This window comes from Coregonus lavaretus, assembly GCF_964263955.1.
Source record: "Coregonus lavaretus genome assembly, chromosome: 6".
Taxonomy (NCBI): Eukaryota; Metazoa; Chordata; class Actinopteri; order Salmoniformes; family Salmonidae; genus Coregonus; species Coregonus lavaretus.
The window spans coordinates 12,065,335-12,137,423 of NC_139993.1; the positions used below are offsets into that span (position 1 = coordinate 12,065,335).

The 72,089-nt window shown below is 42.6% G+C and overlaps 2 protein-coding genes across 5 annotated transcripts in view; one reads left to right on the forward strand and one right to left on the reverse strand.

The window, feature by feature from the left end:
• Positions 1-243: 243 nt before the first annotated feature.
• On the forward strand, positions 244-48,342 carry LOC311130477 (ribosome-binding protein 1-like). Of its 2 annotated transcripts, XM_084163214.1 has the most exons (29): positions 244-326; positions 4,844-5,536; positions 8,330-8,481; positions 10,865-10,987; positions 11,554-11,706; positions 12,014-12,132; positions 12,743-12,896; positions 26,377-26,515; positions 26,858-27,072; positions 32,399-32,436; positions 32,534-32,647; positions 34,039-34,125; positions 34,586-34,673; positions 35,322-35,450; positions 35,669-35,709; positions 35,917-36,004; positions 36,127-36,219; positions 36,586-36,678; positions 37,027-37,125; positions 37,400-37,489; positions 38,990-39,082; positions 39,192-39,263; positions 39,428-39,520; positions 39,831-39,914; positions 40,564-40,629; positions 41,575-41,658; positions 42,311-42,391; positions 44,486-44,629; positions 47,846-48,342. In XM_084163214.1, the coding sequence occupies exons 2-29, from the start codon at positions 4,876-4,878 to the stop codon at positions 47,882-47,884; spliced, it is 3,432 nt and encodes a 1,143-aa protein (XP_084019340.1). In that variant the 5' UTR covers positions 244-326; positions 4,844-4,875; the 3' UTR covers positions 47,885-48,342. The 2 variants fall into 2 exon arrangements, with proteins under 2 accessions (XP_084019340.1, XP_084019341.1); XM_084163215.1 differs by lacking the exon at positions 40,564-40,629.
• Positions 48,343-62,903: 14,561 nt separating this feature from the next.
• LOC311130883 (translation initiation factor IF-2, mitochondrial-like) overlaps positions 62,904-72,089 on the reverse strand; it is a 22,467-nt gene continuing 13,281 nt past the window's right edge. For 2 of the 3 annotated variants that reach the window (XM_084163695.1, XM_084163696.1), the window contains exons 10-14: positions 67,804-68,056; positions 67,404-67,544; positions 65,609-65,773; positions 64,579-64,719; positions 63,033-63,393 (exon numbers count right to left, since the gene is read on the reverse strand). In XM_084163695.1, coding sequence (XP_084019821.1) covers positions 63,224-63,393; positions 64,579-64,719; positions 65,609-65,773; positions 67,404-67,544; positions 67,804-68,056 — 870 coding nt within the window. In that variant the 3' untranslated portion in view covers positions 63,033-63,223. Of the gene's footprint in view, positions 62,970-63,032; positions 63,394-64,578; positions 64,720-65,608; positions 65,774-67,403; positions 67,545-67,803; positions 68,057-72,089 lie in introns of those variants that run through there. The other variant, XM_084163697.1, reaches the window with a different exon arrangement.

Sequence of the window (72,089 nt, forward strand, 5' to 3'; positions counted from 1 at the left end):
TCACTAGTTACCCCATCCACAAAGTCATAAACCCCGCCTTTTCTACTATTTTATCTTCTTACAATCTAACCTTAAATTAAGACCAAAAAGAAAATTTTTGTTTTCGTGATTTTTTACGATATATTGACTTTGTGGCTGTGGTAACTAGTTGAAACCCTAAAACTGACGTGGTTAGTTTAAATGCCTTTGACTGATCTCCCTCTACCCAATGAAATCGCTCTTTGAAATTAGTTTTTTGGGCAACGGGATGGCTTTTTGCCAGCTCAGAGAAAGTGCCACGACTCCACACAGCAGCTATTCTGAAAGAGTGAACATTGGTGGTTGGGGTAAGAGATTCTTTATAAAACAATTTGTGAATCATAAAAAAAGAATAGGAAATGGTCTTAACTGAGCGTAGTGTAAGGAACAGCTGTATCGTTGTTATTCAGCCACGTACGAATAGACAAATGCAAGTCGGAAAATTAATAGATTTGTTTTCCAGATTAAGAAAAAAATGTATTCTTGAAACTTTGACTTCGGAACTATCGTTACTTTTCATGATACAATGTTGCTTGATCTTTTCGGTTTGAAAGAATAAACAGTATCAATTACATTTACATTTTAGTCATTTAGCAGACGCTCTTATCCAGAGCGACTTACAGTTAGCGCATACATTATTTTATCGAACCCACAACGCTGGCGTTGCAAACCAATTAATGTTTGGGGTAGCCTAAGATTCCCTTTTATTCCCTTTTGGTGCCCTATTCTAATGAACTGCATCTGTAGATAAAGACAAATGTATATATTTTTTAAATATTATATAGTCAAACCAAGTGACTTTCAAATTTCCTAAGTTTGGCAGTGGGCTGAACGGATGGTATCGGGATAGCCTTATCTCCTCGCTCATATTCTTGAGTTAATTAAAGGGCTCAACGTCGAACAAATCTTGATGCTGCGGTGAATGAGTAATCAATCAACGGGCGCTAATGATGTTTGTAGGCCGTCTCTGGAGGACACGTAGCTAAGGATACTGGAGTTAAGTTTTCTTAGCTAGAGGAAACGAAAACAAATTGCCCAGTTAAATGTATTTCGTGTGGAGGAGACGCTAGATGTTTTAAAATTAAAACACTACAGAATGAGAATAAGGACCAGTATATAAAGTAGGCGGTTGTAGGCCTGCCTGTTGTGAAACGTTAAACACCGCATCAACCTATTCCCAATATTCTCTACAATGCTTTTTCATTGTTTAATTGTAATGGGTAGCGTATTTGAGGTACTGTAAATTGTAAAGTTGTTGTATGATGCCAATAAACTTTGTGAAACTGGCAAGTGGTTATGTAGGCTATAGGTAGAAACTTTAAGGCAACTGTACTCTTCTTGTTACATAAGAAGAGGGGTACATCACAAGGGGTTAATTGTTTGTAAAGACACTAGCCCCTTCTACACTCTCTAGAATTCAGCATTATCTATACTACCAGTCAAACGTTTTAGAACACCTACTCATTCAAGGGTTTTTCTTTATTTTTACTATTTTCTAAATTGTAGAATAATATTGAAGACATCAAAACTATTAAATAACACATACGGTATCATGTAGTAACCAAAAAAGTGTTAAACAAATCAAAATATATTTTATATTTGAGATTCTTCAAATAGCCACCCATTGCCTTGATGACAGCTTTGCACACACTTGGCATTCTCTCAACCAGCTTCTTGAGGTAGTCACCTGGAATGCGTTTCAATTAACAGGTGTGCCTTCTTAAAAGTTAATTTGTGGCATTTCTTTCCTTCTTAATGCGTTTTGAGACAATCAGTTGTGTTGTGACAAGGTAAGGGGGTTATACATTATATATTTGGTAAAAGACCAAGTCCATATTATGGCAACAACAGCTCAAATAAGCAAAGAGAAACGACAGTCCATCATTACTATAAGACATGAAGGTCAGTCAATATGGAACATTTCAAGAACTTTGAACGTTTCTTCAAGTACAGTCGCAAAAACCATCAAGCGCTATGATGAAACTGGCTCTCATGAGAACCGCCACAGGAATGGAAGACCCAGAGTTACCTCTGCTGCAGAGGATAAGTTCATTAGAGTAACCAGCCTCATAAATTGCAGCCCAAATAAATGATTCACAGAGTTCAAGTAACAGACACATCTCAACATCAACTGTTCAGAGGAGACTATGTGAATCAGGCCTTCATGGTCGAATTGCTGCAAAGAAACCACTACTAAAGGACACCAATAATAAGAAGAGACCTGCTTGGACCAAGAAACATGAGCAATGGACATTAGTCTGTTGGAAATGTGTCCTTTGGTCTGGAGTCCAAATTGGAGATTTTTGGTTCCAACCACCGTGTCTTTGTGAGACGCAGTGTGGGTGAACGGATGATCTCTGCAAGTGTAGTTCCCACCGTAAAGCATGGAGGAGGAGGTGTGATGGTGTGGGGGTGCTTTGCTGGTGACACTGTCTGTGATTTATTTAGAATTCAAGGCACACTTAACTAGCATGGCTACCACAGCATTCTGCAGCGATATGCCATCCCATCTGGTCTGGGCTTAGTGGGACTATCATTTGTTTTTCAACAGGACAATGACCCAACACACCTCCAGGCTGTGTAAGGGCTATTTTACCAAGAAGGAGAGTGATGGAGTGCTGCATCAGATGACCTGGGGCCTCCACAATCCCCCGACTTCAAACAAATTGAGATGGTTTGGGTTGAGTTGGACCGCAGAGTGAAGGAAAAGCAGCCAACAAGTGCTCAGCATATGTGGGAACTCCTTCAAGACTGTTGGAAAAGCATTCCAGTTGAAGCTGGTTGAGAGAATGCCAAGAGTGGGCAAAGCTGTCATCAAGGCAAAGGGTGGCTGTTTGAAGAATCTCAAATATTTTTGACTACATGATTCCATATGTGTTATTTCATAGTTTTGATGTCTTCACTATTATCTTACAATGTAGAAAATAGTAAAAGAAAGAAAAACCCTTGAATGAGTAGGTGTTCTAGAACTTTTGACCGGTAGTGTACAGTTAGGGTAAATGTCGGTAGTGTATTTTGATACATCGGACGTTTTTACATTTAGAGTGATTAACTACAGATTGTTCTACACCGAACAGTACCTAACCTGTAACTCCCAGTAATGGATACTAAAAATCTTTGGTTAAAGTGCATTATCTGGTGTAACAATCTGTAGCTAGAGAATGATGTGAAGGCTTTGGATACTTTTATTTACTCCATTTATTTGTTGACATTTTATCTCAATATGGGCTACATAATAATCATACCCATGGATTTTTGTTTTGTTTTAAAGCATCATTGGAATGAATAGTTGTTGCCTATTGCAAAACTGATAGATTGATCAGTGACCCTATTTATCTATAGGCTAATGTGGATGTAAAACAACAGTTTGCTCCTTTAGGAGTTTATTTCAGTTTGATCTAATGACTCCGAATCACCTTGTCAAGTAATTTAAATCCAACACTAAAGCATTTTATCCCAAAGTATCAGTTTCAGAATGGATACCCAAATGCTTGTGTTCCATAAGATTGCTACTATTGCTTTCTGATCTATTATGAATATTTAATTTTGACTATTGAAGAGAGGGAGAAAGCATGGAATGGGGTGTGTTGTCACTCCTTTAGAGTCAGCATTTTTTCTTCATCTGAGGCCTTGTTTATGTCCCAAATGGCACCCTATTCCCTATGTAGTGCACTGCTTTTGAAGTGAGTGCCCTGGTAAATAATAGAGCACTACATAAGGAATATGGTACCATTTGGTACTCAGACCTTATCTACTGTATAGAGTCAGCATTGCCTCTGAGGAGTATGAGTAGCTGAAAGCCCACTCTCGAAGGAGTCGTTCTCCAGAATGGTTCCTGGTCGCAGTAACTCATAGGGAATTTTCATTGTGTGCAGTGCAACTGTGTACAGGTGTGTCCTCTGGAAACTGGAGACAGTGCCATTTTTGTATGTGAACGTAAATGGGATGGGGGGGGTATGTGTCTCTCGAGGGTGTTGCGTAACATGAGTTCTCTTGTGAGCGGAAAGTTGCAGGCTGAACTCTCGGTCCTCTGTGAGAAGAGCTATTCTTTGTACAGGGGAGAAATTACGGCCTGTGAAGCTGTTTTTCTTTACCCTTACTGGAAGTTCAGGAGCTGGTAGTATGCCCATGGAGAGATTGTTGTTTTTACCCAGCAAAATTTGTTCCACCTTTACCATGTAGTGAATTTGGTCCACCTTTCCTCAAAGGCCGCTAAAACAAGCAAGAAAGCCATAAACTATAAAATCATGCATCTCTACCCCTGCTTGTGATTTTTCCTATTTGACTGATCATTGAGAGATATATATATATATATATATATATATATATATATATATATATATATATATATATATATATATTAGATCAGTGAGCCAGCCAACATCTTTTTCTAAATAAAGGCTTTTAAACATTACTACACATGGCCGAACACATTTTTGGAAGTTTTGCTTCCATCAACTTATTTTTGCTTGTGTAACTTCTCTAAATATTCTGAAACCTGAAATGTTTTCTTAATTTAAATCTCAAAGACAAATTCTAATGGCATAAAATCAACATTCTGTATTCAACATCAGCATTCATGATAAACCAGAAATATAGGAATGATATTTTAGTGGTTACCAAAGTTAGCTGGCTACCTCATTGATCCTTTTTTTGTGAAATGTCACCCTGGTGATTGATAAATATATTGAGAGGGGGACAAAACTAAATCGTGAAGTGGCCGGCATTGAACCCATTTGCTAAACATAATGTTGTGACTTTTGATGATTATGGATCGCATCCTTTGACACCTAGCTAATCGTGACCTCTGCTTTTTTTGTGCTAGGCTTTGCGGAGGGACAAGATTGAAATAAAGACATGGACGTTTACGACCCCCAAACCCTCGGCTTCATGGTCTTTGGTGTATTCATGGTGATCTCCGCCATCGGCATTGCTCTGGTCTCCACACTCTCCATGAAGGAGACGTCGTACGAGGAGGCCCTGGCCAAGCACCGCCGCGAGCTGGGCAAGTCTGCCCAGATCCAACTCTCTCTGAAGAATAAGAAGAAGCAGAAAGCGTTGGAGAATAAGAGCAAAGCCAAGAAGAAAGAAGAGCGGCCTAACGGGAATCTCCCAGAACCGGTCGCAGAGTCCACTAGCGAGCCCGAACCCGAACCTGAGCCTCTCGCCGCCCCTGAGCCTGAACCCGAGCCCATCGTTGCTGCCCCGGAGCCTGTCATAGTCGCCTGTGCTGCCCCTGCCCCAGTGGCCGTGGAGGCCGCCGCCCCCTCCCCGAAGAAGAAGAAGAAAGTGGCCAAGGTGGCGCCGGCCCCTGCCAAGCCTGCCGTCGTCCCGGAGACCATCGCCAAGGAAGTGCCTGTCATGGTCGTGCCACCTGTGGCGGTTGAGGTTGCCCCGGTGACTGCCGCGCCCGCTCCTGTTTCCAGTGACACTCCCGCCACACCCGTTGCCAAGGCAGAGGAGCTCAAGGCTGAAGCACCTGCTAAGAAGAAAAAATCCAAGGCAAAGGCTGAGCCAGGTTGATGAAATTGTTACTGTTTTATTTATATGATAACTCGTAATGTAAAACTATTGCAATTCATGTACTCTATAAACCAGGATTGGGGTCAATTTGAATGACATTTGTAATTTTTTAATTTGAGTCATTTAGCAAACACTCTTATCCAGAGGAACTTACAAGAGCCATTAGGGTTAAGTGTCTTGCTTCAGGGCACATCGACAGATTTTTCACCTAGTTGGCTTGGATTTGATTTGAACCAGCGACCTTTCAGTTACTAGCCCAACGCTCTTTACCACTAGGCTACTTGCTGAATTCAGGTAAGTCAATTCAGGAAGTTAATTGAATATAAAATTGAGGAATGGAAAAACGTTTAACATAAATAGTTTCTCCTTTTATGTTGATCAAGAAGTCATTGAATGGCCTTTTTTCAATTATTGAATTAGAAATTCAGACATTTCTATTCGAAATTGACCCCAACCCTGCTATCAACAGCTGCATTCCAATAGGAAGTTGTTAGCTCAGTCTCTCTCTAGTGAAGCATTGGTATTATGATGAAAGGTCAATTGAAGCAATGGGTTCTGGTTGTGGATTAGACCCGACGTCATCTACGCTGAACAAAAAATATAAACGCAACATGTAAAGTGTTGGTCCCATGAGCTGAAATAAAATATCCCAGAAATGTTCCAAATGCACAAAAAGCTTATTTCTTTCAAATTTTGTGCACAAATTTGTTTACATCCCTGATAGTGAGCATTTTATCCTTTGTCAAGATAATCCATATCAAGAAACTGATTAAACAGCCATATCATTACACAGGTGCACCTTGTATTGTGGACAATAAAAGGCACTCTAAAATGTGCAGTTTTGTCACACAACACAATGCCACGGATGTCTCAAGTTTTGAGGGAGTGCGCCCCTGCCCAGTCATGTGAAATCCAAAGATTAGGGCCTAATGAATTTATTTCAATTGACTGATTTCCTTATGAACTGTTACTCAGCAAAATTGTAGAAATTGTTGCACGTTGCGTTTTTATATTTTTGTTCAGTATAGAATTAAAGATCACATGGCCCCTCATTCTCCTAAGACTTCCCCCTTTCTAACATCCCCAACTTATTTTTTGTTTACTACTAGGGTACAGTAAGTCATACAAGTAATTTATCTAAGATAACCTGGTCATTCATCCAAGTAATGAAATAGTAAACCATCCAAGTTATAGAAAAGTAAGTTTATTATTCAACTTGTAAACTAAACTTAGCAAAAAAAGAAACGTCCTCGCACTGTCAACTGCGTTTATTTTCATTAAACTTAACATGTGTAAATATTTGTATGAACATAACAAGATTCAACAACTGAGACAAACTCAACAAGTTCCACAGACGTGACTAACATAAATGGAATAATGTGTCACTGAACAAAGGGGGTGTCAAAATCAAAAGTAACAGTCAATATCTGGTGTGGCCACCAGCTGTATTAAGCAGTGCATCTCCTCCTCATGGACTGCACCAGATTTGCCAGTTCTTGCTGTGAGATGTTACCTCACTCTTCCACCAAGGCACCTGCAAGTTCCCGGACATTTCTGTGGGGAATGGCCCTAGCCTTCACCCGCCGATCCAACAGGTCCCAGACGTGCTCAATGGGATTGAGATCCGGGCTCTTCGCTGGCCATGGCAGAACACTGATATTCCTGTCTTCCAGGAAATCACTCACAGAACGAGCAGTATGGCTGGTGGCATTGTCATGCTGGAGGGTCATGTCAGGATGAGCCTGCAGGAAGGGTACCACATGAGGGAGAAGGATGTCTTCCCTGTAACGCACAGCGTTGAGATTGCCTGCAATGACAACAAGTTCAGTCCGATGATGCTGTGACACACCGCCCCAGACCATGACGGACCCTCCACCTCCAAATCGATCCCGCTCCAGAGTACAGGCCTCGGTGTAACGCTCATTCCTTCAACGATAAACGGGAATCCGTCCATCACCCCTGGTGAGACAAAATCGCGACTCGTCAGTGAAGAGCACTTTTTGCCAGTCCTGTCTGGTCTAGCGACGGTGGGTTTGTGCCCATAGGCAACGTTGTTGCCGGTGATGTTTGGTGAGGACCTGCCGTACAACAGGCCTACAAGCCCTCAGTCCAGCCTCTTTCAGCCTATTGCGGGCAGTTGTTGTTGCCATCCTGTACCTGTCTCGCAGGTGTGAAATTCAGATGTACCGATCCTGTACAGGTGTTGTTACACATGTTCTGCCACTGTGAGGACGATCAGCTGTCCGTCCTGTCTCCCTGTAGCGCTGTCTTAGGTGTCTCACAGTACGGACATTGCAATTTATTGCCCTGGCCACATCTGCAGTCCTCATGCCTCCTTGCAGCATGCCTAAGGCACGTTCACGCAGATGAGCAGGGCATCTTTCTTTTGGTGTTTTTCAGAGTCAGTAGAAAGGCCTCTTTTTAGTGTCCTAAGTTTTCATAACTGTGACCTTAATTGCCTACCGTCTGTAAGCTGTTAGTGTCTTAACGACCATTCCACAGGTGCATGTTCATTAATTGTTTATGGTTCATTGAAGAAGCATGGGAAACAGTGTTTAAACCCTTTACAATGAAGATCTGTGAAGTTATTTGGATTTTTACGAATTATCTTTGAAAGACAGGGTCCTGAAAAAGGGACGTTTCCTTTTTTGCTGAGTTTAGTAAGTAATCCAAATGATAGACAAGTAGTACATCATAAAAAATATAAATGAGTCATCCATCCTGTAACCCCTGACATAGGTAACTCCCTGGCACACTTATCATCCTCACTCACACTCTCTGCTTATAGTGGTTGCTGCCGTTGACTCTGCGGATGCTCCCCTCCTCCTGCCATACAAGACTCTCCTGTCCACCGTGAGCAGCATGACGTTCAGCGAGGGAGAGACCCAGAGGCTCATCGAAGTGCTCAGTGACAAGGCTGGCCTCGACTCCTGGCAACTGGTACAGTATTACCCTCCAGACTGGCTGACTGCAAGCATTACAGACAGTGGCTTGTGGCCGAGCCACCTCCGCATTCCCTTTAGTAGAAATGCAGGCACATACATACATACATACATACATACATACATACATACATACATACATACATACATACATACATACATAGAAAGGAGGCGTTTTCTGAGACAAGATTGAGAAACCTTGGTTACGGTTAAAATGTACCAGACATGATTGTGCATGATGGAATATCTTTTGTCTGAGTCAAACAGTCATTATGTGTAGTCATAACGTACATACACATACTTCTAAATTGCAGAAGCCTTTGAATGAATTAAGCATAGCAACATTTCAAGTAATAAACAATACTGTAGCTTTTTTTCCCTTTCACACTTATTTTAATATTGTAATTTTTACACCCCTAAATATGTATCATCCTAGTAGTTTTGGAAGCCCCTTTGTTCCGATATTTCCCAACTGAGAGGTTATATTGATTGTATCCCAAATGGCACCCTATTCCCTATATAGTGCACTACTTTTGACCAGAGCCCTATTGACCCTGGTCAAAAGTAGTGCACTCTATAGGAAATAGGGTGCCATTTGGGATGCAGTCATTCTCTGGCTTATCTTAACATTTGTATTTATTATGGATCACCATTAGCTGCTGCCAAGGCAAAATTAAGGCAGTTATACCATTTTTAAAACATTACAATACAGTCACAGGTTTCACAACACACTATGTGCCCTCAGGCCCCTACTCCACCACTACCACATATCTACAATACAAAATCCATGTGTACGTGTGTGTGTGTATAGTGCGTATGTTATCGTGTGTGTATGCATGTGTCTGTGCCTATGTGTGTGTTGCTTCACAGTCCCCGCTGTTCAATAACGTGTATTTTTATCTGTTTTTTTAAATCTAATTTTACTGCTTGCATCAGTTATTTGATGTGGAATAGAGTTACATGTAGTCATGGCTCTATGTAGTACTGTGCACCTCCCATAGTCTTTTCTGGACTTGGGGACTGTGAAGAGACCTCTGGTGGCATGTCTTGTGGGGTATGCATGGGTGTCCGAGCTGTGCGCCAGTAGTTCAGACAGCTCGGTTCATTCAACATGTCAATACTTCTCATAAATACAAGTAGTGATGAAGTCAATCTCTCCTCCACTTTAAGCCAGGAGAGATTGACATGCATATTATTAATGTTAGCTCTCTGTGTAGATCCAAGGGCCAGCCGTGCTGCCCTGTTCTGCGCCAATTGCAATTTTCCAAAGTCCCTTTTTGTGGCACCTGACCACACGACTGAACAGTAGTCCAGGTGCGACAAAACTAGGGCCTGTAGGACCTGCCTTGTTGATAATGTTGTTAAGAAGGTAGAGCAGCGCTTTATTATGGACAGACTTCTCCCCGTCTTAGCTACTGTTGTATCAATATGTTTTGACCATGACAGTTTACAATCCAGGGTTACTCCAAGCAGTTTAGTCACCTCAACTTGCTCAATTTCCACATTATTTATTACAAGATTTAGTTGAGGTTTAGTGAATGATTTGTCCCAAATACAATGCTTTTAGTTTTATAAATATTTAGAACTAACTTATTCCTTTCCACCCACTCTGAAACTAACTGCAGCTCTTTAAGTGTTGCAGTCAATTTAGTCGCTGTAGTAGCTGACGTGTATATTGTTGAGTCATCCACATACATAGACACATTCACTTTAAAGCCAGTGGCATGTCGTTAGTAAAGATAGAAAAAAAAGTAAGGGGCCTAGACAGCTGTCCTGGGGAATTCCTGATTCTACCTGGATTGTTGGAGAGGCTTCCATTTAAAGAACACCCCCTATGTTCTGTTTGACAGTTAACTCTTTATCTACAATATAGCAGGGGGTGTAAAGCCATAACACATACGTTTTCCAGCAGCAGACTATGATCGATAATGTCAAAAGCCGCACTGAAGTCTAACAGAACAGCCCCCACGATATTTTTATCATACACAAATGACTGATGATTGGCTGAGAGAAATTTAAATGCTGTGCTTGTTGAATGTCCTTCCCTATAAGTGTGCTGAAAGTCTGTTGTCAATTTGTTTACTGTAAAATAGCATTGCATCTTGTCTAACACTATTTTTTCCAAAAGTTTACTAAGGGTTGGTAACAGGCTGATTACTCCTGAGTGGCGCAGTGGTCTAAGGCACTGCATCGCAGTGCTAACTGTGCCACTAGAGATCCTGGTTCATTAATGTAGTTGGCAATATCAGTCGGTTTTGTGATGAATGAGCCATCTGATTCAATGAATGATGGAGCTGAGGTTGCCTTTTTTCCCAACATTTCATTTAACATCAACTGTAGCCGTTCAGTGGTGGTCAACTTGTGTCATATCTGATGGTTAGGCCTCTCAGAAGGGGGATCCCATGGCTGCCCTGAAGAAACAGCTAGAGGAGAAGGAGAAGCAGCTGTCTACCGAGCAGGAGGATGCCACTGCTGCCAAGAATCGACTGAGGGAGCTCACCAAGGTAAAAGACCATGGGTCCATCCCAATAGTATCTTATTTTTCCTTAAGTGTACACACATCTAAAAGCATTGGATTGGTGGAGGGATGGGCTAGTGGGTATTTCCACCTTATTTCTTATACCAGTAATGTCCTTTAAAATCAGTGAACTAGTGCACACTTTGAGAGGAAGGAGAGATAATTGGGTAAACTGACATCCTACTGACTTCCAGGCACAGGGTAGAAACAATGCCATAATACACCTTATTCGACTAATGAAACGCATGATGATAAGTTGATGAATTGAATTAATTGTGTTAGTGCTGGGCTAGGTAGCATCTTAAACAGGTCTTGGCCTCAGTGCAGTAGGCCAGGATTTGGTAGCTGGTGCTTACTGTAAATATCTCCCTGCGGTATATTTGCCACTGGCTCACACTGTGCCTGTTGGAACACTCAGGAAGAGAAACAGATTAACAAACCAAAAAAAGGGGTAGAACAAAAATGTGCACCCAAGGACCAGGATTGGGGGAACACTGACTTTAACCAAGTGTTTTTCGCTGATGTCACTAACGATCCCCGATGCCCACACAGGAGCTGAGCACAGAGAAATCCAAGATGGCGACGGTCGAGACCCGTCTGCGCTCAGAGCTGAGTGCTCACACTCAGGAGATAACTGCCCTCCAGGCTCGCATGCAGGCCTCCTACCAGGACCACGTGGCTAAGACCCAGCAGCTCAACCTCAAGGTCAGAGTTCACGACCCCATAAACGTCAGGGTCATTTTCAGGAGGGGTGATTTAACGTACTGAACAGTCCAGACAGAAATGCCATGAATAGAGCTGACTTGAGTCCTGACTGAATGTGGAGCTGCTGCTTCCACCACTTTGACAGCAGCCTCTGAATTTGACAGTAATAACATATTGTGGCCCCAAGGTAACAATGTGTTGGACTTGTTTGTAAAAGTACAAGACAGACAAGATGAGAAAAATCAGCTGTTAACTGTCTGCACAAACATTTATGGAAATATTTGTTTTTGCTAACACCCCCATACAGATAGCGAGCCTGCAGGAGCAGCTGGACAATGGCCCAGTTGCTCAGCTGGCCCGCTTGCAGCAGGAGAACTCCATCCTGAGAGACGCCCTCAACCAGGCCACCAGCCAGGCCGAGAGCAGGTAGATGGGGAAATAAACAATACAACTCCTATTCTATGGAGAAATCTGAGTCTTGTTCAGTGGGAAAAAATTGAGTAAAATGGGGTGGAACTACCTAGACTTTTCCCAATAAGAAATATTCATTTTCTTTTGTTGAAACGTTCTGCTATGGTGTGCCCTAATGAACACAGCCCAGGTGTGGTCTACTCTTAAAATGCCCTTTTCTCAATTCGACTTTACTTGGGGGGGGGGGGTAGTTTTAGTTTTACAATGTAATGTAATGAGGTACAAGTGGGTGTATTGGCTGGCTGGATGGATACATAATTAATTCTAGCTTGTACAGACATGGTCAAGTGACTCCAAAAATGACCATGATTTATGTAGCATTTTGAATATGTATCACTATTTGCTTATCATGCCATTTCATTTTATTGTCAATTATCACTAAGTATTAACATAATGCAAAAATAACACATGCCTAAAGAGCCTGAATTATGTCCATTCTTGGACACCAGCAACTGAGTTATACAGCTACTCCATATCCAAAACTGTCCTAGCCACACTCTACTCAAATTCATCAAGTCAAACAATCTTTCTGACAAGTCCCTCTCCGATCTCTTTCCCCCTCCAGGCAGAACGCGGAGCTGGCCAAGCTGAGGCAGGACTGTGTTCGTCTGAACCGGGACCTGGGCGAGAGGACGGAAGCCCTGCAGGCTGACAATGAGCACAGGAAGGTCCTGGAGGCCAAAGTGGCAGCTGCAGAGGAGCAACTTGCCCAGTTCCAGGTGAGCGGAGTAGGGTGAAGTTGCCCCCCCCAATCTCCACGGCATCCAAGTGACCTCTAACCTTTCATTTGATCCAACCACAATGGAGGACAACAATGGAGCAAGAGGTGTGGCCTTGCATTCCTCCTGTTTTATCTTATTTAGTTGGAAGGGGGGTGGGGAAGTATGGTAGCTTAGTGGGTAAGAGCGTTGTGCCAGTAACCGAAAGGTCGCTGGTTCTAATCCCCGAGCCGACTAGGTGAAAAATCTGTCGCTGTGCCCTTAAGCAAGGCACTTAACCCTAATTGCTCCTGTAAGTCGCTCTGGATAAGAGCGTCTGCTAAATGACTAAAATGTAAATGTAAATGTATGCGTTGTAGAGTGCAAAACAAGTTGAGAATGTCACAATTCGGCATCATGATTTGGGGCCCAAAATTAAAACCTTGGCTTTAGTCAATTCAGTTCTACTGCACCAGTGCACTGCTAGTCCAATAGTGCACTACATGAGAACATGGCTGTCAATTCATTTGGGACTAAGGTCAGTCAGTTTTTAATCTAGAACAGATGTGGACAACTGAGGCGTGTTCAGTAGGGAGTAAATTGAGTGAAATATGGAGGTAATACCTAAATGTGTTGCATAAGAACAGATATTTTTGTTTTCCATTCTCTGTTGAGTTTTGCTACAGTGTGCCTTACTAACTTTATTCATATATTTTCAAATCAAATCAAATTTTATTTGTCACATGCGCCAAATACAACAGGTGTAGACTTTACCGTGAAATGCTTACTTACAAGCCCTTAACCAACAATGCAGTTCAATTAATAGTTAAGAAAATATTTACTAAATAAACTCAAGTAAAAAATAAAATTACACAATAAAAGAACACTAACGAGGCTACAGTTGAAGTTGGAAGTTTACATACACCTTAGCCAAATACATTTCAACTCGGGTTTTCACAATTCCTGACATTTAATCCTAGTAAAAATTCCTTGTTTTAGGTCAGTTAGGATCACCACTTTATTTTAAGAATATGAAATGTCAGAATAATAGTAGAGAGAATGATTTTCAGCTTTTTATTTATTTCATCACATTCCCAGTGGGTCAGAAGTTTACATACACCCAATTAGTATTTGGTAGCATTGTCTTTAAATTGTTTAACTTTGGTCAAACATTTCGGGTAGCCTTCCACAAGCTTCCCACAATAAGTTGGGTGAATTTTGGCCCATTCCTCCTGACAGAGCTGGTGTAACTGAGTCAGGTTTGTAGGTCTCCTTGCTTGCACACGCTTTTTCAGTTCTGCCCACAAATGTTCTATAGGATTGAGGTCAGGGCCACTCCAATACCTTGCCTTTGTTGTCCTTAAGCCATTTTGACACAACTTTGGAAGTATGCTTGGGGTCATTGTCCATTTGGAAGACCCATTTGCGACCAAGCTTTAACTTCCTGACTGATGTCTTGAGATGTTGCTTCAATATATCCACATAATTTTCCTTCCTCATGATGCCATCTATTTTGTGAAGTGCACCAGTCCCTCCTGCAGCAAAGCACCCCCACAGCATGATGCTGCCACCCCCGTGCTTCACGGTTGGGATAGTGTTCTTCGGCTTGCAAGCAACCCCCTTTTTCCTCCAAACATAACGATGGTCATTATGGCCAAACAGTTCTATTTTTGTTTCATCAGACCAGAGGACGATCTTTGTCCCCATGTGCAGTTGCAAACCGTAGTCTGGCTTTTTTATGGCGGTTTTGGAGTAGTGGCTTCTTCCTTGCTGAGCGGCCTTTCAGGATATGTCGATATAGGACTCGTTTTACTGTGGATATAGATACTTTTGTACCTGTTTCCTCCAGCATCTTCACAAGGTCCTTTGCTGTTGTTCTGGGATTGATTTGCATTTTTCGCACCAAAGTACGTTCATCTCTAGGAGACAGAACGCGTCTCCTTGCTGAGCGGTATGACTGCTGCATGGTCCCATGGTGTTTATACTTGCGTACTATTGTTTGTACAGATGAACAATAGTACGCAAGTATAAACACCATGGGACCATGCAGCAGTCATACCGCTCAGCAAGGAGACGCGTTCTGGAAATTGCTCCCAAGGATGAACCAGACTTGTGGAGGTCTACAATTTTTTGTCTGAGGTCTTGGCTGGTTTCTTTTGATTTTCCCATGATGTCAAGCAACGAGGCACAGAGTTTGAAGGTAGGCCTTGAAATACATCCACAGGTACACCTCCAATTAACTAAAATGATGTCAATTAGCCTATCAGAAGTATTTGTAAATTTCTGACCCACTGGAATTGTGATATAGTGAATTATAAGTGAAATAATCTGTCTGTAAACAATTGTTGGAAAAATTACTTGTCATGCACAAAGTAGATGTCCTAACCGACTTGCCAAAACTATAGTTTGTTAACAAGGAATTTGTGGAGTGGTTGAAAAACGAGTTTGAATGACTCCAACCTAAGTGTATGTAAACTTCCGACTTCAACTGTATATACAGGGGTTACCGGTACCGAGTCAATGTGCGGGGGTACAGGTTAGTCGAGGTAATTTGTACATGTAGGTAGGGGTAAAGTGACTACATAGATAATTGACAGCGGGTAGCAGCGGGGTATACAGGTCCTGGATGGCAGGAAGCTTGGCCCCAGTGATGTACTGGGCCGTACACACCACACTCTGTAGCGCGTTATGGTCAGATGTTGAGCAGTTGCCATACCAGGCGGTGATGCAACTGGTAAGGATGCTCTCGATGGTGCAGCTGTATAACATTTTGAGGATCTGGGGACCCATGCCAAATCTTTTCAGTCTCCTGAGGGGGAAAAGGTGTTGTCGTGCCCTCTTCACGACTGTCTTGGTGTGTTTTGACCATGATAGTTTGTTGGTGATGTGGACACAAGGAACTTGAATCTCTCGACCCGCTCCACTACAGCCCTGTCGATGTTAATGGGGGTCTGATCGGCCCGCCTTTTCCTGTAATCCATGATCAGCTCCTTTGTCTTGCTCACATAGAGGGAGAGGTTGTTGTCCTGGCACCACACTGCCAGGTCTCTGACCTCCTCCCTATAGGCTGTCTCATCTTTGTCGGTGATCAGGCCTACCACTGTTGTGTCGTCAGAAAACGTAATGATAGTGTTGGAGTCGTGTTTGGCCACGCAGTCGTGGGTGAACAGCGAGTACAGGAGGGGACTAAGCACGCACCCCTGAAGGGCCCCAGTGTTGAGGATCAGCGTGGCAGATGTGTTGTTGCCTACCCTTACCACCTAGGGGTGGCCCGTCAGGAAGTCCAGAGCTGTGTTCGAATACCCATACTAACATACTGTATACTACATACTTAATGAGTATATACTACATACTATTAGTTCATTTTAGGATACTGTAAACAAACTATCATTTAGGTTGAGCATACTAGCGCTTTGCCTGTCTACCAGATGTCATATGTCATAACACTCATGACCCATATATTTACACCTGTTGTGACATATATTGCGTTATTTTAGGGCTGGTTATGACACCTAATTAAGTCTCTAAGTTTCTGCCAAGAAGTTTCCTTTCATTTGAAAGTTTGTTAAATACTTTGTAGTTGTAATGAATGCTTTAGTTTTTTTCATCATATTTTAAATAACTTGTAGAAAATACGCTATGACACTGTCATAAAATATTATGACCATCATACTCATATAGGCCTATCTGGCTTATATATCACGTACATGCCCTTATATCAGTCATCAGTCAAAAAGAGGGTGTCTTGTACTACTCCTGAAATCTACTCCTGCATTCATCCCAGTCATCAGCAACAGAGCATTGGGGTAGGTGCATGTCTGACATCAATGTGTGCCCAATTACAATGATAATTTTATGTATTTATTTTTATATATAACATAAACATACTGTTGACATTTACATTTACGTCATTTAGCAGACACTCTTATCCAGAGCGACTTACAAATTGGTGCATTTGGGGGGTGGGTAAGGGGGGGGGGTAGAAGGATTACTTTATCCTATCCCAGGTATTCCTTAAAGAGGTGGGGTTTCAAATGTCTCCGGAAGGTGGTGAGTGACTCCGCTGTCCTGGTGTCGTGAGGGAGCTTGTTCCACCATTGGGGTGCCAGAGCAGCGAACAGTTTTGACTGGGCTGAGCGGGAACTGTGCTTCCGCAGAGGTAGGGGAGCCAGCAGGCCAGAGGTGGATGAACGCAATGCCCTCGTTTGGGTGTAGGGACTGATCAGAGCCTGAAGGTACGGAGGTGCCGTTCCCCTCACAGCTCCGTAGGCAAGCACCATGGTCTTGTAGCAGATGCGAGCTTCAACTGGAAGCCAGTAGAGTGTGCGGAGGAGCGTGGTGACGTGAGAGAACTTGGGAAGGTTGAACACCAGACGGGCTGCGGCATTCTGGATGAGTTGTAGGGGTTTAATGGCACAGGCAGGGAGCCCAGCCAACAGCGAGTTGCAGTAATCCAGACGGGAGATGACAAGTGCCTGGATTAGGACCTGTGCCGCTTCCTGTGTAAGGCAGGGTCGTACTCTCCGAATGTTGTAGAGCATGAACCTACAGGATCGGGTCACCGCCTTGATGTTAGTGGAGAACGACAGGGTGTTGTCCAGGGTCACGCCAAGGCTCTTCGCACTCTGGGAGGAGGACACAACTGAGTTGTCAACCGTGATGGCGAGATCATGGAACGGGCAGTCCTTCCCCGGGAGGAAGAGCAGCTCCGTCTTGCCAATGTTCAGCTTGAGGTGGTGATCCGTCATCCATACTGATATGTCTGCCAGACATGCAGAGATGCGATTCGCCACCTGGTTATCAGAAGGGGGAAAGGAGAAGATTAGTTGTGTGTCGTCTGCGTAGCAATGATAGGAGAGGCCATGTGAGGATATAACAGAGCCAAGTGACTTGGTGTATAGCGAGAATAGGAGAGGGCCTAGAACTGAGCCCTGGGGGACACCAGTGGTGAGAGCACGTGGTGCGGAGACAGCTTCTCGCCACGCCACTTGGTAGGAGCGACCGGTCAGGTAGGACGCAATCCAAGAGTGAGCCGCGCCGGAGATGCCCAGCTCGGAGAGGGTGGAGAGGAGGATCTGATGGTTCACAGTATCAAAGGCAGCAGACAGGTCTAGAAGGACAAGAGCAGAGGAGAGAGAGTTAGCTTTAGCAGTGCAGAGAGCCTCCGTGACACAGAGAAGAGCAGTCTCCGTTGAATGACCAGTCTTGAAACCTGACTGGTTTGGATCAAGAAGGTCATTCTGAGAGAGATAGCAAGAGAGTTGGCTAAAGACGGCACGCTCGAGTTTTGGAGAGAAAAGAAAGAAGGGATACTGGTCTGTAGTTGTTGACATCAGAGGGATCGAGTGTTGGTTTTTTGAGAAGGGGTGCAACTCTCGCTCTCTTGAAGACGGAAGGGACATAGCCAGCGGTCAAGGAGGAGTTGATCAGCGAGGTGAGGTAAGGGAGAAGGTCACCGGAGATGGTCTGGAGAAGAGAGGGGGGGATAGGGTCAAGCGGGCAGGTTGTTGGGCGGCCGGCCGTCACAAGTCGCAAGATTTTATCTGGAGAGAGAGGGGAGAAAGAAGTCAAAGCATAGGGTAGGGCAGTGTGAGCAGGACCAGCAGTGTCATTTGACTTAACAAACGAGGATCGGATGTCGTCAACCTTCTTTTCAAAATGTTTGACGAAGTCATCCACACAGAGAGGGAGGAGGGGGGGGGGGGGGGGGGAGTGGGAGGAGGATTCAGCAGGGATGAGAAGGTGGCAAAGAGCTTCCTAGGGTTAGAGGCAGATGCTTGGAATTTAGAGTGGGTAATGGAATGTTTTGCCTTGTGTGGTAGGTTTTGTGGGTTGTGACACTCTTATGTAGGTATCATAACCAGCCATAAAAGAACACTATATACTGTATTTCACAACAGGTCTAAATATGTGTCATGCCAGTGTTATGACCATATTATAACAGGTTATATCAGCTGTTATGACATATTATACAACGGGTAAGTCTAATCCTGAATGCTGATTGTTTAAAACCGCATTCTAGCCGGTGTCTATTCCACAAGTTACCACCGGCTAAATCTATGACGTTAAAATGTCTATTTACTCTGTTCCATCTGACTGTGCAATCCACTGTCTCATCAGCCCAGCCAGGCAATTTATAAACTTGATCTCCACTATAAAAAGCATCTAGATATTATCTCACAATTCTTTTAGACTAACATTTAGTTTTCAACAGCAGAGATTTGAATAAACCTTGCTGTCTGTCTCTCCGACATCTGCAACATTGTTTCAATATTCAAATTCTATCTCCAGCTGTTGCATAGTAATGAACGTGTCGGGAGTCAGGATGAGACCGGTAGGCAGCTTTTCTCAGCCAGTCGAAATCATGAAATCGCACATCCTTAGCTCATTTGTTATGGATGTATCCAAATAAATGTCATTAGAAAACAGCTTATTCTGTTGTTATTCTGGCTGCACTGTTTGACGTGACTGTAAGTTAGCCGTAGTTGTCTAGCTAGCAAGCAGGGATAAGAACGTTGCCAGCCAGTATGGCAATAGAACATTTAGAACGAACAACATAGATACAGAATATAAATACTTAACGACTGGGTCGCGTCTCTGGCAACCGAACCGATAGAACGAACGACCGGCCGGCGTGGGTAGCGACTCTAGGTTTATGTTGGGACTATCTTGTGGAAGGATGGAATGGTATCAATAAATTCATCAAAATAAAGTTTTATTTGTAAATCCATTATTTGAATATGTTGGTAACCCGTTGTATAAAAGGGAATAATGCCTTCGAAGCTGGGAGTTTGGAGGATATATTGGCATGGTTTGTCGGCCCTCGACGAACAACACTGTGCCATATACATCCTCCAAACACCGGCTTCTCGGGCATTATCACTTTATTATAAAATGGTTATGACCGTGTTATGACGCTGAGTGTCAAATAAAGTGTTACCAAATATATTTTTTTCGCACTTCCGCATCTGTTGTGAAAGGTGGCAGAGCTAGAGCGGTGTTTGTCAGACCATGAGACATCCCAAAAATCGGTCTTCTCACTAAATCGTCTATAGCGTCCAAACAGTTTGGTCTACAAACTATTATGAAAAAATAAGACAAACATGATGGTGTTCTCTGTTTTGTTCTACGACCACCACAAGCGACTCATCAGAACAGCCGATCTATTAACTTCTGCCTGTAGCGTCCGAACAGTTTGGGCTACACACTAATGACTGGTGAGACTCTCACAAACACGTACATGCCGGTACATTTGCCCTTGTCAAAAAATATGTTAGTGAAATATTTTTTAAATATTTTTGGGGGATACTTTAAGGGGTCCTAAAATTCTAAACCAAATAGCTAAATTATCCATAGTATGAACATCTTAAAACAATTCCATATCCCCACCCCCCTCCCCCTCCACAACAGCTTAGATTTACAGAGGAAAAAGTCAGAAGAACTTGCATGCGTTTCCCAAAACATGTAGAGCGAACTTTCACTAGGTGCGTCATTGGCGCATGTGTCGATACTGATAGGATGGAAAGAACATTAGAAATTATTCCACAATACTGACGATGGATTAGTTCCTAGAGATGTATTATCACCTACAGTGCCAGTTTGGACACACCTACTCATTCAAGGGTTCTTCTTTATTTTGACTATTTTCTACATTGTAGAATAATGGTGAAGACATCAAAACTATGAAATAACACACATGGAATCATGTTGTAACCCAAAAATTGTTAAACAAATCAAAATATTTTAGATTCTTCAAAGTAGCCACCTTTTGCCTTGATGACAGCTTTGCACACTCTTGGCATTCTCTCAACCAGCTTAATGAGGAATGCTTTTCCAACAGTCTTGAAGGAGTTCCCACATATGCTGAGCATTTGTTGGCTGCTTTTCCTTTACTCTGCGGTCCAACTCATCCCAAACCATCTCAATTGGGTTGAGGTCGGGTGATTGTGTAGGCCAGGTCATCTGATGCAGTACTCCATCACTCTCCTTCTTGGTCAAATAGCCCTTACACAGCCTGGAGGTGTGTTGGGTCATTGTCCTGTTGAAAAACAAATAATAGTCCCATTAAGCGCAAACCAGATGGAATGGTGTATTGCTGCAGAATGCTGTGGTAGCCATGCTGGTTAAGTGTGCCTTGAATTCTAAATAAATCAGTGTCACCAGCAAAGCACCATCACACCACCACCTCCATGCTTCACGGTGGGATGGATACATGCAGAGGTCATTCATTCACCTCACAGACACGGCGATTGGAACCAAAAATCTCAAATTTGGACTCATCAGACCAAAGGACAGATTTCCACCGGTCTAATGTCCATTGCTTGTGTTTCTATGCCCAAGTAAGTATCTTCTTCTTATTGGTGTCCTTTAGTAGTGGTTTCTTTGCAGCAATTCGACCATGAAGGCCAGATTCACGCAGTCTCCTCTGAACAGCTGATGTTGGGATGTGTCTGTTACTTGAACTCTGAAGCATTTATTTGGGCTGCAATTTCTGAGGCTGGTAACTCTAATGAATTTCTCCTCTGCAGCAGAGGTAACTCTGGGTCTTCCTTTCCTGTGGCGATCCTCATGAGTGCCAGTCATCATAGTGCTTGATGGTTTTTGCCACTGCACTTGAAGAAACTTTTAAAAAGTTCTTGAATTTTCCGGATTGACTGACCTTCATGTCTTTTAAAGTAATGATGGACTGTCGTTTCGCTTTGCTTATTTGAGCTGTTCTTGCCATAATATGGATTGGTCTTTTACCAAATAGGGCTATCTTCTGTATACCACCCCTACCTTGTCATAACACAACTGATTGGCTCAAACGCATTAAGAAGGAAATAAATTCCACAAATTAACTTTTAAGAAGGCACACCTGTTAATTGAAATGCATTCCAGGTGGCTACCTCATGAAGCTGGTTGAGAGAATGCCAAGAGTGTGCAAAGCTGTCATCAAGGCAAAGAGTGGCTACTTTGAAGAATCTTAAATATAAAATATATTTTGATTTGTTTAACACTTTTTGGTTACTACACGATTCCATATGTGTTATTTCATAGTTTTGATGTCTTCACTATTATTCTACAATGTAGTAAAAATAATGAAAAACCCTTGAATGAGTAGGTGTGTCCAAACTTTTGACTAGTCTGCAATGTCTGAAAATATTGAGGCGGCTTATTCTAACGGTTACCGTATAATAATACACAGATCATTGCGCACGTTACACGTCATGAGATATGTTGAGGCAGAAATTAGATGGTAGCCTACAATTGGCAAAATAGAAGACAATTGAATGAACATGAAATTGTTGTCAATATGATCGACCAGTTTATTAGGTACACCCATCTAGTACAGAGTCGGACCCCCCCTTTGCCTCCAGAACAACCTGAATTATTCGGGGCATGGATTCTACAAGTCGGAAACATTCCACAGGGATGTTGGTCCATGCTGACGTAATGGCATCACATAGTTGCTGCAGATTGGACGGCGGTACACCACCGCCACCAACCTGTACCGTTGACACCAGGCAGGATGGCTCAACTGTTGTGCTGCGCTGTTATTTGTCTGTTTATGGCTCGCCTGTTAGGTTGCACGATTCTTGCAATTCTCTCATCAATGAGCAGTTTTCGCCCATAGGACTGCCGCTGACTGGATGTGTTTTGTTTGTCGCACCATTCTCGGGAAACCCTAGACACTGTCGTGCGTGAAAAGCCCAGGAGGATGGACGTTTATGAGATCCTGAATCCGGCATTCCTGGCACCCACCATCATACTACGCTCAAAGTCGCTTAGGTCACTTGTTTTGCCCATTCTCACATTCAATCAAACCGCAACTGAATGACTTGATGCCTGTCTGCCTGCTTTATATAGCAAGCCATGGCCATGTGACTCCATGTATTTATATTTTAGTGCAGTCATCTAGGTTTGAATTTGCAGCATCTATTTATCCTTTGCAGCTTTGTATTTGTAGTCAACTTCGTTCTGAAGTTATCGGTGGTCACAGAGAGACCGATAAACATCTTGATTCTATGTTTAGCGGAAGGACACTTTCTTTTCTAAAGGCTCACTTAACTGTTCTACACGTGGTCTAAGGCAGTCGGTTATTAACGAGTGTTTTCAAGTGCTACTTTAGTAACAATGGTTTTTGGAAACAGCTCTGAGGTTTAAGGATGCTCCTACGAAGGTTCTTATGATTAACTAAGCCTTAAGATGCTTTTGGGAAACCGGGCCCAGGTCATACAGTGGGGTATTCCAGAAAGCAGGTATATTAGCCAGCTAACTTTGCTAAACAGCCACAAATAACTCTTGATTACCTGGTTGATGAAGATACAGTGGGGGAAAAAAGTATTTAGTCAGCCACCAATTGTGCAAGTTCTCCCACTTAAAAAGATGAGAGAGGCCTGTAATTTTCATCATATGGACACGTCAACTATGACTGACAAAATGAGATTTTTTTTCTCCAGAAAATCACATTGTAGGGTTTTTTATGAATTTATTTGCAAATTATGGTGGAAAATTATTATTTGGTCAATAACTAAAGTTTCTCAATACTTTGTTATATACCCTTTGTTGGCAATGACACAGGTCAAACGTTTTCTGTAAGTCTTCACAAGGTTTTCACACACTGTTGCTGGTATTTTGGCCCATTCCTCCATGCAGATCTCCTCTAGAGCAGTGATGTTTTGGGGCTGTCGCTGGGCAACACAGACTTTCAACTCCCTCCAAAGATTTTCTATGGGGTTGAGATCTGGAGACTGGCTAGGCCACTCCAGGACCTTGAAATGCTTCTTACGAAGCCACTCCTTCGTTGCCCGGGCGGTGTGTTTGGGATCATTGTCATGCTGAAAGACCCAGCCACGTTTCATCTTCAATGCCCTTGCTGATGGAAGGAGGTTTTCACTCAAAATCTCATGATACATGGCCCCATTCATTCTTTCCTTTACACGGATCAGTCGTCCTGGTCCCTTTGCAGAAAAACCATCATCCAAATGCACTCTAGCAAACTTCAGACGGGCCTGGACATGTACTGTCTTAAGCAGGGGGACTCGTCTGGCACTGCAGGATTTGAGTCCCTGGCGACGTAGTGTTATTGATGGTAGGCTTTGTTACTTTGGTCCCAGCTCTCTGCAGGTCATTCACTAGGTCCCCCCGTGTGGTTCTGGGATTTTTGCTCACCGTTCTTGTGATCATTTTGACCCCACGGGGTGAGATCTTGCGTGGAGCCCCAGATCGAGGGAGATTATCAGTGGTCTTGTATGTCTTCCATTTCCTAATAATTGCTCCCACAGTTGATTTCTTCAAACCAAGCTGCTTACCTATTGCAGATTCAGTCTTCCCAGCCTGGTGCATGTCTACAATTTTGTTTCTGGTGTCCTTTGACAGCTCTTTGGTCTTGGCCATAGTGGAGTTTGGAGTGTGACTGTTTGAGGTTGTGGACAGGTGTCTTTTATACTGATAACAAGTTCAAACAGGTGCCATTAATACAGGTAACGAGTGGAGGACAGAGGAGCCTCTTAAAGAAGAAGTTACAGGTCTGTGAGAGCCAGAAATCTTGCTTGTTTGTAGGTGACCAAATACTTATTTTCCACCATAATTTGCAAATAAATTCATAAAAAATGCTACAATGTGATTTTCTGGAGAAAAAAAATCTCAATTTGTCTGTCATAGTTGACGTGTACCTATGATGAAAATTACAGGCCTCTCTCATCTTTTTAAGTGGGAGAACTTGCACAATTGGTGGCTGACTAAATACTTTTTTCCCCCACTTTATCTATATACAGTGGGGAGAACAAGTATTTGATATACTGCCGATTTTGCAGGTTTTCCTACTTACAAAGCATGTAGAGGTCTGTAATTTTTATCCAGAAAATCACATTGTATGATTTTAAAGTAATTAATTTGCATTTTATTGCATGACATAAGTATTTGATACATCAGAAAAGCAGAACTTAATATTTGGTACAGAAACCTTTGTTTGCAATTACAGAGAGCAAATGTTTCCTGTAGGTCTTGACCAGGTTTGCACACACTGCAGCAGGGATTTTGGCCCACTCCTCCATACCTTCTCCAGATCCTTCAGGTTTCGGGGCTGTCGCTGGGCAATACGGACTTTCAGCTCCCTCCAAAGATGTTCTATTGGGTTCAGGTCTGGAGACTGGCTAGGCCACTCCAGGACCTTGATGCTTCTTACGGAGCCACTCCTTAGTTGCCCTGGCTGTGTGTTTCGGGTCGTTGTCATGCTGGAAGACCCAGCCACGACCCATCTTCAATGCTCTTACTGAGGGAAGGAGGTTGTTGGCCAAGATCTCGCGATACATGGCCCCATCCATCCTCCCCTCAATACGGTGCAGTCGTCCTGTCCCCTTTGCAGAAAAGCATCCCCAAAGAATGATGTTTCCACTCCATGCTTCACGGTTGGGATGGTGTTCTTGGGGTTGTACTCATCCTTCTTCTTCCTCCAAACATGGCGAGTGGAGTTTAGACCAAAAAGCTCTATTTTTGTCTCATCAGACCACATTACCTTCTCCCATTCATCCTCTGGATCATCCAGATGGTCATTGGCAAACTTCAGACGGGCCTGGACATGCGCTGGCTTGAGCAGGGGGACCTTGCGTGCGCTGCAGGATTTTAATCCATGACGGCGTAGTGTGTTACTAATGGTTTTCTTTGAGACTGTGGTCCCAGCTCTCTTCAGGTCATTGACCAGGTCCTGCCGTGTAGTTCTGGGCTGACCCCTCACCTTCCTCATTATCATTGATGCCCCACGAGGTGAGATCTTGCATGGAGCCCCAGACCAAGGGTGATTGACCGTCATCTTGAACTTCTTCCATTTTATAATAATTGCGCCAACAGTTGTTGCCTTCTCACCAAGCTGCTTGTCTATTGTCCCGTTGCCCATCCCAGCCTTGTGCAGGTCTACAAATGTATCCCTGATGTCCTTACACAGCTCTCTGGTCTTGGCCATTGTGGAGAGGTTGGAGTCTGTTTGATTGAGTGTGTGGACAGGTGTCTTTTATACAGGTAACGAGTTCAAACAGGTGCAGTTAATACAGGTAATGAGTGGAGAACAGGAGGGCTTCTTAAAGAAAAACTAACAGGTCTGTGAGAGCCGGAATTCTTACTGGTTGGTAGGTGATCAAATACTTATGTCATGCAGTAAAATGCAAATTAATTACTTAAAAATCATACAATGTGATTTTCTGGATTTTTGTTTTGGATTCCGTCTCTCACAGTTGAAGTGTACCTATGATAAAAATTACAGACCTCTACATGCTTTGTAAGTAGGAAAACCTGCAAAATCGACAGTGTATCAAATACTTGTTACAAATGGTTGTTGCTGTCATGTCAATTATTTTAGGTCTATTTCTCAAAATGATCAAGTTATTTCAAGGCATTTCTGGTTAACTCATTGATACAGCTTTCTGGAACGGCCCCAGATCTCTTATGCATCTTATATAAGGAACACGCATACATAATAGACTCATTGCACATGATAATAAGTTGTTGCCGTGCTCATTCACAGGCGTGCCAGGCGGAGAGTGAGCGGGCCGTGCAGCAGAGGCTGGAGGAGGTGAGCCAGAAGCTCCAGAAGTCCCAGGACACCAGCAACATCATGCAGGCCCAACTAGACCAGGCTCAACAGGAGGCCACCGCCTTCGCCGGTCAGTGGACCCCACCTCACTGGTTACATACCTTGACCACATGATAACCTGCTACTCTGTAACAGTGCTAGTCGCGCTAACCCAGTCACTCTAACCTCTATTTTAACCCTAACCATCACAGGAAAAGCCTTGCACTAAGTGGGAGAGGTCTCTCACACACAGCTATGTTCCCGATACCTTATTATTTAGATTTGCTTTTAGATTTAGATTCATACTGATCTCTCTACTCTTCGCCACATTTCTCATTTTTTTTGTCCTTTTTTGTGTGGATTTATACAAATTTGGCAGACTAGGCTCTGGTTTTGAATTGAATTAAATTGAATAAAACTTGGATCTCCACAGAGCTCAAGGAGCGCATGGCCACCATGGAGGCCGAGCTGAAGGAGCGCTGTGCCGAGCTGGAGGACCTTAAGTCCCAACAGGCAGTAGTGTCAGCTGTGGAGGAGGCTGCCAAGGAGCAGACTGCCCCACTGGAGGCTGCCGTTGAAACCCCCACCGAAAAGCAGGAGACTGTGACGGAAAGTGTTACCGAGACCCCCACTGCCACCGAAATCCAAGTAAGCTCCAGAGGCCTGTTTTTTATTTTCCCCCAGCTGCAAATAGTTTAGATTGTAGACACAATTCCAAATCAACCCCTGGCCCCTAAGCAGTCTTGTAGATCGGAAAATATTTGGATAGGTATAAGCAATATGGCCGACATTCCACCTGTCAGAGTACAGGTGGAGTTGTAACCATATTGCTTACACCAATCCAATACTTTCAGATCTACCTGTTTTTTGTTTTGTCAAAGCAAAGGGGCCTCATTTATCAAAGGTGCATGTGCACAAAAAATACTCTAAACCTTGCGGGCGCCATTTTTCCTGCAAAGTATACGTATCTCCACGTGAATCTCAGACCATGAGTATGCACAACTTCTAGTGGTTGATCAACTGTATTGCAAGCAAATATTGTTATTTTTGGGGAAATTGAGGTTTATGATGCACTGGAATTATAATAGTGGTAGGCTAATAAAAAACAATTAAATGTAGGCCTAATGATAAAACAGATGCATTAGGCCATTGGTAAGAAGATCGCATAGCAACATGTTGCCTAATTAGGGCTGTCCCAAACAAAACCAAATCTTGGTAGACCGAGAGTTGTCTGTTCATTCAACCAAGCGATTGGTCAACATTTTAAAACAAATTTTTCCTTAGACACACCCGGTGTTTGAATAAAATCAACTATATGTAGGCTACTGAGCTTGTCTGACGCTTTAAGCGCTGCGATTAAAAATGAAGACACACAAATTACTAAAGAGGGAGCCAGAGATCAATATAGCCAAACCAGAAGAAAAAAAAACTGTTCCTGCCCACTGCTGCTGCTGACCTTCGCAGATTCTGCCGTTAGGCTCCTAAAGTTGCCGGTAATAGGCTACATCAGCGGTCGGCAACATTTTCCATTTGGAGTGCCAAGTTATCGTACCATTTCCGTTAGGCTCCTAAAGTTGCCGGTAATAGGCTACATCAGCGGCCGGCAACATTTTCCATTTGGAGTGCCAAGTTATCGTACCATTTCTACGGATCTGCGTGCCGGTTATGATTTTCACATTTTCGTGGAACAGTTTCATTTATAATAAAGTCTTCATATCTCAATCAATGTCATGGTTAATCAAAATTCTATCTAAATGAAAATGATACAAATCTAAAAGTAACTTATTTTGCCAATATGTAAAAATAGCCTACATAAAGCCAACAAATAAAAACATTGCAGCCCACAGGCCGAAAATATCCTAATTAAAATAAATATCCTATAAATCACATTGGCAACGCATGGCCTGTCTGCAAGGAACTCGTGCTAGCAAACTTGCAACATTGTATAAAATGTTCTGGGCCCTCAGTTTCCTGCGCCAGTGAACTCCGGACAGACAGACACAGCTGTAGGCTATTTGTGCAAGGGATAAGAAGTAATCAGTTAAGCCTATTTTATGATGTTTTCACTGGATCAGAGCATTAGTTTTTTTTTTTAACTTTCATGCTGAGTGGTTATCATAGGGAGAGAGCTGGAAAGATTTTTCAAATGGGCTACGTTGAACTATTGTCATTCTCAATGGATGTAAAAACAGACTTTGCTTACTTGCTGTTTGAGGCGAAGGAAAAAATTACTTTGAAGCTATGGTGAGTTAAGACAATCAGAAATGGTATCAGATCCCGAAATGGGCACATTTATAGGCTGACATTTGCGTGCAGGCCAGGTAGCCTAGGCCTACTTCTATGCGTAATCAGGTGCATGTCCTTACTCAAGATTGACAGGAGCGCTCCAAACACAAGACAATGAATACATTCACAACTTGTAAATGGAATGAAATAAACCAAAACTTTCTCAAAGTGTAGCCGAGGTTGTGCGCTCTGCAAACAACGTGTCCACTCCTACAATAATGGTAAGACTGTAACAGAAATCACCATAATCAAACAAACATTGTAGATTATAAGCGCACAACCATCACTGTACTCTTCCTGGGGTCCAAACACATTAAGGCACTTACATTACACATAAAACAAAAGAAAGAACAGTACATATAACATTATTACACCACTACATATCTACAATACAAAATGTATAATACCACTATAGAACAATATTACAATGTGCGTGTGTGTGTGTGTGTGTGTGTGTATGTATGCGTGTACCTGTGTGTGTCTCACAGTCCCCCGCAGTTCCATAAGATGTATGGTTTTATTTATTAATTTCTTTGTAGTTTTTACCCCCTTTTCTCCCTAATTTCGTGATGTCTCATCGCTGCAACTCCACAACGGGCTTGGGAGAGGCGAAGGTCGAGTCATGCGTCCTCCGAAACATGACCCGCCAAACCGCGCTTCTTAACACCCGCCCGCTTAACCTGGAAGCCAGCTGCACCAATGTGTCGGCCTGCAGGCACCCGGCCTGCCACAAGGAGTCGCTAGAACGCGATGAGCCAAGTAAAGCTCCCCATTTCCAAATCATACAGCAAATGAGGGCGTTTTTGTTACCATAAAAGGTGAATGGAGGGTGTTTTCCAGGTGGGGTTGTAGCGCTGATTTTATCAATGACAGTTTGATAAATCCTAATAATTTTTGGCGCACACATCCTAGAATCTCGATGTACGCCAGAATTTAGTAAGACATTTAATCACGGTTCATAAATGAGGCAGCTTTGACAATAAACCCTTATACTATAAGCCTGTAGACCACCAATCAGTATCCATTGTTTTTAACACTAGAACCTAATTTTATTATTACTCTGCCATTTCTAAAGTCATTGACTTGTCCTAAATAAGTCTATATAACACGCTGTCGTTGTTTAGAATCTTAATATCACAAACAGAACTGGAGTTATAACCAGTTTTGGCGGGCATGTCATTTTAATGTTTTTCCCCCATTGCCCCTCCTCCTCCCGACAGTTTGAGGTGCCGTGCCCAGTTGATAATCACCCCGATAATTGCCTCGAAACTGAACCTAAACCATACTGAAACGATTTTCACACATATAACAGATTAAATAAATTAAGTGAAGTATGATGTGGGAGAATGGGTGAGTTGATGAGCGAGGGGAAGCGAACGATGCACCAATTGTGGTTGAAGAACAGGGCGAGCCATTCTATTGTATTGATCTATTCTAATTATAAGCTCAAAATGGTATATACCCTACATCAGTCCACTGAATCCAAGCAGTCTTATCAGTCTACTCTGGCCTACTTGGAGTACACAGTAAGTGCGTGCATAATTTACAATGGCAAGAAGACTAAGATGAACGGCTGCACATGCTGCGTAAGCATTGCTACAAAATCTGAACAAAAACGACTGATGGTGGGGAAGAAATTAATCATGACATCTCTGATTATTCTTCTGATTCTGAGCTTCAGCCTGAACCTATACCTCAGAGGCCTAAGCATAAAAAAGCCAGAATGGTGCACACTGAGCAGGTGTCAGTGCCACCACGAAATGAAACGGTGAGACAGGACAGAGGAAGGGACCACACCGTTTGGATAAAACACGCCGGTGACAATGCTACGGGCCGATTATCAGCACAGAATGTCATCACTGAGAGGGCAGACCCTACATCTAAAGCATAAAACAACATCATCAGCTTTTTGTAAAATATGAATGGGAATATACTAAAGTTAGATTTTACTCATTTACTTATAAGAATTTCTAGGGGTGCCAATAATTGTGGCACACATTTTGGATAAAAATAGTTCATTTATTTCAAATTAATTTTTTCCTATAATTTTACTTACATTTAAGGTTAGATTTTTGTGAATAATTTGAATGAAAGACCAAGAGGATAAACAGCAAAGAAAAACATTTCGCTGCCCGTTTTTTCTCATATTTACCAAGGGTGCCAATATTAGTGGAGGGCACTGTAAGCATCAGACCCATTGCTATGACTCAAAATTGAGCTCAGGTGCATGCTGTTTCCATTGATCATCCTTGAGATGTTTCTACAACTTGATTGGAGTCCACCTGTGGTATTTTCAATTGATTTGACATGATTTGGAAGGCACACACCTGTCTATATAAGGTCCCACAGTTGACAGTGCATGTCAGAGCAAAAACCAAGCCATGAGGTCGAAGGAATTGTCCGTAGAGCTCAGAGACAGCATTGTGTCAAGGTACAGATCTGGGGAAGGGTACCAAAAAATGTCTGCAGTATTGAAGGTCCCCAAGAACACAGTGGCCTCCATCATTCTTAAATGAAAGAAGTTTGGAACCACCAAGACTCTTCCTAGAGCTGGCCGCCTGGCCAAACTGAGCAATCGGGGGAGAAGGGCCTTGGTCAGGGAGGTGACCAAAAACCTGATGGTTACTCTGACAGAGCTCCAGAGTGCCTCTGTGGAGATGGGAGAAACTTCCAGAAGGACAACCATCTCTGCAGCACTCCACCAATCAGGCCTTTATGGTAGAGTGGCCAGACGGAAGCCACTCCTCAGTAAAAGGCACATGACAGCCCGCTTGGAGTTTGCCAAAAGGCACCTAAATGACTCTCAGACCATGAGAAACAAGATTCTCTGGTCTGATGAAACCAAGGTTGAACTCTTTGGCCTGAATGCCAAGCGTCACGTCTGGAGGAAACCTGGCACCATCCCTACGGTGAAGCATGGTGGCGGCAGCATCATGCTGTGTGGATGTTTTTCAGCGGTAGGGACTGGGAGACTAGTCAGGATCGAGGGAAAGATGAACGGAGCAAAGTACAGAGAGATCCTTGATGTAAACCTGCTCTAGAGCGCTCAGGACCTCAGACTGGGGCTAAGGTTCACCTTCCAACAGGACAAAGACCCTAAGCACACAGCCAACACAATACAAGAGTGACTTCGGGACAAGTCTCAATGTCCTTGAGTGGCCCAGCCAGAGCCCAGACTTGAACCCGATCAAACATCTCTGGAGAGACCTGAAAATAGCTGTGCAGCTCCCAATCCAACCTGACAGAGCTTGAGAGGATCTGCAGAGGAGAATGGGAGAAACTCCCCAAATACAGGTGTACCAAGCTTGTGGCGTCATACCCAAGAAGACCCGAGGCTGTAATCGCTGCCAAAGGTGCTTCAACAATGTACTGAGTAAAGGGGCTGAATACTTGTGGAAATGTGATATTTCCGGTTTTTTTTTTTATAAATTTGCAAAAATGTCTAAAAAACAGTTTTTACTTTTGCTTTGTCATTATATGGTAAAATAATAAATGCTATTGTTATTATAAAAAAATGTATTGTAATTGTAACGCCTTCATTTATTTTTTATCATGCTCTATATGAAATGTATTAATTACATTGTTAAAATGTTGCTGTCAGAATGACCGCTCATTAGCTTGAAAGGGGGTCCCTCGTGGCCACACGTCATGCTCAGAGCTTTAGTCTATCCATCTTGTTTCTAAACAGGTTGACTACTCTGCTGAGATTGAAGAGCTAAAGATCAGGTACGCTGAGTCATATTTCTGTTAGATACCATGTATCGAATCTCCGTATCCAACCTTTTCTACCGAATGGGGATATTTATTTATCTCCCTCTTTCAGTCTGATAACCAAAGAAGGTCATGTGGCCACTCTAGAAGAAAAGCTCCAACAGCTGAAGGTTGAACTGGAGCTGGTGAGATCTTCCCACACTGTTGAGGAGCCACAGGTCAACGGGTATGTTAACTTTACTGGGATATCATGTGGCCTGGGGTTGGTTTAGCCAAGTGGTTAGCGCCGCGGTCCTCAGCACATGTATACAACAGTGTCCTTGTGGGTTCCAATCCTGCACCTCACTGCTATTATTACACACATCTTGTCTCATCTCACTTTGTTGTCTCTCTAGCTATACCACTGTATCTGTTCTATTACATACAGTACCAGTCAAAAGGTTGGACACCTACTCATTCAAGGGTTTTTCTTTATTTTGACTATTTTCTACATTGTAGAATAATAGTGGAGATCTCAAAACTATGAAATAACACATATGGAAACATTTAGTAACCAAAAAAAGTGTTAAACAAATCAAAATATATTTTATATTTGAGATTCTTCAAATAGCCACCCTTTGCCTTGATGACAGCTTTGTACACTCTTGGCATTTTCTCAACGAGCTTCATGAGGTAGTCAACTGGAATGCATTTCAATTAACAGGAGTGCCTTGTTAAAGGTTAATTTGTGGCATTTCTTTCCTTCTTAATGCGTTTGAGCCAATCAAGGTAGGGGTGGTATACAGAAGATAGCCCTATTTGGTAAAAGACCAAGTCCATATTATGGCAAGAACAGCTCAAATAAGCAAAGTGAAACGACAGTCCATCATTACTTTAAGACATGAAGGTCAGTCAATCCAGAACATTTCAAGAACTTTAAAACATTTCTTCAAGTGCAGTCGCAAAAAGCATCAAGCGCTATGATGAAACTGGCTCTCATGAGGACCGCCACAGGAAAGGAAGACCCAGAGTTACCTCTGCTGCAGAGGATAAGTTCATTAGAGTTAACTGCATCTCAGATTGCAGCCCAAATAAATGCTTCACAGAGTTCAAGTAACAGACACATCTCAACATCAACTGTTCAGAGGAGACTGCGTGAATAAGGCCTTCATGGTCGAATTGCTGCAAAGAAACCACTACTAAAGGCAAAGGGTGGCTACTTTGAAGAATCTCAAATATAAAATATATTTTGATTTGTTTAACACTTTTTTTGGTTACTACATGATTCCATGTGTGTTATTTCATTGTTTTGATGTCTTCACTGTTATTCTACAATGTAGAAAATAGTAAAAATAAAGAAAAACCCTTGGTGTCCAAACTTTTGACTGGTAGTGTATATTATGCATTTTATTTGTTGGGTTTTGTTTCCTGTTTGGACCCAGAAGAGTAGCAGCGGCTAATTGGAATTCCCACTCTTTTAGGGAAATAAACTTTACTGGTGCCTCGTCCACATATTTAGACCAACAAATGGGAATTTTCCCTGCCCAAAACCAAAAACTATCAAATCTGGTCAAGAATCTGAAGTCATCATTCCATAGATTTTGAAAAACATTAAGTTATGTTTTTCTGGCATGTCAGTGTGATGGAAGAGGAGGAGCAATCACCTGTTGAAGAACAGCTGGTGAAGATGGACAACACGGCAGAGATCGAACTCCTACAGAACAGGTATGGGAGGAATTTTGTATATTTCTATTATTTTATAGTTCTATTATGAACTATTCACTTTACTTACTTAGCCGGTACGCACAAATCTCCAATGGCAAGCCTATTATTCAATTATTGGCCCTCTAGGGACGAAGTACTGTCTGTGGTTAATTGGTCAGTTTATCATTGACTAGACCATGAGTTCACTCACCTGGTGTCCCAACTCTGAAGAATGAAACCAGTGTAGTGTTCAGATACAAACACTATGCATACGTAAAGGAAAAGGAATCACATCGGCTATATTCATGACAATTCTATCTGCAACAGTTTACAACGTTTTCCTACTGAACTTGTCCCAGAAGTGTTTTGGCCCTCTAGGACAATAATTGATTAGCCCTGTCTAGTCTGGTCTAGTCTGTAGTGCTCTAAATAAGTCTGTCTTACTATATCACAACCTAATAACTCTGTTTTCCCATGTCAGCCTTAAGGAAAAAGAGCGCATTGTGACGTCCCTTGAAGAGCAACTGCAGACGTTGAGTGCCAAGATGGAGGTGAAGAGAACTGATGCTGTAAGTTGGCAAACCTGTTGGAAAATTAGAGTTCAAATTCAACATTTCTCTCTTAAAATCCTGTATTTGTGTACACTACCGGTCAAAGGTTTTAATTTATTTTTACTATTTTCTACATTGTAGAATAAAATTTAAGACATCAAAACTATGAAATAACACATATGGAATCATGTAGGTACCAACAAAGTGTTAAACAAATCAAAATATATTTTATATTTGAGATTCTTCAAATAGCCTCCCTTTGCCTTGATGACAGCTTTGCACACTCTTGGCATTCTCTCAACCAGCTTCATGAGGTAGCCACCTGGAATGCATTTCAATTAACAGGTGTGCCTTCTTAAAAGTTCATTTGTGGAATTTCTTTCCTTCTTAATGCGTTTGAGCCAATCAGTTGTGTTGTGACAAGGTAGGGGGGGTACAGAAGATAGCCCTATTTGGTAATAGACCAAGTCCATATTATGGCAAGAACAGCTCAAATAAGCAAACAGAAACGACAGTAATAAAATGAAACCCTTGAATGAGTATGTGTTCTAAAACTTTTGACCGGTAGTGTATGTACTATATGTTCCATTCAACACCAGAAGTTCCCCCATGGGACAAATGTATTATCAGTAAAGTTATTTGAATTCTATTGAATCTGTTGTGCAGGCGGAGAGACCAGCAGACACAGAGCAGCTTCAGAGCAGTCTGAAGGAGAGGGAGAGCCAAGTGGCCTCGTTAGAGGAAGAGCTCAAACAGCTGAGAGAGGAGATGGAGCAAGGGAAGAGTGCAAACGCTGTAAGGCTTCTATTCTCTGTGTGCGCACAAGTGTGTGTGTGTGTGTGTGTGTGTGTGTGGTGTTAAGCCTTACTGTGTAAGGTTTAGTCTTACTCTGTAAGGCCTAGATTTAGTTTTACTGCGTAAAGTTTACGTTTTCTATATGTGCTTTTTGTCAGATGAAAAACGTGACCATTGGTATCTTGAATGATGCATATTCTTTCAATTCTCCAACACAGGAGTCGGGAAGTGAGACAGAAGCCGAACAGCCATTTGAAAGGTATGTGTCCATTCCTAAGCCTTTAAGCACTTGAGGTGTATTCTTTGACCCAATAGTGCATGCATTGTTTAATCTAATGAGCAGGGTTGGGGGTCAATTCCAGTTGAAATGGTATTTCCCCATAGGAATGAATTTCAATTCCTGAACTGGTACTGTAATTGATATGGAATTTCCCCCCAGCCCTGCTAATGAGTGTTATGTTTTCAGCCTTGAGAAAGATTCCCAGATGCTATCTCTGGAAGAGGAGCTACAACGGCTAAAGGAGGAAATGGAACAAGTTAGGAACAAAAGCAATGTAAGTTAGTGTAATGTGGGTTTGATGGTTTTGCGTTGCTCAAAGAGAGGTATGCTTGTTGCCCCTTGACTGTGTTGGCTTAGCTGAAAGCGAAATGCTAAATGCTCTGCTGTACCCTACAGGATCTCCGCGAAAAGAACTGGGCGGCAATGGAAGCCTTGACCGCTGCTGAGAAGTTGAATGAGGAAAGGCTGGCTGTGGCGAAGGGTGCACAGGTCAGTGGCATGCAACACCCAGAGTCGTATATATGCGCTCCGCTTCATGCTGCCTCTTTCCTTTCATGGCAGCCATGGTTCTGCCTCCTGATCAATATTGGCTAATAGGAGGTCAGGGATCTTCTCCATTTTCAACAAGGCTATCTGAATGGCTAAACTTGGAACTAGAATCCAAATGCAAATCATGAATGAAATGCTCAGAGGCAGCAACATGATGTCTGGCACTAAAGTCGGTTGAACTCTCTGTAAATACTCTGGCTACACTCACATTGACAAATGAGGATACGTCAGACATATGCACACTGTTGTGAATACGGTTTGTGATGGGTAGCTTTCATGATGCTTTGACTTTGCGTCTATTTCTAGAGCGTAGCCGAGGAAGCACTGAGCTCGTTCCAGACAGAAGCTCAAAAAGCTCTTCAGATGATCTGCCCTGACATCTCTTTAGAAGCTGAGCAGGTAAGTTAGTTGGGTTTGCAATCGCCGACACAGACTTCAAATTATTATTCTCCGGCACAAAGCTTGTTGTTCTGTGTGGATACTCCTTGCTAGTCTGAATTGGAGCTCGTTCCTTATTTACCCACACAATACTAACAGGGTGGTCAGTAATATATTATGTCGTTAACAGGAATGGATTTGGAAAATAAAATCACTCTGGAAAGTTGCCAATGTAAATCCTTGCCGATGTAAAAATTGATTTCACCTTAAACAAGACTACGTCAGCAGCCATTTTTTTCCAGCTCTGTAGTTAAAATACCTCAATTACTAATTGTAACCATAAGATATGATATGTGTTATTCTTTACAGAATAACTGGTTGGAGCTACTCATCCAGAAAGCACAGGCTACTGAAATTCCACAGAGCCAAGAAGTCCAGCAAGAGAACTTGCAAACCACAGACTCTGAGGTGAGGACCCTGTGTTTTACCCTGATTATAGTGTATGCATTGCATTTTGAAGTGACCAACATTATTGTAACGTTGGACTGCTTCAAAATACCACTAACAATAGAAGTTCCTCTACACCTGTTGCTATAAGAAGACATTTAGTCGCCTACTGCTCAACATTAATTACATGTTCGTCCCTGAAACAGACAACAAAAGTGCATCTTGGCTTTTCCTGCCCTGGTGTTTCAGATGAGCCCCAGACACTGTCATGATTGTGTGCTTGTTTTCTCTTTAGGAGCTTTTGTCAAAGCTCAGAGAAGCCGAGGAGTCCCAGAAAACACTACAGGCAGAGTGTGAGCAGTACAGAACTGTCCTGGCTGAAACGGTAAGTCAAACCATGGTCCTGTGTGTGAACGCCTAACTTTCCATCCAACTTCAGTCAGTTTGAGGGGGACACAGCTTGACTTTGGTGTCCGTGTCTGTGATAAAACCCTTGTTTGTGTCCCAAATTGCACCCTATATCCGACAATGCACTTGATAGGGAATAGATTGTGTAATACAGAAGGTGGAGTGACATGAATAACGTGTAAGCTTTATTAACCTCTTAAGGATCGGTCCCTTTTTTTAAATGTTTGCCTAAAATGACATACCCAAATCTAACTGCCTGTAGCTCAGGACCTGAAGCAAGGATATATGTATTCTTGATACCATTTGAAAGGAAACACCTCGAAGTTTGTGGAAATGTGAAATTAATGTAGGAGAATATATCACATTAGATCTGGTAAAAGATAATACAAACAAAAAAACATGCGTTTTCTATTTTATTTTTTGTTCCATCATCTTTGAAATGCAAGAGAAAGGCCACAATATAATATTGCAGTTTAGGCACAGTTTAGATGTTGGCCACTAGATGGCAGCAGTGTGTGTGCAAAGTTTCAGATTGATCCAGTGAAGCATTGCAATACTGGACTATTTTGTATCAAGTCTGCCCAAATGTGCCGAATTGGTCAATTGATACATTTTCAAGTACATAACTATAGAGAACATAGAAAAATGATATGGTAATACAAAATGTAAGTTTACACACTCCCAGGAATGTCATACATGATGGATGATTAGCTTATACACTAACTTTCACACATCTAGATGGCCGGGCGGGGTGGGTGTGGAGCCAGAGACAGCAGGGGTTCAAACTGTAGAACCCAGTTCCTACATTTGAATATAAAAATTGATTTGATCAAACAAAACCTATGCTACATTTTATCTCTGGGACCCTTAGGATGACAAATCAGAGTAAGATTACTGAATGTAAGTACATTATTTACCTTCAGAGGGGAATGTATCAAACCAGTTGCCGTGATACATTTTTTGTTGTTGTGCACTCTCCTCAAACAATAGCATGGTATTTTTTCACTGTAATAGCTACTGTAAATTGGATAGTGCAGTTAGATTAACAACAATTTAAAGCTTTATGCCCATATAAGACATGTCTATGTCCTGGAAAGTCATGCTAATCACATTACCACATGTTAGCTCAACCGTCCCGTATACGGGACACCGATCCCGTAGAGCAGGGTTCTTCAATTCCGGTCCTGGAGGGCCGAAACACTTCAGTTTTTTATTTCTACCTGGTAGTTAATTGCACTCACCTGGTGTCCCAGGTCTGAGTTAGCCCCTGATTAGAAGGAGAGGATGAAAAACAGAGGTGTTTCGGCCCTCCAGGACCGGAATTGAAGAACCCTGCCGTAGAGGTTAATGTAAACAGGCAAGAATCGCTAGCTGCACTAACATACTTGTACTCTCGCTTTACACCTAGAAGTAGGTATTATGATGTAAGATAACAGCGCCACATAACTGCATTCCCACATTATCACACTTCCTTTAGGAGGGCATGCTGAAAGACCTTCAGAAGAGTGTGGAGGAAGAGGAGCACGTGTGGAAGGCCAAAATTGCAGAGGCTGAGGAGCAACGGCAAGCAGTAAGTTATTTTTCTTCAATCCTCTCTCTGGTCTTACTGAATATCAGCAGACGTGATGGTTTCCTATAAGATGACTTGATACGAAGTTAAAAGCAATTTTGTCTTGCAGGCTTTGGATCAGGTGAAGGTGTTGGAGCAAGCTGCAGAGGATATGAAGATGGACAATGAAAGCACAGACCAGGTAGAGCTTTTGCACCAGTTTTGTGATGGTGATACAAAGCTCAATCTAAACCCTAATGTACTGTATGTTGGATTTACTTCCAGTCACAGACTTGAGTAAACCAGCTTTTTGATTGGTTTTAGTATGATATTTAAAAGTTTCTTATTATCCTGTGTTTTGTGCAGCTGAAAGAGCAGGTGATGCTTTTGGAGGCCCAGTTGGAGAAACAGCTGGAGTCCATCAGCTGTAGCCAGACCTACGCCGAGGAGGTCGCCCAGGTAGGCAAACCACGCCATTACACCTGGGTCATTATGTTTTCAGGTTAAAAATGTTTTCAGTTTGTCATTGTCATGTTGTGGTCTGTGCCTAAAGGACACGACCTACGTTCAGCTTTTATTTTCATATATTTTATTTTTGATTAGGATCTCTTTTAGCACCCCATGGGTTAGTCTTCCAAGTGTGGCAATACAGTTGTTTAAACACAGATTTTACATCGTTAACATCCACCTACTGTATATGTATTTTTTGCTACTTGGGTTGTACATTGGTTGCTTGTAGCTACAGTCTACATCTTCTTTGCCTTTGCAGCTAAAGGCCTTCTTAACGAAGACCCAGAGTCAGCTGGAGACAGCCCAATTGGAAGCACAGAAGCAGGCAGAGGAACTATCTGTGGTAGGTTTGACGCGCCAGTCGTCATTTTAGTGCCATAAAATGATGCCATTTCCACTCCAGCAGTGATGGACTCTGCTGTTTGCGGGCTTAAATGAGCAATCTACTATTGACCCCCTGCTTCAAGTAGAAGTTTCCCTCAACCACAGCTCTAGGATCAGATTACACTAACCTTTGCCATTAGGCTTATGAAAGATATCTGATCTTGTATCAGTGGTTAGTGGTCAATTCTACCAACTGTATTGCGCCGTTGGAGGGGGACAATGAACAACAAGGCTCTTTGGCCTCTTTGAACAGCAGTTTGAGTTCAGATGGGCACAACGTTATGTTCTGATAGAAAGACATTGTCTAGAACAGACATGGGTTTCTGATGTGTAGAGTTAATGCCAGCTCGATTTGTGGCATTTCTATCTGCAATGTTCAGTATGTTAAGTGAAAGAACCCTCCTGAGCGCGACCCAGGGCTTTGGGTGTGTCCCAATAGTATTTCATTCCTCCTGAAGGGTGCATTTGTTCACTACATCCCACAAATCTAAAATAATTGGCTTGTGGGAGATTACACCAAATCACTGCACACTTTGGGAGGAAGAAGAGATAACTGGAGCATTGCAACATTGCCTTCTTGTTGAGTGGCAGATTGCTTCCTGTTGCAGGTCAGACAGCAGCTGAGCGAGTCGACGGAGCACGTGCAGAGCCAGGAGGCCTCCGAGCCCACACAGGTCAGGGTGCCTGGCCGACAGGGAGCACCCTGCACAAGCTTGCTGAGAACTATCAGACTCACAATTTATTTATCGAATTGACTACAAGCCGCAATCCTGAATGGAAACGATAAGCACCACGTAATTTTCAGATTTGTGGTGCTCATCTTGATTTTGGAGTGTAATATCCCTTTATGCACTAGGCTAGGGCACCCTACCAATGTAGTGTTCATTCACATAGTGTTCACTCACCTATTAGAGACCAATCTGTATCTAAATAATAATGTACGGCATGTCGTCACGCTGTAATTATGCCCTTATACAATTAAATAATATTTAATATTTTCAGTTATTAGCTATTATGACAAATATGTGGACATCATTCAGATCAGAAGCAGCAGAATCCAGTGTAAAAACAATTTCACATTACACATGATCTATTCTGTCTGATAGTTCTCAAAGGCAGCAGCTTTTGCTATACGTTAACCACACTATGTGCTTTATAAAACGCAAACGTTTTATAGCAATTAAATGCCTATTTAACTCTAGTTGTCGGCTTCCTTGCATGAACATGTATGTGTGTGTTTGCAAGTCCCATATTCTGAGGTGCTGCACCAGTGGCTGTTGTAAGAAAAACTTGATTGAAACAGCAAAACGCTAACACCCTTCAAATGTATTTTTCAAATAGCCAGAGCTCAGTGGTGAGTGAGTGAGTTTTTCTTTGTTGATGCTTGTTTGGTACATTGCATAACGGACCACTTTGGAAGACCAGCACAGCTTGCTTGTTTCACCTGAACCAGAGACGGCCCTTCAGGTGTCTACTTGTTCTAACCTCACCGTTTTGGAAAACCTCTTCACACTTTGCTGCGGGACTGGCCCATACGCCACCACATTGTGTCCTACCGCCCCTGGTCTTTCTGGGGGGAGTGATTGGACTGACCAGTTTTTGTGTGTGTATTATCTCAGGTCCAAACCCAGCTGGAGCAGACTACAAACAAGATGCAAACGGAGGAAGAGATGAGACAGCAGCTGGCCGTTGACTTTGACCAGGTAAGTCATAATAAAGTCATCGTTTCAGCAGAATGTCTTTAATATGTTCGCGATATAGTGAGTATACAACTGACATGGTAAGAAGGAGGTTAGATGTGCCGGAGTCTGGTGCAGCAGTCTAAACTCCCAACCAAATATACCCCTGGCAACGGGGGTTGGAGTGCTGTCTCGGCCACCCTTTTTGTCTACACCCCTACTGTCTCCCTCTCTACATTTCCAGCTGTGCTGTCAAAAATAATAAAAACACTTAAGGTCAGAATTCCTATCTCCTTAAAAAAAATGAATGTTAGATAAGTGTTAATTGATCCAATGTTTCAATGTATTACTTAATGCATTCCATTAGTTGGGCACCAGTGATCACATCTGGATGAGCACAGTATGGAACAGAAACGTACAGCTTCTTTTACTCAATCCGCTCACCCGTGACATATCGGTCATACAATACAGTACAACTTTATTGTCCAACGTGAATTCTTATTTTTGCTACCTTATGTTATTCCCAACCTCTCGGATACCACCACATCATTTGGCTGTCAGTCTTTGGAGCCAATCAGTCGTTATATTTGGGATGTATTGCCAATGGCATTTTTATTTCTATCTACGACCATTTACTTCATCTTTGTTCTTAAATCTTTTTCCTCTCCCCTTGCAGGCTCAGAAGTGCGTGACTGACCTGCAGACACAGATGGACCAAATGAAGGCAGCAGGAGACTGCTCCACAGGAGAACTCAAGGTGCTTACCACTGTCTTCATTTACTTCTTTACTCTCTACCTCTCTCACCGACATGGACTTCACAGGTCATCCTATTAGATAGCTTAGGAAAGCTGCTTCCGACTCGTATCTAAACCAAATATGCTATCAACAACCTCCGACATGGTTCTGTAATGGCACACCAAACTGGAGCCGCTAGTGTGGTGGTGGCAGTGGCGAACCGTGACTATAGGACCTAGGCCTTCAGAGGGACCAAAAATCTTCCATCACGTTATCAAACCAAAAAATCTAGAAAATAACAGAAAACATAGCATCACTTAATGCGCCCGACATATCTTCTGTAGTCGGACCATTCTAGTTCTAGTGAAGGAAGAGGAATACTTTTTGATGACATTAGGAGTTAATCAAACAGGCCTGGCCGTGCTTTGGGCTGCCGCACACACAGCGACAACCGGCATAGACACAACATGAAACACAGCATAGAATATTGCACTGTTTACACAATTTATGGTAGCCTACACCACTATCACCAATAGCGACAACAACAGTGTCGCATCAAAGGTGACAGCCTCATGGTGCTGAACGGACAGCGACTGTAATACCTGTGCACTCCATGGCACTGAAGGAGAGACAATTTTGGTCAAATATATAGACATGGCTGATACAGGCGACAGCAGTCTCACACAACGTCAAATAATGTTAAAGAATAAGCAGCCCATTCACTCCAGTAGGCCCCATGAAATCATACCAATACAAATGCAAAAACCATTTCATGTTCCAAATGAAATTAACAAACCACCTATTACTTCCCATTGCAAATATATTTTATCACATTCATCTAAAGTTTAAATGCAACAATGTTTCAGTCATTATTTTCAGAGATAGCTAACAGAAAGTGAGCTGCAACAAAAAACAGTGCCACTCACCAGATTGTGATCATTTGTAAACGAAGTTTGAAAGTTAATCTTGAAAAGGGTGACCCTAACAAATTAGCAACAACATCCACCTTGAAGTTGATAACAGCTGCTGCGGCCACCGTGGCCATTGTCACACTACTACAACACAAGCTAGCTAACGTTACTAGCGTTAGCGTGGGAAAACTAAAGCTTGCAACACTGATTCTTTTCTCTTGTGCCCTCTTCTTCTTTAAGGTTTTCTGGCAGACGATAACCTATTAGTGTATTGCCGTATTCATTCTGTATTATGAATTCATTACCTCTTGCACTCTCAGTAGTAACGTGTCTATGAGAAGGCCTAGGACATTAGCAAAAAAAAAAAAAGTCCCACCCATTGCAAGTCAAAATGTGATTGGTTCGTTCCACTGTCACTCCAAAATTCTGCTCTAATACAGTTGAATGGCAGAGGCCTTCTGTCCAGCTTCTGAAGGCCTAGCCAATGGCTGGCTGTGCTAGATTTTTCTACCCAGAGATCACCAAAGGAAATCCTGATTTGGATCTTTTTTTTCTATTCGTATTAAGCCTTCTCTTTCTAACACAAACTGAAGAGATGAAGTCAGAATATTATTATAAGTATTGTAAAGATGAAAAATAAATGTTAAATAAGTATATATACATGTTTATAGATCCTTAGGCCTTCTCTGAAGGCCATTGTGGTTCCCCACTGGGTGGTGGGCAGCCTCATGGCTTTAAGCCAAATTCATAGTTGCTATTGTGAGTCCGGCAGCTTTAATGTCACACTACAATGTAAAAACAAAAAACAATCTACTAGTAACACATTTCTAGTACAAAATACATTTGGTATTGCCCCACTAATTACCTGGTAATCACTTAGAAACTACTTAACATAGTTCGACGTAATTATTTCTCAATAATTACTTCTCGGTCACTTGGGGATTCATTATAATGAATACCAGGAAGTACCAATTGTTACCAAGAAGTTACCAGTTTGGTTCAATGATTAAAAGTAATAACCAGAAAGTACAAATAATTCCTATTGGTATTTTCACATTAAATACCACACTACCAATAATAATGCAACCTTCTGGCTTCTGGTCTACCTCTCTAACCTCTAGGCTACCTCCCCTCTCCGTTGATATTAAATAAGTATTTTAAGAATTAGAATAACTTTATTTTGTGTGTTTTCTGAATGATCCAGGAGAGGCTGGAGAAAGAGAAGAAGCTAACCAAGGACTTTGGCCAGGCGGCAACCAAGCTCCAGCAGATGCTCAAGGCCACCCAGGAGCAGCTCGCCAAAGAGCAGGACACCGTCAAAACCTTGCAGAGCCAGCTTGTTGGGAAGGTAGGCCAACCACACTGCACCACCTTATTTAGCAGGCCCACCACAGCTCATAGACCTACACTGTGTGGGTGTAGACACTTATGTCTTCTATGGAAAACCCTTTCCCCCCCCATTCCCATGTTTGGGTTTCAATCGAATGCCAGTGTAGGTAGGGGGCTTAACTCTTTTGGTGGCATGTGGCTATATTCAACAGAGTATAGTGGACCGTTATTAATGCTCTGCAGACCCTAGAAGTATGCACTATGCTGTAGGGGCCCGATTCCGACTTAGGAAATTACGCATTTCTTACGCACGCCTTTCCTACACACTTCTCAGTAGTTGGTATAAAGACTTACACTATATATACAAAAGTATGTGGACACCCCTTCAAATTAGTGGATTCCGCTATTTCAGCCACACACGTTGCTGACAAGTGTATAAAATCGAGCACACAGCCATGCAATCTCCATAGACAAACATTGGCAGTAGAATGGCCTTACTGAAAAGCTCAGCGACTTTCAACGTGGCACCGTCATAGGATGCCACCTTTCCAACAAGTCAATTTGTCAAATTTCTGCCCTGCTAGAGCTGCCCCGGTCAACTGTAAGTGCTGTTATTTTGAAGTGGAAACATCTAGGAGCAACAACGGCTCAGCCGTAAAGTGGTAGGCCACATAAGCTCACAGAATGGGACCGGTGGAAGCAACGTCAGCACAAGAACTGTTCATCGGGAGGCTAAGATCACCAGCTCTTATCAAGATCACCATGCGCAATTCCAAGCGTCGGCTGGAGTGGTGGTAAGCTCGCCGCCATTGGACTCTGGAGCAGTGGAAATGTGAATGATGATCCCGCTTCACCATCTGGCAGTCCGACGGCCAAATCTGGGTTTGACGGATGCCAGGAGAACGCTACCGGCTCCAATGCATTGAGACAACTGTAAAGTTTGGTGGAGGAGGAATAATGGTCTGGGGCTGTTTTTCATGGTTCAGGCTAGGCCCCTTAGTTCCAGTGAAATCTTAAATCTACAGCATGCAATGACATTCTTGACGATTCTGTGCTTCCAATTTGTGGCAACAGTTTGGGGAAGGCCCTTTCCTGTTTCAGCATGACAATGCCCCTATGCACAAAGCGAGGTCCATACAGAAATGCTTTGTCGAGATCGGTGTGGAAGAACTTGACTGGCCTGCACAGAGCCCTGACCTCAACCCCATCAAACACCTTTGGGATGAATTGGAACGCCGACTGCGAGCCAGGCCTAATCGCCTAACGTCAGTACCCGACCTTACTAATGCTCTTATGGCTGAATGGAAGCAAGTCCCCGCAGCAATGTTCCAACATCTAGTGGAAAGCCTTCCCAGAAGAGTGGTGACTGTTATAGCAGCAAAGGGGGGAGCAACTCCATATTAATGGCTATGATTTTGGAATGCAATGTTCGAGCAGGTGTCCACATACTGTTCATGTAGTGTACCTTTTAAGGTGCGTAACAGGCTTTGCAGGTGTGGTTCCCTTGCGCACGCTGAATAAATGTAATTCAACCGCTGAAAACCCTCCCATTTACATTTTAGTCATTTAGCAGACGCTCTTATCCAGAGCGACTTACAGTTAGTGAATACATATTTTTTTATACTGGCCCCCCATGGGAATCGAACCCACAACCCTCTATCAACTGAGCTACATCCCTGCCGGCCATTCCCTCCCCTACCCTGGACGAAATTTTCAGTTCTTTAACCCATGTTAATGTTTGAAGATTAGTGTACATATAATTATAATAGGGAGAATAGTGTACAATAGTAGGCTATACCCTCATCTATTGCCTGCCATGCGTCGGATTCAAACTGTTATTGCTTGGTCTGCGCTCCGCTCCATAACGATTTAATTAGCCTATGTCTTTAAAAAGATAAATATGATCAACTATTACTAATGATCCTCAGCAACAACCACATGGCCATGACACCATTTACAGAGGAAGCAAATGAAGGTAAACAAAACTATCATTAAATTGAATAATGTAGGCTATACCAACTGAACGGAACGAACAGTAAATTGGCAGTTTAATATGTTATTAGACCTGCTGACGGTTGTTACTGATAGTGGCTAATATTTAACATGATAAAATTAGGAAACTGAGAAAGTCGGGGAATCCTATAATTAGGATATTTGAGAGTGCCCTGCAAGTTAAAAGGCTATACATCATGGCACAGAAAGTTGATATGCTTCAGTTTGCTGCCATATGACTGTTCACATTTGTCTCCAGCGATTAGAAGGTAAAATGTATCTAAAACAAGTGTCATATTTACAACTCCCTTATCCAAATGGAAACTCATTTACCTAGCTCTTATCAAGATGTAAATTACAGTGCATGGAGAATGGTGTTATTTCTATTTGAAAAAAAATTATGGATGCTTTTTCCACTTGGAACCAGTAGTCCCCTAGACGTTATTCATGTTTTCCTCACGCATAAAGGTGGTGGGATTAAGTCAAGGTCAGAATATGGCGTATCTGTAGACACACCTCCATTTCACGCTATTCTCATGCTTAAGTTCAAGGTCAGAATATATAAAAGTGCCTAAAAATGGAAATGCGTTCCATTTACGCACACTTAACTCGGATCGGAATCGGGCCCTAGGTGATTAGGAAGGGCTAAAGTAGCACTTGAATAGATTGAGACACATATGGCCGTTTTCCCGGATTCAGAACAAGCCCAGTCCTGGACTAAAATGTACTTTCAATGGAGATTCTCAATTGAGAATAATTTTTGGCCCCGGACTAGGCATAATCTGGGTCCGGCAAACCGACCCCAAGGGTTGGATAATTTCAACATGAAACAACTTTATTTTTACTGCCCATTTCAATCTTGATATGATATGAAGTATTTATCAGGCTATTATTGCCGATATCGATACCATTGGTTTAAAAAGGGAGGATTAAAAATGCATGAATACGGAAGAAGCACAGCTGCAAATACAGCCAATGAGCCGAGTTATCTCTGCTCTGGATCACCAATGCTTAAATCAAGAGAAAAGTGTGCAGAGTATCGATACCAGAACATGTCAGTTTTGGATTGGGCAGTATTGATATTTTGGTATACTGTACATACGCCCATCCCTAGTTGTCAGAGTCCAGGCAGTGGTTTAGACTTGTTAGGGCCCTCGTTACTATTTATCAGATGGTCTTTGTATGTCTCTGTACAGTGATTTATTCAAAGTCCTATTTGTTTTTGGTACTTTCTCTCCACCAGGAGGAGCCCAAGCAACCAAAGGAAGGGACATCCGTCTAAGAAGACCGAATGAACATCCCACAACTTGCCAAAATGCCATAATTATTTTACTTTTCCCCCCTCTTTTTCTCTTGTACTGTAGTTTGCAGTCAAAAAATTATCATTTTGTTAAGGGATGGGGAGTTCAGAAGCGTTTAAAATTGTATGCCTTATTGTTATGTTGGAACCAACAATCAATTGAGGAGTCTCTGGCTGTCAGAAACTTCTGTTTATTTGTCCTGACATTCCTAGAACTCCCAGTGGTTCAGTGTTATTGAAAAGGGGAATTGCCTGTGCGTTAAATGTGCAGCAACTAGTGCAATCACTTTCTTGTCCTTTTGCCTGCCCTTTATATGACATTGAAAAGGGAGGTGATTTCATGGTACGCAGATGCAATACAATGTAATGCCTTATACTTTACGTAGTGGGCTGCCGACAAATGTGAGAATTTGTAACAAATAAACTGTAGATCCATTTGGGTTGGTGGGTGTATTACTGTTTATTGCACAAATACATTATGGAAAAGAGGAATTATTTGTGACAAACACAAAATATGCAGTTTGACTGTACTATATGTTAAAGGGGAAGTTCAGGATTTTACAACTTGATGTTAGATCAGAGGTGTTGGATCAGGCCCACGGGGAGGGGTCCAATCCGGTCTGTGGATGACTAGTTCCCACGGATGGGTAGTAATGGATTACATGTAACAGTGATTACGTAATCTGATTTTTAAAATGTACTGTAATGATCAACCCAGATTCCCCCCAAAAATAAAATGTAATTTAATTACAGTTGAAGTCTTACATGTTGGATTACTTTGAAACAAACTTGAAAACTTTTCAGCGTTGCTGTCATTTAGTGCACCCTCAAGACTTCTCACGTTCTCAACACCGATTCTATTGTCCTGCTGATCGTCCACCAAGGGTGGATGATGTCTTTTTGTATTCAAACTGGTTCAATGAATAGGTAAGGCTTCCAAAACAAGTACACCTGGTCAATCAGACAGTTGTCTAGACTCCACATGGAATTGTGAACCATGCTTAGACCGATGGTTTAAACGAGGGTTTAAAATGGCTAGCTGTTAGTTTTTCTCACAGGCCAACCTGGCCTCCTTGCTTCACAATTTATGAAGCCGATGCAGTAAAATACACTAAATCTGATCGTGCTTTCCTGTCAATTCTGTAACACATGCTATTGACTGACTAGCCTAATAAAATAATAGAGCTATCTTTATGGTTATGGATGTGTTATTAGCTGGGCTAACGTATATCAACACAATTTTGGGACACGATAGCCTAACGTCGGTTTAAACCAACGTTAGGCTATCGTGTCCCAAAATTGTGTTGATATAGGCAAGCCTAGCCTACTATAGGTTGAACGTTGCACACATTCACACCAGATAGTGCCCACCTTGCTATAACCTTTAGTGTAGCCTACACTTCAAATATTTATTAGGCTTACACTAATTGTGGTTGTATTGTGAATTGAAGAGCAGGCAACTTGTAGTAAATGAATAATGAAAGGAGCTTCTTGGAGTCACTCAGACCAAAACACAGGCTATAGGACAGGCCTAATACAGAAATATCTGTCACTACAATACATATAGGTGAAATGACAAGTGTACACTTAATTGTACAAGGTTATATATGCATTTTGATAAACTGCTACTTTGTCACATTTGCGGTTTTTCACTCATAGACCAGCAGTGGAGGGCTTTCTCCTTTTAAAATAATCTTGCCCGAATGGGATTTCAACTCACAGACCCCATATGTCAACACCGTGGAGTAGATCACTTCAGTGGATCATTCCACCACTCCAGGCTAGAAGTAGTGGGTAAATTGCTGCTATTTGACAACACCATGAGTCATCGCCTTCAACTTTAACAACGTCTGAATACAAAGTTATATAATCGTCTTACTTTTTTCTTTAAAAGTACATGGATGTGTGTTAAATGGATGAGCTAAAATGTGTAATTTGGTCTTGGATGCGAAAACCCTTTTCAATTTTGTAGGACGTCAGTAATAATAATATTAATGTTTTATTGTCACATAGTAGCCTAGTCAAGGAAGCATCATACTAAAATATATTGGCACACTCCACTTAGACCATGGGTAACAAATTAAACCAAGCAGTTGGATGATTTAACAATCTGCCTTTGGTGGCCAAATTTACCAGTTGAACAAATGCAATTGGATGGTGGCTCTACCATTTAAGGTCTCTGATAGGTTGATTCGTTATTTTGTTACCGGATATAATTTTCTGCTCAGCTGGCCATCCTAAGCATCATGGCTAATTTGGCCAGGTTTGTCCTATGAGAAAAGCTAGCAGCTAGCCAGTTTAGACCAATGGTTTAAACCATTGTCCAAGCAAAAGTTCACAAGTATGGCCCCCACAGTATTTCTGCTGTTTACAGTGCACTTTCACTCTCTCCTTTCTGTGCTCTGAGTAGCAGGAGAGAAAGATGCTTTCTGATTGTGCATTACAATCACGGGGAAAACACCATTTTGAAAGCAACCACTGTTGTTACTGTTAAAGAAAAGAGTCCCAGCTTTCTGTAGGTCTACATTTTATATTTTGAACTATTGAGTTATGGATAGGCCATTCACGGTGAGTGCATTGGCCTATACATTTAAATCGACTGTTAGATATCAATTACACGGCTAACTATCAGCAATATTAGGCTATATTTCGAGTTAGCGATTTAGCTCACCTCTTCCTCAGGTGGTGAATTAGGCCCAAATTAATAAACCCTATTTTAACAGTAAAATATTGCAACAATAGTACAATTCATGACAATCACTGGTTTATGTTGCACATCAAAATATCTTGAATCATGCATTCCTGCTTAGACATGTTAGATTAAACAATTTATTTCTTGAACCATACCATTTTAAAGCAACACCTCACAGCACAATGCATCTCCCCATGTGACCTACTTGTTGTGTGTATGTGTAACTGATAGATGCACACACACGCACACTACATGTTAATGTTTTTAAATGCACTGTAAGACTAGTCCTTGCCGGTGACGAGCATACCCATAACATGATGCAGCCACCACCATGCTTGAAAATATGAAGAGTGGTACTCAGTGTTGTGTTGGATTTGCACCAAACATAACGCTTTTTTATTCAGGATATAAATAAAGTTCATTTCTTTGCCACATGTTTTTGCAGTTTTGTAATAATGCGTGTTTTGGAATATTTTTACTATGTACAGGCTTCCTTCTTTTCAATCTGTCATTTAGGTTAGTATTGTGAAGTAACTACAATGTTGTTGATCCATCCTCAGTATTCTCCTATCACAACCATTAAACTATGTAACTGTTTTAAAGTCACTATTGGCCTCATGGTGAAATCCCTGAGTGGTTTTCTTCCTCTCCGGCAACTGAGTTAGGAAGGACGCCTGTATCTTTGAAGTGACTGGGTGTATTGATACACCATCCAAAGTGTAATTAAAAACTTCACCATGCTCAGAGAGATATTTACATTTTTAGTCATTTAGCAGACACTCTTATCCAGAGCGACTTACAGTTAGTGAGTGCATACATTATTTTATTTTTATTTTTCATACTGGCCCCCCGTGGGAATCGAACCCACAACCCTGGCGTTGCAAATGCCATGCTCTACCAACTGAGCTACATCCCTGCCGGCCATTCCCTCCCCTACCCTGGACGACGCTGGGCCAATTATGCGCCGCCCATGAGTCTCCCGGTCGCGGCCGGCTGCGAACAGAGCCTGGATTCGAACCAGGATCTCTAGTGGCACAGTTAGCACTGCGATGCAGTGCCTTAGTACCAATAAGCACCAGCTTTACTTATTTGGGGGTTAAAATACATCCTACTCTGCAGAAAATTGTTAGGGACAACTTCTGTGGCCTTTTGCAAAAAATGAAGGAGGATTTGCAGAGGTGGTCTAATCTAACTATATTGTTACAGGGCAGAGTTACCACAGTGAAAATGAATATCTTGCCCCGGGTTATCTTTTTATTCTTTATGATCCCTTTGTTGTCAAACTCACTACTTTGCTGCGTGCTAAATGCACAGGAGGATTCCGAATCTCAATTTCTATTATTGGGCTTTTCAAATAAGAGCATTACGAGTGTGGATGGATCGTCAATCAGTTTTACCTTGGAGAGCTATTGAATCTGCTCTGGTTAAACCCCATAGACTAGAAGAGTTAGTATTTGCTGGGGTTGATAGATCATAGGTCATCAGACAAAATTCTGTCAGTTATATCCAATATGGAACAATTTCCATTTATTGACAGGTGGACATCCTTTCACACATGCCTCATTGTCTTCAAAGGGTGTTTATGTTTTGAAGGACATTTATAGTGAGATTGGCTTGCGCACATTTCAGGATATTAAAGACGACTATTCCCTGCCAGGATCCTCATACTTTCTGTATCTGCAGTTAAGGTCAGCAATGAAAGCTTATGCTGTACCCTGGAATTTGCCCTTGTCAGAACACCAATGGCAGGCTGGATAGGTCCAGATAGGAGTTCTAGAGGGCTAGCAGCAGAGATAAACGGCACACTTACAGGGAAGACTTATAAGAAATGACCCATGGAGGTTGTATGGGAGACAGAGTTGGAGAGGATGGGATCAACCCCTGATTGGGATAGGACATGGTCAAATCTGAGCAAGGCATCTAAGAATTTTAGCCATCAGCTCATTCACTTCAAATTCATTCACAGAGCATATGCAACTCCATATAAACGTTTTCTGATTAAAATAATAACAAATCCAAACTGCACACTCTGTACGAACAATAATGTGGGTACTGTTACGCATATGTTCTGAGATTGTTCAATTATACACACATTTTGGAGAGACATATGCTCGGTGCTGTCCAGATTGGTGATCCCAGGTCCTTGCCTGTGCCTGCAGAATGACACTTATTCAAAGAAAACCATTTTGCAGTATGGTGGAATTCGGGGCTGGCTCTTGAAATTTACTGGACTAATGTTTTGCAGAATAATGTTAATTTGGAATGCACAACAGCTAAACTTAATCGGACGAGGCCGTCCACAGTGCAGGCTTGGGCAGAGATATCCTCCGTCATAAGGGACCACTGGTAGGCTTACTTACCTCTATTTTCTTCCCTTTTTTTGTTTGTTTTTGACTATCTCTACTATTTGAGAAGTTTGCTACGGGCTGTTGGCAGGAGGTGGGTGGGAGGCTTGACCAGATTTGTACATTCAATTGTATTTTACTTCTGTGATTTTTCATGGCCTGGAGCTGCATGTATAACATTGTGTGGTGTTGGCTGTGTGTTACGTCTCTTTTGTTTTGTTGATGTTCTTTTTTATTTTTTATAAATTATTTGTTGTTGTTGTTGTGTGAACTCAATAAACATTTAATCACAAAAAAAGTATATCTTAAAGCATGGATATATAGACCTGTAAACACAAAGATACAATATGCGGAAATATCAACTATGAATATGTATGATGAATGTAAACTTAACTTTTTGACAGCTGTTCAATAGACAACTTCCCAAGTCAAATTTGCTCTCTTTCAGTGCTGTATGGTCCTGCCTGACAAAAATGAATACAGCTATAATATAATAAATAATATGCCATTTAGCAGACGCTTTTATCCAAAGCGACTTACAGTCATGCGTGCATACATTTTTGTGTATGGGTGGTCCCGGGGATCAAACCCACTACCCTGGCATTACAAGCACTGTGCTCTACCAGCTGAGCTACAGAGGACCACCAGTTACAAGTGTTTTTATGTTGTGGCTATTGTAATTGGCTCTAAGGAAATCAAGTGGGCTCAGACATTAAAATAAAAAGATTTGGGGTCCAATAGATTTTGCATCTATGTTAAATGTGCAACCAAAGGAAAAAAAACTCTAGACCACCTTTACTCCACACACAGAGACGCATACAAAGCTCTCCCTCGCCCTCCAATTGGCAAATCTGACCATAATTATATCCTCCTGATTCCTGCTAATGAGCAAAAACTAAAGCAGGAAGCACCAGTGACTTGGTTAATAAGGAAGTGGTCAGATGACGCAGATGCTAAGCTACAGGACTGTTTTGCTAGCACAGACTGGAATATGTTCCGGGATTCTTCCGATGGCATTGAGGAGTACACCACATCAGTCACTGGCTTCATCAATAAGTGCATAGATGACGTCGTCCCCACAGTGGCCGTACGTACATACCCCAACCAGAAGCCATGGATTACAGGCAACATCCGCACTGAGCTAAAGGGTAGAGCTGCCGCTTTCAAGGAGCGGGACTTTTACCCGGACGTTTATAAGAAATCCCTCCGACGAACCATCAAACAGGCAAAGAGTCAATACAGGACTAATATTGAATTGTACTACAGCGGCTCCGATGCTCGTCGGATGTGGCAGGGCTTGCAAACTATTAAAGACTACAAAGGGAAGCACAGCCGCGAGCTGCCCAGTGACACGAGCAGAGACGAGCTAAATCACTTCTATGCTCGCTTCGAGGCAAGCAACACTGAAGCATGCATGAGAGCATCAGCTGTTCTGGATGACTATGTGATCAGGCTCTCCATAGCAGATGTGAGTAAGAATTTTAAGCAGGTCAAAATTCTCAAGTCCGCAGGGCTAGATGGCTTACCAGGACGTGTACTGCGAGCATGCGCTGACCAAATGGCAAGTGTCTTCACTGACATTTTCAACATGTTCCTGACTGAGTCTGTAATACCAACATGTTTCAAGCAGACCACCATAGTCCCTGTGCCCAAGAACTCTAAGATTACCATTATCCCAGAAACCCTAGACCCACTCCAATTTGCATACCGCCCCAACAGATCCACAGATGATGCAATCTCTATTGCACTCCACACTGCCCTTTCCCACCTGGATAAGAGGAACACCTACTTGAGAATGTTATTCATTGACTACAGCTCAGCGTTCAACACCATAGTGCCCTCAAAGCTCATCACTAAGCTAAGGACCCTGGGACTAAACACCTCCCTCTGCAACTGGATCCTGGACTTCCTGACGGGCCGCCCCCAGGTGGTAAGGGTAGGTAACAACACATCTGCCACGCTGATCCTCAATACGGGGGCCCCTCAGGGGTGCATGCTCAGTCTCCTCCTGTACTCCCTGTTCACCCATGACTGCATTGCCAGGCACGACTCCAACACCATCATTAAGTTTGCCGACGACACAACAGTGGTAGGCCTGATCATCGACAACGATGAGACAGCCTATAGGGAGGAGGTCAGAGACCTGGCCGTGTGGTGCCAGGATAACAACCTCTCCCTCAACGTGATCAAGACAAAGGAGATGATTGTGGACTACAGAAAAAAGAGGACTGAGCACGCCCCCATTCTCATTGACGGGGCTGTGGTGGAACAGGTTGAGAGCTTCAAGTTCCTTGGTGTCCACATCACCAACAAACTATCATGGTCCAAACACACCAAGACAGTCGTGAAGAGGGCACGATAAAGCCTATTCCCCCTCAGGAGACTGAAAAGATTTGGCATGGGTCCTCAGATCCTCATAAAGTTCTACAGATGCACCATCGAGAGCATCCTGACTGGTTGCATCACCGCCTGGTATGGCAACTGCTTGGCGTCCGACCGCAAGGCACTACAGAGGGTAGTGCGTACAGCCCAGTCCATCATTGGGGCCAAGCTTCCTGCCATCCAGGACCTCTATACCAGGCGGTGTCAGAGGAAGGCCCTACAAATTGTCAAAGACTCCAGCCACCCTAATCATAGACTGTTCTCTCTGCTACCGCACGGCAAGCAGTACCGGAGCGCCAAGTCTAGGTCCAAAAGGCTTCTTAACAGCTTCTACCACCAAGCCATAAGACTCCTGAACAGCTAATCATGGCTACCCAGACTATTTGCATTGTCCCCCCCACCCCACCCCACTCCACCCCCTCTTTTACGCTGCTGCTACTCTCTGTTTATTATCTATGCATGGTCACTTTAACTCTACCCACATGTGCATATTGCCTCAGTTGCCTCGACTGGCCTGTGCCCCCGCCCATTGGCTCTGTGCCGGTACCCCCCGTATATAGCCTCCCTACTGTTATTTTATTTTACTGCTGCTCTTTTTTATTTTTTACTGATCTATTTTTTACTTAACACTTATTTTTCTTAAAACTGCATTGTTGGTTAAGGGCTTGTAAGCAGTTCACTGTAAGGTCTACACCTGTTGTATTCGGCGCATGTGGCAAATACAATTTGATTTGATTTGATTGGTTTACCTACAATCACGTGAAAAATACTGTTGGAACAGTATATTAACAGGAATTGGATAGCCTGCATGTAAATAAAGTCTCAGACAAAGATTGGTGCATTTTAAGATCTATGCTTTTAAAACAGCTTCCAACTAAATATATAATCGACACGTTAATCAGAGCCTTCGTCAATAATTAAAGGAATGACCAGCCACAATAGGGATGCCCCTCAGGGGAAACAACATCCTTAACACAACAATATCCACAGGTTAAAGTAGACCAATCTGACCCAAACATTATGGTAAAAATACAGGGAAAATAAATTCCTATATTGGTAGATACGGGAGCCACTGCATCCACTTTTGGTGGAACTGGACTTGACCTACCTCTAACTACCTGCCTCGCCTGGTTCACCAACTACTTCTCAGATAGAGTTCAGTGTGTCAAATCGGAGGGCCTGTTGTCTGGACCTATGGCAGTCTCTATGGGGGTGCCACAGGGTTCAATTCTTGGGCCGACACTTTTCTCCGTGTATATCAATGATGTCGCTCTTGCTGCTGGTGACTCTCAGATCCACCTCTACGCAGACGACACCATTTTGTATACATCTGGCCCTTCATTGGACACTGTGTTAACAAACCTCCAAACGAGCTTCAATGCCATACAACAATCCTTCAGTAGCCTCCAACTGCTCTTAAACACTAGTAAAACTAAATGCATGCTTTTCAATCGAACGCTGCTGGCACCCGCCCACCCGACTAGAATCACCACTCTCGACGGGTCTGACCTAGAGTATGTGGACAACTACAAATACCTAGGTGTCTGGTTAGACTGTAAACTCAACTTCCAGACTCACATAAAGAATCTCCAATCCAAAGTTAAATCTAGAATCGGCTTCCTATTTCGCAACAAAGCCTCCTTCACTCATGCTGCCAAACATGCCCTCGTAAAACTGACTATCCTACCGATCCTTGACTTCGGCGATGTCATTTACAAAATAGCCTCCAACACTCTACTCAGCAAATTGGATGTAGTCTATCACAGTGCCATCCGTTTTGTCTCCAAAGCCCCATACACTACCCACCACTGTGACCTGTACGCTCTTGTTGGCTGGTCCTCACTACATGTTCGTCGTCAAACCCACTGGCTCCAGGCCATCTATAAATCACTGCTAGGCAAATCCCGCCTTATCTTAGCTCATTGGTCACCATAGCAGCACCCACCCGTAGTCTGCGCTCCAGCAGGTATATCTCACTGGTCATTCCCAAAGCCAACACCTCCTTTGGCTGCCATTCCTTCCAGTTCTCTGCTGCCAATGACTGGAACGAATTGCAAAAATCTCTGAAGCTGGAGACTCTTATCTCCCTCAATAACTTTAAGCATCAGTTGTCAGAGCACCTTACCGATCACTGCACCTGTACACAGCCCATCTGAAATTAGCCCACCCAACTACCTCATCCCTATATTGTTATTTATTTTGCTCTTTTGCACCCCAGTATCTCTATTTGCACATAATCTCTTGCACATCTAGCATTCCAGTGTTAATACTATTGTAATTATTCTGCACTATAGCCTATTTATTGCCTTACCTCCATAACTTGCTACATTTGCACACACTGTATATATATTTTCTGTTGTATTTTTGACTTTATGTTTTTTTACCCCATATGTAACTCTGTGTTGTTTTTATTGCACTGCTTTGCTTTATCTTGGCCAGGTCGCAGTTGTAAATGAGAACCTGTTCTCAACTGGTTTACCTGGTTAAATAAAGGTGAAATAAATAAATAAAATAAACTAATAAAACTAGAAATGCTTATGGTATTTCCTCCACTCCAGTAATACATTTTGAAACAAAACCCATGCCCTGTTCAATAGGACCACTGAATGTTGAACATGATTTTCTGTATTCACCTACTCAACCGTTTAACTTGTTAGGTAGAGACTTGTTGACTAAACTTAATGCTACAATTTATTGTACCGCTGATGGAGTTTTCGTTGACATCCCAAATGATGAGGTCTTGAACCAATGTGTAAGTAGGCAAATTGAACCACTCCCCCAGGAGTGAGGTTCTGACACTGCCTCCCAGTCTATTCTGTCTCAGGTGCCAGAAATCTTATGGACAGAATATTCCAATGGCAATGGACTGATAGTGCCAGCCCAGTTGTAATTAATGTTGATCACAAAAATAAACTCCTATTAAGCCAGAGGCAACAGAAGGGATTTGACCGATTATTCAATCACTGCTGGCAGTGGGTAAACTGTTTGCAATGCACCCATTTTTCCTGTTAAGAAACCGGAGAGAAATGAGTGGCGCCTGGTTCAGGACCTGAGAGCTGTAAATTATGTGGTAATCCCAGTTTATCCCGTGGTACCCAACCCAGTTACCATCCTGTCATCAGTTCACCCGGAGACAGAATTATTTTCTGTAATAGATCTCTGTAGTGCGTTTTTCTCTGTTAGAGTGCAGAAGGATAGCCAGTACATGTTTGCATTATATGGATGACATCTTGGTGGTATCTAGGAGCAGGCCTCCTGACATGTGGCAGTCCAGTTCCATGGTGTCTCTGTCTCTAGTAACTGCCTGATGGGAGGACTGATGGTGAAGTGAGCTTATCAAGGACAGTTCTAGGAGATTCAGGAAGGCATTGACATTGGAGAGATGCAATTCGAATGACATGTGAAGGCCCACTAAGTTGATGGCATTTCTTGTCAGGTTGTGTTGGTTCATTGTAGTGAACACCTGCCTTATGTGCTTGTCATGTGTGGTTGCATCCTCTCCATACTGTCACCAGGTCAACATATACGGCAACTCCAGGGCAGACAGCCAGGATGGTGGGCATGTTTGTCTGGAAGAAGCAATGTGCCAGCTCAACCCGAACAGGATAAGAGTGAACCGGAACATCCCAATGTGCATCACAAATGCAGTGAGCCAGTGGAAGGTCATGTTGGATTCACGCAGACGTATTGGACTAGCAATGAATCAAAGCTCACTTCTTAATGATAAGGAGGTGACTTAAGATCCCAATCGTGGAGGGGCAAGTTGTAAAGCTTGGGAGAGGGTGTCAAAACCCAGGGTTGGATTATGTTCCCTTTGTTGGAGCCACCCAGATGCCTCATTGATCCTCAAAGCAAGTCCTACAGGCTCTAATTTAATTGTATCTTGATTATTGTCCAGTCATTTGGTCAAGTGCTGTAAAGAAAGACCTAGTTAAGCTGCAGCTGGCCCAGAACAAAGCGATACGTCTTGCTCTTCATTGTAATCAGAGGGCTAATATTCATACTAAGCATACCAGTCTCTCTTGGCTAAGAGTTGAGGAAGACTGACTGCATCACTTCTTCTTTTCACAGTCCCCAGGTCCAACACAAATTCAAGGAAACGTACAGTATTATACAGACCCATGAGTGCATGGAACTCCATCTCATATAGCTTAAGTAAACAGCAAACCTGGTTTTAAAAAACAAATAAAGCAACACCTCACAGCACGACTCTCCCCCATGTGACCTACTTGTTGTGTGTATGTACTGACATGTATGTGTAACTGATAAATAAATAAAAGTACTGATGCCAATGCCTTCAATGTAAAACTGCAACATTAATCAAACCCAAAACACCCTGAAATACATGTTTTTTTAAATGTATGTAAATTGTAAAGCATTTTGTCTGTAATGTCTTTTTCGTAATGTGTCGGACCCCAGTAAGACTAGCTGTCGCCATTTTCTGCAATGACCTTAGTGATCACTGTTTTACAGTAATGGCTGCTCAGTGAAATGACCTGTCCTGATTTGTCAGACACTTGCTAAAAAACTTTAATGAGCAAGCCTTCCTTCATGACCTGGCCTCTGTAAATTGGTATAGAATCAGCTTGATCCCTCTGTCGAAGATGCTTGGACCTTCTTTTTTTATATTTTTAGTGGTATGGTTAACAAACACGCCCCCATAAAGAAAATGAGAATTAAAAACAGGTTCAGCCCCTGGTTCGACAGTGATCTGGCAGAGTTACTCCACCTCAAGAATTCTATTTGGCGAAAGAATTGGCACACGCATACTCAGGCTGACTGGCTCTCGTTCAGGCAAATGAGAAATAAGTGCACTCAGGCTATCCGGAAGTCCAAAGTTAGTTACTTTAAGGAGCAGTTCTCTCTCAGTTGGTCTAACCCCAAGAAGTTCTGGAAAACGGTTAAAGACCTGGAGAATAAACCCTCCTCCTCACAGCTGCCCATGTCCCTTAATGTTGATGATGTGGTTGTTTCTGACAAGGAGCACACGGCTGAGCTCTTTAATCACCACTTCATTAAGTCAGCATTCCTATTTGACTCAGCCATGCCTCCTTGCCCGTCCAACATTTCCTCATCTCCCACCCCTTCTAATGCGACTAGCCCCGATGCGCCTCCCTCTTTTTCCCCTGCCCGGCTACAAAGTTTCTCCCTGCAGGCGGTCACTGAGTCCGAGGTGCTAAAGGAGCTCCTTAAACTTGACCCCAAAAAACCATCTGGTTCAGATTGTTTGGACCCTTTCTTCTTTAAGGTTGCTGCCCCTATCATCGCCAAGCCTATCTGACCTTTTTACCCTGTCTCTCCTCTCTGGGGAGGTTCCCATTGCTTGGAAGGCACCCACGGCGTGTGGAGATCAAGCTGATCCTGTTATAGGCCAATTTCTATTTTGCCCTGTTAATCAAAAGTGTTGGAAAAACTTGTCAATAATAAACTGACTGGCTTTCTTGATGTCTATAGTATTCTCTCTGGTATGCAATCTGGTTTCCGCTCAGGTTATGGATGTGTCACTGCAACCTTAAAGGTCCTAAATAATGTCACCATTGCCCTTGATTCTAAGCAATGTTGTGCTGCTATTTTTATTGATTTTGCAAAAGCTTTTGATACGGTAGACCATTCCATTCTTGTGTGCCGGCTAAGGAGTATTGGTGTCTCTGAAGGGTCTTTGGCCTGGTTTGCTAACTACCTCTCTCAAAGAGTGCAGTGTATAAAGTCAGAACATCTGCTGTCTCAGCCACTGCCTGTCACCAAGGGAGTACCACAAGGCTTGATCCTAGGCCCCACACTCTTCTCAATTTACATCAACAACATAGCTCAGGCAGTAGGAAGCTCTCTCATCCATTTATATGCAGATGATAGTCCTATACTCAGCTGGCCCCTCCCTGGATTTTGTGTTAAACGCTCTACAACAAAGCTTTCTTAATGTCCAACAAGCTTTCTCTGCCCTTAACCTTGTTCTGAACACCTCCAAAACAAAGGTAATGTGGTTTGGTAAGAAGAATGCCCCTCTCCCCACCGGTGTGATTACTACCTCTGAGGGTTTGGAGCTTGAGGTAGTCACCTCATACAAGTACTTGGGAGTAAGGCTAAACGGTACACTGTCCTTCTCTTAGCACATATCAAAGCTGCAGGCTATGGTTAAATCTAGACTTGGTTTCCTCTTTCACCCCAGCTGCCAAACTAACCCTGATTCAGATGACCATCCTACCCATGCTAGATTACAGAGACGTAATTTATAGGCAAGTAAGGGTGCTCTCGAGCGGCTAGATGTTCTTTACCATTCGGCCATCAGATTTGCCACCAATGCTCCTTATTGGACACATCACTCACTCTATAATCCTCTGTAAACCGGTAATCTCTGTATACCCGTTGCAAGACCCACTGATTGATGCTTATTTATAAAACCCTCTTAGGCCTCACTCCCCCCTATCTGAGATACCTACTGCAGCCCTCATCCTCCACATACAACACCCATTCTGCCAGTCACATTCTGTTAAAGGTCCCCAAAGCACACACATCCATGGGTCACTTCTCTTTTCAGTTCCCTGCAGCTAGACACTGGAACAAGCTGCAAAAAACTCAAACTGGACAGTTTTATCTCCATCTCTTCATTCAAAGACTCAATCATGGACACTCTTACTGACAGTTGTGGCTGCTTCACGTGATGTATTGTTGTCTCTACCTTCTTGCTGTTGTCTGTGCCTAGTAATGTTTGTACCATGTTGTGCTGCTACCATGCTGTATTGTCATGTGTTGCTGCCATGCTATGTTGTCATCTTAGGTCTCTCTTTATGTAGTGTTGTCTCTCTTGTCATGATGTGTGTTTTGTCCTATATTTGTATTTTATTTTTAATCCCAGCCCCCGTTCCCGCAGGAGGTCTTTTGCCTTTTGGTAGGCCATCATTGTAAATAAGAATTTGTTCTTAACTGACTTGCCTAGTTAAATAAAGGTTAAATAAATAAAAAAAATATATAAAAAAGGCGTTGGCTAATGGGGATCCTAATAAATCAAATCAAAGTGGCTTGTGACTTGGAATACTTTGTGTTGCCATGCCAAGTATTCTGCTGCCTTTTTATGTAACCAGACAAAGGTTGAGTGTATATAGTGGGCATATTGGATTCCTAACATAATCTTGTGTACAGGTCATAAGTGCAGTACACAAATCAGAAACATTTCTCATTTAAAACGTGTACATACACTGAGTATACCAAAAATTAGGAACACCTTCCTAATATTGAATCGTACCCCCTTTTGCCCTCAGAACAGCCTTAATTTGTCAGGGCATGGACTCTACAAGATGTCTAAAGCGTTCCACAGGGATGCTGGCCCATGTTGACTCCACAGTTGTGTATTGCTTTTAGGAGCTAAAAAACTGGCCAGGAACTAAAGGCATCAGGGCAATGCACAGATGAGTGAGAGATGGGATTGGAGTGGGGCCCTACTCCAGGTAGTGTGTGCATAACTGTTCAACGTAAGAGCATATTTATTAGCTTGAAAATGATATGCACATAATTATTAATACAAAATTGATTGTAATACAGCATTACACTTGTCTCTTGGAATATAAAATGATGTGCTCTATATGCAGTGCTTAACTTGGGCAGGAGCTCACCGGAGCTGAGTACCATCACGGAGCTGAGTACCATCACAAATCTGTAAAATTGTAGAACACATATCTATTCCTGCAGCGGCTTTATGACTTGAACAAAAAAATTAATCATCCTGGAAACAATTTTATTACATCCAGTAGAGCAGTACAATACCTCAAATTCAATTAGTCATGTCATTCACAATTTTACATGTAAATACAAAGTCTTGGAATGCTCAACCGGCTCTAGTATAAATAATACTCTTTAAATTCAGATCATGGATTTTTCACCTGATGAGGCCAATATCCATAACATGTCCTAAAATCCTGGATCCCAGGAAATTGTTTGCCGAGTCTCAGTGTCTTCGTAGCACACCATTTCATCTCCCGGTCTGAACTCTATGTCCTGATCCACAGAGAGGCCACACTCCATCCCTGTCTTCACCATCTGGACATCATCTTTGTGGTGCTTCAGTGCTGTCAATGAGCCTGCAGGAAATACAAGACACCACTTCACCATACAAACACATTTTTCACTGAATCAAGAATAAGATACCAATTTTCACCAAAGGTATTTGTGACCGACTCAAGAATAAGGGTGACCCGTCGTCAGAGTACATACAAAATAAGCCACAGGTTTATCACATGACATTATCTGTATACACTAAGCGACCGGTTTGACCAATTACCAGTATGCGGTATTGATTGTAAATATAGCATTTCACATACTTAAAAAAAATATGTATTTGAAAGTACAGTTTAGATATGCTGATGCGCCTAAAAGGCTTCTATGGAATGAGGTGCTCATTTAGGTAAAATCCTATTTCATAAATGAAAAGGTTTGATAGTTAGATGTATTTGATAATTTAAAACACAATACAACCACACAAACAATTTTGGAAAACGTATTACCATCGTTGTCCTCTTAAATAAATGGCTCAAAAAATTTACAAACATAACATAGGCTACACAGTAGACCTAGCCTGCTAGGCATACTTGGGTTACAGATCTAATAATAATTAATACATTTTGGAACTTGTATAGTGCTTTTCAAAGAATCTCAAAGCGCATAAAAAGTAAAAACAGACAAAAAATAGAAATGAGACAAAGTCCCTGTACAGTTCCTGAACTTCCTCAGCTACCTCTGGACACAGCATGCAATCCTTGGTGTAATACTTACAAACAGATTAAACAAAAAACCACATTATTGGAATCCAAACAGCTGTTTGGATTCCAATAATGTGGCTTTTTGTTTCATCTGTTTGGAAGTACTACACCTAACAAGCCAAAAGATCGACTTGTGGCTTTTTGTTTCATCTGTTTGGAAGTATTACACCTAACGAGCCAAAATATTGACTTTTCATCACGATCCTGCAAGTCTGAGAGTCCACAGGATATAGTGATCAAACCCTAGAACAGCCAAAAAAAACCAAAAGACAACAAAATGCAACAAAAAAACACTTCAAAATAATACAAATATGTACAATATTTACAGAGCTCTCTGCCTACGCTACAGCGCCATGGCAACCATGGAACCGGAGGTGTTGGCATCTTTTCTTTTTTTATGTATTCAAAAGTATCAGCTAAATCTTGAACCTCAGTAAGAATCCCTGATGAGTGACAGGCCCTTTAGCTATTTGGCATGGTAGTAGGTCTTCACACCATCTTGCTTACCCTCCCAGATGACGTCTCGGCCTCGGACCAGTCGGAACTTCATCTTTCTATCTAGCTGACCCTTCTGAACTCTACAGCCGGCGACGGACACCTTCTTCTTCCCCACAGTCACGTCAAACATGGCCAGGACAGACGCCTCTCCTGGAAAGAGAAGTAAAGAGTAGAATACTTTATTAATCCCTACGGGACGGAAATTGGTCTTCTGCTGTACCTAAACCCTCCAAAATACACAAACACACATTAGGTTGGAGAGGCTGGAGCAGAGGACAGCCACAATTCAGTGCCCAATGAGCAGTTTAGGGGGTTAAGTTCCTTGCTCAAGGAAGGCACCCGAGATCACTACCACCAGATTTTCTTTCCTCCCGTCAGCACTGGGATTCAAAACAGTAACCCAAACGGTGTGAGATGCAAACAATACATTAGGGTTTCTTGCACAGTCTATTCCCAGTTTTTGTGAAAATAAGTTATCCAGTTTGTTTTTAAACAGCATGTAAACCAGCAAACAAAGCAACTAACACCACCGATATACAGGTATGAATTTTCCAACTGATTGCGGTCAAATAGACATCCTTGCATGATTCACTATTTCTTCTAAAATAAGTTGAAATGGGAAAAACTTTGTTCGGTTTACAACTGCACAGGATCCCAAAAATAACAGAAAATTAGATTTTTCAATTCAAAGAACAAAAAAAAAATGGCCTGAACTGAATTATTCAGAATTAAATTAATCTGGTTGGAGGCAAGTGATTCTTGTTAACTGTATAATTTACCTCACCTGTGTAAGTCGCAGGTGCCTACACGGTAAAAATAGCCATTTAACAAGTTTTGAAAGAGAAAACAGAACATTCTGCTCCATTGCAAAAGTGCCAATATATTTGACCACTACTGTATGTCATTTTTGACAATTACTATGTCGTGTGTACGTTTATTGTTTCGATGTATCCCAGGACTCCCAAGAAAACACAGGCAATTGTTACCGAGTGGACTATCCTGATTTATTAAATGAATTAAATGAAAATACCACACACACCGATCACATTCTCCTTTACAGAAGGAGGGAGTTTACTGCTCAGCTCGTCCTTTAGGTCATCGATGAGTTTGTAGATAACTTTGTGCATCTTTAGTATAATGCCTTTCTTAGTGGCCATCTGCTGAATGGACTTATTGACACCCACATTGAAGCCGTATATGGTGCCTGGTCATTGGAAGAAATAGCAAGTGTTACTATAACAATAAACAAAACATTTGTAAACTTAAAATAAAAAAAGGTTTACTAATAATAATAATAGTAAGACTTATTTTCATTTTCAAAAGTGTATATATTGGGGATATTATAAAACAGTAGAATAACAGTAAAGCAGACAGATCAAGGGGACACAAGAGCACGTGCTTGAAGGGACATTAAACAATGGAACAACGTGAGGAAACTTGAGGGAAATAGTATTTAGATTATATTTAACTGGTTAAAACATAGCCCTTTACACTTGTACCCGTAGACGGGTTGAAAATGGCACATTTGGGCACTGATAAGCGCCTAAATTGGAACGCAGTGGCTGTCCAGTAAAATATTATAAAATGATGTCAGAGCTCAGGCTCCGCTTCACAGCTGTATTGGTTTTGACTGACAGCCATTCTGAACATGAGCACTGCACCTGACAAGAAGTTGCCCCATCCCTCCCGCTAATTGGGCAACTTTTGGAAAACAAATATTACCACTGATGTCATACAAGTAAGCCAAACATCCGTGAGTCCGAATGCGCACTTCACATTTCCATATCATATATATGTACGATCACTATGTTTGATGTACAGTTACAAGTTTACATGGCGTCATACCCTGGGTTGTTCTGAACAGAATGAGCCGGTTTGTCTATTGTGAAGAAAATTTGCTGCGGAACACACACCTGAATGCACGTATGACTCCTATCTATGCGCACCAAAATTAGGATCTGTTTCTCTGAATTGCCTTGTGAAAGCATAATACTGTAAGATCGTATTTTATAACTTAGCTAGTCAGGTTTGCTTTCGGTGATTTAAAAAATGGTACGTTTTTGGATTGTGTAAACAGTAAATTGTGTGACTGCAGGGTTGTGTTCCAAACAAAACAAAAAGTATGCTTGCTCTAGTTCTTCAACGGCACAGCTAGAAGAGCTCAAAAAAGCACCTTCTAGCTGAATACTCATGAAAGTGCATTGAAATTACTTAGGAACTCTGCACACTTTGGAGAAGTGTGTGGCCACTTGGAAACACCAGTTAGACCTCTCACTCTAACCTTTGTCATTTTATTGTCTTATGTTGCACCTACTCCACAATTTCAATGAATATTCTTATTATGTTACTGAATGTATCCTGAGTATTTTCTGCTTTCGTTATTGGCAAATGCTGTGAAAAATACAGCAAATGTAAAATACACATACAATCAACAGTGTAATGTTTGGATTTAGTCTTTAGTCAGGTGAACTGTTATGTCCTCAACTTTGGTCTAATAATTTCCCCATAATCGCCAAACTGTTCCCTTTCAATTGCTACCATCATTATACCATTCATATGTATTCTATAAGAAACACTTCAATTTAGCCCTATCCATATAGGTTAATTCCCACAAGTGTAAAGGGTTAAAATCATTACAAAGAAAGTTCGCTGAAGTGAAAGTAAACCAGATGTGTTTTAAGTTTTGAGTATTGGAAAAAGTTGATGACAATAATGCTTAGTTAGAATGTACTCATGGGGCATACTACTATAGCATTGATGCTGGCATTGTATTCCTCTATTGAGACCAAACATCTCCCTTTTCAGTGACATGGTGTGATGTGTAGAGGATGCACCTGAGAAGGTCTCGGCCAGGTTGAGATCGTTCTCGGAGACATCTCCGATGCCAAAGTGGACCACCTCCATCTGGCACTGGTCATGCGCATCGTAGCTCTCCAAGATGTTCAGGATGGCCTCGACAGAGCCATCCACATCACCTGCAATGACAACAGACAAGTCGGCATGAAATGGCATATACTTTATTATATTATTCATGGCATTATTTTGCTATTTTTGAGATAAATTGAGTTATTTCATGATTTATTGAACATAAATATTGAAATATGAATTTAATTAGGAGTATTTATTTCAAGATCGAACTATTCTGTAATTGAATTGTCTAGCCATGTCATTGAGTTATTCAGATGTATTAATTCATTTCCCTATTCATTTATCTATTAGTCTGTGGTACTCCACCTTTGACAATGAGTGGTAGGGAGAGCTCTTGGGACTCCAACTTCTCGCTGGGCCGCATGGCCATGAGCTTTTTGTTGGCCTTATACAGAGCAGACTTCCTTTGCCTCCAGCTGAGGTGGGCCAAGGGCTCTCGCTCCTTCTTGTAGCTCTCTTGGTGCTCCCGTTGCTTTACCTCAATGGCTTGCATGTCCTCCTTCAGTTTGTCCTGTTCCTCCTGGTAGCACCGCCAGTCCACCACCTCCCTTGCTCTTTTCTATATTTGAGTGGATAAAGATATAAAGAATGGGGTAATATGGTGTTACACAACAGAAACAAGTAAACAGACAAGACAAAAATGTACAGTACCAGTCAAAAGTTTGGACACACCTACTCATTCCAGGGTTTTTCTTTATTTTTTACTATTTTCCACATTGTAGAATAATAGTGAAGACATCAACACTATGAAATAACACATATGGAATCATGTATTAACCAAAAAAGTGTTAAACAAATCAAAATATATTATATATTTGAGATTCTTCAAACAGCCACCCTTTGCTTTGCACACTCTTGGCATTCTCTCAACCAGCTTCACCTGGAATGCTTTTCCAACAGTCTTGAAGGAGTTCCCACATATGCTGAGCACTTGTTGGCTGCTTTTCCTTCACTCTGCGGTCCAACTCATCCCAAACCATCTCAAATTGGGTTGAGGTCGGGGGATTGTGGAAGCCAGGTCATCTGATGCAGCACTCCATCACTCTCCTTCTTGGTAAAATAGCCCTTACACAGCCTGGAGGTATGTTGGGTCATTGTCCTGTTGAAAAACAAATGATAGTCCCACTAAGCCCAAACCAGAAGGGATGACGTATCGCTGCAGAATGCTGTGGTAGCCATGCTGGTTAAGTGTGCCTTGAATTCTAAATAAATCACAGACAGTGTCACCAGCAAAGCACCCCCACACCATAACAACTCCTCCATGCTTTATGGTGGGAAATACACATGCGGAGATCATCCGTTCACCCACACCGCGTCTCACAAAGCCACGGCGGTTGGAACCAAAAATCTCAAATTTGGACTCCAGACCAAAGGACAAATTCCACCGGTCTAATGTCCATTGCTTGTGTTTCTTGGCCCAAGCAAGTCTCTTCTTATTATTGGAGTCCTTTAGTAGTGTTTTCTTTGCAGCAATTCGACCATGAAGGCCTGATTCACACAGTCTCCTCTGAACAGTTGATGTTGAGATGTGTCTGTTACTTGAACTCTATGAAGTGTTTATTTGGGCTGCAATTTCTGAGGCTGGTAACTCTAATGAACTTATCCTCTGCAGCATAGGTAACTATGGGTCTTCCATTCCTGTGGCGGTCCTCATGAGAGCCAGTTTCATCATAGCGCTTGATGGTTTTTGTGATTGTACTTGAAGAAACTTTAAAAGTTCTTGAAATGTTCCGTATTGACTGACCTTCATGTCTTAAAGTAATGATGGACTGTCGTTTCTCTTTGCTTATTTTAGCTGTTCTTGCCATAATATGGACATGGTCTTTTACCAAATAGGGCTATCTTCTGTATACGCACCCTACCTTGTCACAACACAACTGATTGGCTCAAACGCATTAAGAAGGAAAGAAATTCCACAAATTAACTTTTAAGAAGGCACACCTGTTAATTGAAATGCATTCCAGGTGACTACCTCATGAAGCTGGTTGAGAGAATGCTGTCATCAAGGCAAAGGGTGGCTATTTGAAGAATCTCAAATATAAAATATATTTTGATTTGTTTAACACTTTTTTATGACTACATGATTCCATATGTGTTATTCCATAGTTGTGATGTCTTCACTATTATTCTACAATGTAAAAAATAGTAAAAATAAAGAAAAACCTTTGAATGTGTAGGTGTGTCCAAACTTTTGACTGGTAGCGTAACTCAGAGCCCAACAGTGACTATGGGCCGAGATATGCATGCAAAACTTGTAAATCAATTAATGAAGTCTAAATTTGGCCATTACCAGTAATCAGTAAGGAAAGACAATGATGTATCAGAGTATGATGGCTAGTCATGCTACTGTGTGCAGAAGAAACATCAACATTACACAGTGATAAACTAAACTTAGTTGAATGCACTGACTAAGGCAAAAAGACAAAGTAGTTACGCGACATATCTTAAACTAGCGAATTAGATTGAGATTAATTTATCTCCCTAGCCAGCCAGCTAACGTCAGTTTACCGGCGAAAAAGCTAGGGGTAAACAAACAGTGACGTAAGTATAACCGTGACAGCTTTACTGTCAGTGTTAGCAGGTCGGGTAACACAGTGGCAGAATAAGTATCATGCAAATCACTTGTTGTTGTGACAGCGAAGTATGTTAATAACGACACGTGAAACTGATGAAACCGTTTATTGACTCCTCCCTGGCGATTTATGTGGGCTACTGTGGTCCGGTTGTCTGACCAGACCAGCACATCGCGACCCCGCAGAGTAGAGGCGAAGTGGGTCAGAACCAGTCGAACCGTTTCCAACTCTAAGAGGTTGATGTGGCGACTCGAAGGAGGCCACACACCTCCTATCGCTTGGGTCTGACATGTCCCTCCCCATCCCGTCAGAGACGCATCTGTGAACACTGGGATGTAGGAGGACACTTTGCCTATCGGGACTCCGTGCGTGAGAACGCACGGGTTTCTCCAATAGTTCAGATCTGCACTGAGCGAGAGGGGAACCACCACCAACCGATGACATTGACGCACTGGGTCTAGTCTTAGTTGGGCGAACCATCGCTGCATCCTGCGCATGTGCAGGAGTCCCAGCGGAACCACAGAGTGGGCTGACGACATGAGACCCAAGAGTGACATGATCGACAGCGCCGTCACCGTGTGATTCGGACGACACTTCCTCAGGGCTAGCAACAAGGCTACCCTTCGGGGGTCCGAAATTCGAGCCCTCATCATTACAGTGTCTAGCTGTATCCCCAGGTAGACAATCTGATGACTGGGCCAGGGGGCGCTCTTTTTCCAATTCACAGCGAACCCCAGACGTGTGAGATGAATCACAGTCTGTGTTGTGTGAGTGATCGCCAGCTCTGCTGACGGGGCGAGAACCAGTAGGTCGTCTAGGTAGGCTAATAGCCGTATTCCCTGACGACGCAACGGTTCCAATGCCGCCTCCACACACTTGGAAAACGTGCTAGGTGCCAGGGCGTACCCAAATGGCATCCTCGTGTATTCGTACGCCACCCCTTGAAAGGCGAATCGCAGAAACTTCCTGTGACGCGGCTGTACCGGCACATGAAAGTACGCGTCCTTTAGGTCTATGCTCGTACAAAAGTCTCCCTTCTGGACACATTCCAGTAGACGTTTTGTCGTTAGCATTCGAAAGGGCCGCTTGGTTACGCTCTCGTTGAGAATGCGTAAATCCAATATCGGCCTCATTCCCCCCCGTCTTTTTGGGCACTAGGAAGTAGGGCGAATATAGCCCCTTGTTCCTTTGCTCCTGGGGAACCACTGTGACCGCCTCCTTCGCCAAAAGTTCCGTAATCTCTGAAACCAGAGCGGCCACCTTTTCGGGCGTTTTCATCACCGTCTCCACCACTCCCCTGAATGGGGGTGGGGTCCGATGGAATTGGAGAGCATAACCCTTCTGCAACGTCTGTTCTAGCCAGCGTGAGAGGGTGCAGCTTCGCTGCCACTGCCAGCAATGCAGAGAAAGCGGCCGAGCGCGAAGCTGTGGTACATTCAGTAGGAAGGACCTGTATTCCTCTATGGCCCTTGCCGCCGCTGTTCCTCGACACTGAGGAGGTGGAACAGCCCAAGGCGGGCCTCCCATGAAAGGGAGAGGAAACATTGGTGCGTTCTGAACCCAAAGGGGGGGCAGAAACGTCAGTTAATCTCGTAACCGTCGAATTCCTGCCCTCCGTGAACGCAACACGGGTCTGAATTGCACTGACTGAGGCCACAGCCTGCGACAGGGCACCATCCCCAGTAAGCGATTGCGTCATCGTAGATGCCTGCAATTCGCTATTAGAGCCACTCACTACAACACTCCTAGGAGTCTGTAATATGAGGTCTCTATGAGGTAACCCAAGGCGGCGCCTTGATACCTTCTTAGCCTTCACTTTCTGTGTGTGTTCAACTCTGCACCTCTGGTGGGTTGAATCACGCTCAGTGTGAGTATTAGCGCGTTCTGTGAGAAGTGGGGGCTCAGATATGTCAGTTATTCCCCTAACCTTCGTAATCTGGCCCTCCGTGAACGCAGCGTGGGTCTGAATCGCACTAACCGAGACCCTAGTCTGCGATAGTGCGCCATCCCCAAACAGTG

Excerpts from the sequence above, each read along its gene's own strand:
- LOC311130477 (XM_084163214.1), top strand. The coding sequence starts at position 4,876 with ATGGACGTTTACGACCCCCAAACCCTCGGCTTCATGGTCTTTGGTGTA. Across the intron at positions 34,126-34,585 it reads ATCGAACTCCTACAGAACAG|CCTTAAGGAAAAAGAGCGCA; the intron begins GTATGGGAGGAA and ends TTCCCATGTCAG. Across the intron at positions 35,451-35,668 it reads AAGGGAAGAGTGCAAACGCT|GAGTCGGGAAGTGAGACAGA; the intron begins GTAAGGCTTCTA and ends TCTCCAACACAG.